General features: G+C 39.7%; 2 protein-coding genes across 9 annotated transcripts; both read left to right on the top strand.

Moving 5' to 3' along the window:
• The first annotated feature begins 6,671 nt into the window (after window positions 1-6,671).
• Window positions 6,672-23,832, top strand: CNBP (CCHC-type zinc finger nucleic acid binding protein). 6 transcript variants are annotated; one of them, XM_033087143.1, is made up of 5 exons: window positions 6,672-6,845; window positions 13,852-13,971; window positions 14,088-14,180; window positions 14,349-14,550; window positions 15,525-23,832. In XM_033087143.1, exons 2-5 carry the CDS (start codon window positions 13,866-13,868, stop codon window positions 15,640-15,642), a joined length of 519 nt encoding a protein of 172 aa, XP_032943034.1. In that variant the 5' UTR covers window positions 6,672-6,845; window positions 13,852-13,865; the 3' UTR covers window positions 15,643-23,832. The 6 variants fall into 6 exon arrangements, with proteins under 6 accessions (XP_032943034.1, XP_032943036.1, XP_032943032.1 ...); XM_033087145.1 differs by having other exon boundaries at window positions 6,675-6,845; window positions 13,852-13,968; XM_033087141.1 differs by having other exon boundaries at window positions 6,676-6,845; window positions 13,852-13,989.
• Window positions 23,833-35,418: 11,586 nt separating this feature from the next.
• On the top strand, window positions 35,419-70,490 carry ISY1 (ISY1 splicing factor homolog). Of its 3 annotated transcripts, XM_033087461.1 has the most exons (11): window positions 35,524-35,618; window positions 37,703-37,725; window positions 38,308-38,359; window positions 39,095-39,160; window positions 39,363-39,405; window positions 48,497-48,609; window positions 51,230-51,347; window positions 57,442-57,564; window positions 58,372-58,493; window positions 68,624-68,710; window positions 69,992-70,490. In XM_033087461.1, the coding sequence occupies exons 1-11, from the start codon at window positions 35,616-35,618 to the stop codon at window positions 70,097-70,099; spliced, it is 858 nt and encodes a 285-aa protein (XP_032943352.1). In that variant the 5' UTR covers window positions 35,524-35,615; the 3' UTR covers window positions 70,100-70,490. The 3 variants fall into 3 exon arrangements, with proteins under 3 accessions (XP_032943351.1, XP_032943350.1, XP_032943352.1); XM_033087460.1 differs by lacking the exon at window positions 57,442-57,564 and having other exon boundaries at window positions 35,419-35,618; XM_033087459.1 differs by lacking the exon at window positions 37,703-37,725 and having other exon boundaries at window positions 35,428-35,618.
• Window positions 70,491-71,928: the final 1,438 nt, after the last annotated feature.

Raw genomic sequence — 71,928 nt, 5'->3', positions numbered from 1 at the left:
TCAGACTGACTGGCTATCAGAACTGTCCATTACCACAGTGGGGGCTGACCCCATGGAGCTTGATTTGCCCCATAAGACTCTGGTGCCTGCTGAGACCAGTCTTTGGGTGTTCTGTTTGTGGTGCTAATCAGATAGTGGTCAGAAGGCCACCACCAGATTTGGTTCTGGGGCCTTTTGAGAGGGGTTCTGGTACAGGCCAAGGTCAGCTACTGCCTGTGCCTGGCCTTGGGCCACCTGGTAGGAACTACAAAGTGACCATGGTTGGTAGGTACTTCTGTTAATCTCAGTGGCACCTGGGAGATGTCACACTATGACCCAAGGCTCACTATTGCCAGCCTGGGCCTAAGCCACAGGGTACACCAAGGCAGCTGTCACTTGCTTGAGGCCTGGAGACCCTGGAGAGATTTTAAGAAAGTTTGCAGCTTGGACTGAGGCCAGTTGCCCCAGAGACACAGCCACTGAAAGGGCCAATGATGGTACATAAGTTGGATTGGGTGGAGACTTAGGGAGTCACCAGGGTGGGGCCATCGCCAGGTTGATGCAGATTCAGATTTGGCACCTGCCTGTGCCTACCAGCTGTGTGTGGGCTGGGCTCAACACAGGCACTTTGGCAGCTGTCCCTCTAGCCCTTGCTCTGAAGCCACTCAGTTCAGTTTCTCTCGCTATGTCTCTGGCACCTTTCAAGCTGCTGTCCCTTTGCTGGAGCTTAGGGCGAGTGTCTGAGAACAAGTGTGTCTGTGTGCAAGTCCTTTAGCAGAACGCCTGAGTTTCCAGCAGCCCTTTGTCTCACCAGGACAAAGTCCCTGCCACTTTCCACAGCCAGCTGCCATGAGATGCCTCTTCCCAGCACTGGATCCCTAGGCTGGTGAGCATGGTGGTGGGCTGGGACACCTCACTCTCCACCGGGACCTCTACAGCTGCGATATCCCTCCGGATTCTCAACAACAACAAATGGGTATAGGACCAGCCTATTTTGAGTCTCCACCCCTCCTATCCATTTCGATGTCACTTCTTTATATCCTTAGTTATAGAACTTCTGTTCAGGTAGTCTTCAGATGGTTCTCCAGATTGATTTTTCTATAATTTAGTTGTAATTTTGATGTGGTTATGGGAAGAGGGGAGCACAGTATTTACCTGTTTTGTCCTATAATATACTTTTGCAAGATGCTACCATTGGGAGAAACTGGGATCTCTTGGTATTATTTCTTTCTACTACATGTGAAATACACCATTATCTTAATAAAAACACACACACAAACAAGAGACACCACATTTCATTCATGAGATTGGCAAAAATTTAAATAATTTCACAATATAAAGTGTTGGCAAAGATTTCATAAACATGGTGCCCTCATCTACTGCTGGTGGGATAATTCAATATGGCCAATTTTGAGTGTAATATTTCAGACAACCAGTGAAATTTAAAATACACACCTTTCATTGCCCTGTTTTCCTTCTGGGTTTGTATACTCTAGACAGACACTCCCACATGTCCTGTAAACAAGAGACCTGTAAACAAGAGTGCTTATTGTCTATAATACATTGTCTATAATAGTATATCATAAATATCCTCCAATATGGGAATGGATAAATAAAATATAATACACAGCAGAAAAATAATAAACTAGATAAGATATGTCTATCTATCTATATATATATAAAATCAGAAACATAATATCAAATTTTAAAAGCAAGATACAGATAGATGTTTATTTATTCAGAAAATATTTGAATGCCTACTCTGTAGAAGGAGCTGTTCTGGAACCCGAAAATACAGTAGAAAATAGACAAATCCACACAGTCCTTGCTTTGTGGATATTATGTTCTTGTCAGAGAACACAATCAAATTAATAAGATATGGCAAAATTTATGTAACATTTGTAATTGTTTATGTATGGTTTGATATATAATTTTATAATGTACATATTATAAAAGATAGACCAGAAGTATATACACCATTTTTTTAATATCAGGAGGAAAGGAAAGACATGGGACTTGGGGTGAAGAGGGCTACAGGGAACATTAACTGTATCTGTAATATTTGAATTGCCTAAAAGCCATTCTATTACCAGGTATAAGTTCAAATGTTCTCTTTTGTAGTTACAATGCATAATTGAAAGACATTTTCCTAGTATAAAAATTTACAGTCTAAAGTTAATGTTTCTTAAGTTGAAGTCTGAGTACATTTCTCAAGATTGAGAAATTAATTATTGGTTCATCCTTGCCAAACACTCAAGTGACTAATTTATAAATTAGAATGGCCATTTGTGTTAATTTCCAAAGAAAAGGGCTAGAAACACATGGAATAAATATATAGTATTAGATTTGGGCTCTCCTTTTTCTTACCACCACTGCAATTAATTGGATTAATCAGATTATAATTATAGCTATAAGTCCCTTATGATATGTGAGTGGCCCCTGGTTTAGTTAAAAACATCAGATTTTGGGGGGACTTGTAGGAACTTTGTGCAACTCTATAGATCTCCTATTCTCATTTAAAATGGAGGATTGTACTAAATACTCTGAGATTAGACTAAATACTCTTCTCTCTCTTAGATTGTAATTTACCCAAGAATTTAACAGTTATTTGACAATTTAATCTTTAAAAATCAATTACATTATTTTGTAGATTAGGAGAGCTGTGTGATCACATTTTATGCTTTATAATGCTCTCTCAAAGAATAGTTTAAAACATCTTGTAAAATACTATTTGGAAACAATTTAAACACAACATTATTTTTCTATTCCTATCTTTTTCAAAGTTTAAATAATGTAGATGCTTGATGAGAAAAAAATTTTTTAAATGAATGCATCTTAAGAAAAAAAAAAGAATGGGTGGTTTTACTCTGACTTTTTAAAAACTATTTGCAAATAATGTTTTTCTTTTACCAGTTAGTTTGCAGAAGTAGAGACAGTTTCAATTTGAGGTCAAAGAGGACAAAGCCAACTGAAGAAATGCTCACTAAGTTATTAGTGTTTCATATTTTCCTTATCTTGGTTAACATTCCCTACACTGTCCCTTTAAGGAGTTGATAGGAAATTGTAGGATTAGGTCTCAATAACTACTTGGAGGCTGGAAGCTTTGTGTTTAAGCACTTGGGCTACCTCTGTTTGAAGCCTGCCCTGTTATTTATTCACTGTATGACCTTTGACAGACTACTTAAATTCCCTGGATCTGTTTCCTCATGGGGATAATAAAAGTACCCATAGGGGTTTTGTGAAAACTTATAAAGAGGTTAGAAGCAATGCCTGGCATATAGTAAACACTCATTAAGTGATAATAACAACCATAATGGATAACACTTTAATAGAAATTACTCTATGCCAGGCACTGTTATAAAAACTTTATATATATTAACTATTGGCTATTTCAGGATTTAACTTAGTAAGCTGTGTTTCTGCTTCAGAAGCAGACAGGAGAGTTGGAAACAATTTATTCTCCTTAACCTTAGCTGCATACTTTCCAAGTAAAGTCACAGAGACTATTTTCCTGCTAGCAGAGGAAAGAAGACATGGAAGGGTTTAGAAGGATATGTACCATACCATCTTCTTTTAACAGCAGAAGCTAAGGCGTCTACTATGCAGTTGGGCTCTTTAGTGGAATTTAAGAGTTGGCAGGTATTGCTACTCAACTACTACTCATTTTAAGGAATACTGAATCATGCTGAATCATAGCATTTTAGCTGGTCCTCTCTCGGGACACTTAATACTTTCTTATGGCCCTTGTCATCCTAAAGATCAAGGGCAAGGTCTGTGTCTCAACTGGTCATCTTTGTAATCCCTGCAATGCTGAGCACAATACCTGGGTAAGATGGAACACTGGAAGGGAAAAGGGGGGTAAAACACGTTTCCAGGGTAAGGAAATAAAATAGGAACCTCTGTCTTCAAATACAGTTGGCAGTTTATCTTTTGAGTAGGTTGGCTTTTTTCTTTCTAATTTTCAAACATCTCTAGTGAATAAGTGTACCCAAGGTCATATCCAGGCAACACAAGTCACTGTAGTTAAATTTCTTTATAGACCTTCTCTGGAGACTGTCAAATGTTTCATGATCAGTCTGCCTCTATTAATAATAGTCATTACAGAAAGCTGGATACCAGGTAGAAAAGAGCCATTAGCTGTTACTATTCCCAAAGCCAAGCAGCAAAAACTACATTGTTTCCATTCCTTCTACTTGTCTTTTAAAATCTATAGGAGAACAGTATGTCCAGTATTTCTATTTCACACCCACTCCCTAATATTTTTTTTAAATGTTAGGAACATTCCTTCCCTGGGTCTATAATGAATAACAAACATTTTATGTACTGTGGTTGGAATGGTAAACAAAAATCAAGTCAGAAAATATTAATTTATGGTTCCTATGACAATTTTAACTTGTCCTCCTGGCACCACGTGCATGCACCCAAGCTATTCCTATGACAATTTTAACTTGTCCTCCTGGCACCACGTGCATGCACCCAAGCTATACTTCCTACCTAGCCTCTTGCATTTGTTAAAATCGAAAGCAGAGACCAGCCTTGAAGTTTCCCTGAGTAGACAAAACCAGTTTTGCTATTAATTTAGCCTAATTACCTATCACTGCAAAGACACTACTTTCTCACTGTATTAGCTGCTTTCTAATGGTATACCCCTGAGCCTCATTCTGTGTTTTGGTTTGAATGCTCCCAGTTTGCAGACTTTTTGGTGTATGCACAATAAAATTTTACCAGTTACTACTTTAGTGATTCATTGGTTTCACTTTGGCTATTTCTGAACTTTTTTTTTTTTTTTCAGGACCCATCAGCTCCAAGTTGTTTCAATCTAGTTGTGGAGGACGCAGCTCACAGTGGCCCACGCAGGGATCAAACCAGCAGCCTTGGTGTTATGAGCACCGCGCTCTAACCAACTGAGCTAATTGGCCGCCCCTATTTCCGAACTTTTGACACATTATATTGACTCACTGTTAGGGCTTCAGAAATCATTACAAAAGTGTCTGAGATTACCACACTTCTCCTTACCTCAAGATATTATAAAGATTAATCAGTCAGGGGAAATCTATAAAGCTGTGTAAGCTTCTTGGTAACAAAACTATATCAAAACAAAATACTGTGATTATTATTGTTAACTCCAATAAATGTAACAATAATGTGCTAAGTAATTCAATTTTATTGGAAATGGTGCCTATTCATACTGAATTTAAAAATATTTTTACTTTAAATTGTCTTAGTTAACAAGTTTTTTAAAAATCACTAGTCCTTAGAATGGTACATTCACTCTTTGATAACTACTACCCTTGTTGAACACAATCTGCTAAATGTTTTGCAATGACTAGGAAGTAAGCACTAGCGATTTGAACCAAGATTTAATGCTTGACTCCATACCTGTGCTGTTAACCACTCTGCTATACTGCCTCCTCACAAGATTTCAAAAGACATACAACCTTGAGACTGGGAGGATTCAAGGAGATGAGACTAAGGTCAAAAGCATAGTTCGAGTCTACACTGCCTCGGACAAAACTAATGTCATAAACAAGGACTGTGATCCCAGTTTTAACATCTTAATAGATCTGTGCGCTTTATTTCAAATAAGATAGTCATTAAAGGAATGAAAAGTACATTGCTGAGACATACCAACCAACAACATGGGTTGCATACTAACTTCAAGCTGCACATTAGGTTTGTATGAAACTATAGTAATTTCAGGGCCTCTTAAAGCTTAAGAAACTGGGGACTCTTCCTTTTTTTTCTTCCCCATGTTTTTAATAAAAGCCATACCAAAATGGGACATGAAATTCTGTAATTTTTTAGTTCACGTTGAACTAAAAGGTGATTTTTAGAAATTGATTTAGCAGTACCTATCACTACATTTAGAATCTCTTTTGGGGAAAATACCAAACCTAAAGACCAATCCTGAATGTGATAGCGCAGGCCAGATGGCTCTCTCTTCTGGCACTTGCTATTACACGTTAGGTTCCAGGGAATGTCACTCATAAATGTGCTAAAGGTGTCCGAAGGTTTGTTGTGAGGCGGTGAAGTGTAAATGCAACCCACCCTGTCACCATCTTCACACCCTCCTCACGGCTGGCCCCTTTCCTTCATCAGGCACTTTAACAGTGACGGGGGTATATGTGACCTGACGTGAAAGCCTTCTGGACACTGCCCTGGCTCACACAAAACCGAAGACAAATCTTGGGACCAAAACAAATGTAGTCTACAGCCCCAGCCACTTCCGTGACTTCACAGTCAAACTGATTTATTAGTAAATGGGGCCTGGCTCTAAAAGCGTTGCCAAGCCAAGGATTTAAGTGCAGATACTCTTTTCAGAGCCCAAGAAGGGGCAGGAATTTTTCCCGGCCCCACGTTTATCACAGTAACTGCACCGAGACCCGTCCCCTGGCAACCCTCGTCGCGTGCTGCCAGGAGAGATCACCGAGGCGGGGACAAACAGATTTCCCCCTGGTCAGGCGAGGCGCGGAATAAGCGAGAAAGGCCCAAGCGGTGCCAGGCCGAGGCCTGGAATACCAGGCACGAAAGGATGCGCGCGGGGCACGGCGGGAAAGGCTTCGGCGCGCTTACGAGAGCCACTCCCCGCCCCGCCCCGCCTTCCGGCCCCGCCCCGCGCCGCGCCGCGCTCGGGTTGGGCGGCCCTCCCTGCTGGCGGCTCTGACTGAACGTCCGCGCCCCGCGCGCTGATTGGCCGCGTGGGCGAGGCGGAGGAGAGCCGTGTGCAGCGGCGTGTGTAGGGCCGTGTGCAGACCCGCGTGTGGCGCAGGCAAGGACCCTGAAAATAAACAGCCACTACCTTCGAGCCGCTTTCTGCCGGCCTCGCTTCGAGTCTCTACAGCTTCGGGCCTGCTCAGACACTGAAGGTGAGGACCGGGAGTGGAAGCTGGGGGGAACTATGCTGCAGGCCCCGGGCCGAGACGGACGAATATGGTAGGGAGCGGTGAGGGACCGATGGCGGCCGCACTTTGGCCTTCTCCGCTGCTGCGTCAGGCGGTGTACTCTGTTGCCTCAGCCGCCTCAAACCCGGGTTTCCGGCCTCCTGCAGTCAGGCGGTCCTCCCGCCCTTCCTTCTGTCCTGGGAAGCTGGTACCTCGAGTCGGAGCCTCTCCTAGGGCCAGGGCCGCTCTCCAGGCCACAGCCTTATAGCAAATAAGGCCCGTGCGCCCTTGGGACCGAGGCCCTGAGACTTAGAGGGTCGCGAAATGCGGGACGGAGAGTCGATTTGGCGGCAACCTATTGGAAGGAGGCCATGTGGGAAAAGGCCCTTGGTGCGGATGGAGGGGGCATGGAGTTGGGTACTTGTGCGGGCCATGTGCTGGGGTAGTGGGACTGGCGGGCCATGTGCCAGGGGTTCTCAGGAGCTTAGAAAAGGGTCCTTCAAGACGCTCTTGTGTTTAGGGTGGTGGGACACCCCACAGGAAGGTCTGAGAGTCTTTGGAATTCATACTCTCCATACTCGATAGCTTCCCGATTCTTGAATTTTTATCGTCATTCAAGTGCTAAATTACTTGTCTTACGTTGCAATTCGGAAAGGGGCAGATACGGCTCTCCATGAATCAACACTAAGTTAGAGAGGCCTTTTAAAAATCCCATTAACAGAAAAAACACGAATTTGTCATATCTCCAAAATCATAGCAGCAGTAGCCTTTCCATCATTTCTTGGATTAATTAAACAGATAGTTTAATCTAAAAATGAGGCATGAAGGTTATTGACTTAGCCAGCTTCCATATAGATTTTCAAACGTGAAAACCTATTTTAGAAAGGCATCATCGCCCACATTTGGGTTTGCCGTGTTGGTTTTATTATTGGTAAGGCTTTTGCTTGTTGCCACATGTTAACCACATGGTCTTAGCCACAGGGCACATCCGAGGAAGTCACATATGGTCTGGGGTGGGGGGGGCGGGTCTTAGGAAAAAACATTGCTCATTGTGACTTCAGATAAGAGTCTGGATTCATTTTTTGTTTCTTTTAATGTAAAGAAGGATTAGTTTACATCCTCATCTTGCCCCCAAATTTCAAGTTTTTAAAAACAGGTTTTCCCCTTTTCCTATTGTTTGACCTAGTTTTAGAGAGAAACATAACCAATTAATTTCTGCATCAGTGAGAACCTTAAATTAACTAAATTAGCAACTTTGTTACTGTTGCTCAAGCACCATAAATTGTGTGTAAGATTTTGAGGTTTTAAAAAAGTGTATGAAATGAAGTTCCTACCTCTTAGGCTTTATTCCACCCTGCAAAGCAGCCATTTTCAAATGCTTCTAAAAAAAATCACTCTGATCATGGCTTAATCAAATACCTACAAAGTGCCACATGCATAGGTGCATGCTCTTTTTAGCTTGTGACCCGGATTCTTGTGTACAAGGAACTCTCTCCACGTACTGGAATATAAAAGGAATAATTTATTAGATTTCCAAGGCTGGATTAAAGGTTTAATTTTCTTTCCAAACTGCAACTTCTGGCAACAGTATTTTTTAAATAGCTAATAGTATATGTTTGTATACTTACCTACATATGTCACATTAGAAAACCTGGGTAAGTTTTTCTTAGCAACCAAAGGTCCACATTCCTTTTCATATTGATGACCATAGAGGTAATGCATTTCAAACAAATATGCAGTCTCTAAAATATTTTGAGGCAAATTGGTGGAAGACCAAGAGTCAATTATTGCACCAGCATTTGAACATCTGGAACAGGCAGAGAGTGATACCTTTTTAAGGTATTATGAATGGGTTTTGTAGTATGGTTTTATAACTGTTTGGATTCTTTTTATCTTTTAAAATCTAGTAAAAATGTTGTACATAACATGGGAAGGTACCAGATCCATGCTTAAAAGCAGTGCCACCACAATTTGACTTCCGGCATACCTCATTTTATTGTGCTTTGCTTTATCATGCTTCATAGATGTTGTGTTTTTTTAACAAATTGAAGGGAAGACCCTCCACCAGCAAAAAGATTATAACTTGCTTTATTGTGGTGGTCTAGAACTGAACCCTCATTATCTCTGAGATATGCCTGTAATTGGAAAGATTGGTCTGTTGGCTGAACACGACCACAAGAGATTTTTGCTTTTTTCCTGCAGGAGTGAGTTTTTTTTCCTCCTGTTTTTTTTTTTTTAAGTTGGCTTCTTTCCTCTTGCCAGCCTCCTGACAGTAAATGGTAAATGGAGAGCCAGAAGAATGATGCCAAGGCATCCTAGCCTGCTATGTGGAGAACACTCTTTTTCTTACTGTCTGATTTAATAGAACTCCTGGCAATGTCAGATGCTACTGCAGTAAGGGCATGCTATTGAGAGATTCCAGTAAACTACCATTTTCATGTTGTAAAACTGATGGAATAATAAAATGAGAGCTTGTGGCCACCAAAATCCAAGTTGTAAGTCAATGGATTCTATTAATTGGGAGTATGAGAAAAGTACAATAATCACCTGGAATGGTTCCATAATTACAAATGAGGGTATTAACTTCTTAAATCAGATTGCCAGACTTTGGGATCTGTGGTGACCCTCTTAAATTATGCCTTGAAGAAGGTTAAAAAAAAATTTGTCGTGGCTTAAAATTCAGGGAAACTGATGGCTTACTGTGAATAAATTCATTTATGGCTATGGATTTTTAAAAAGTTACCAGTCCTAGTTTTATTTTGATTTATCTAAAGAGAAATATAGAACTGAACTTTGTGCATTAAAATTCAAATTTATACAGTCATGTGCTAGTATATAGTAGTAATACCCTGTATAATATTGTTGAAGTAGGGAGTGAATTTGTGTACTCTTCTGATAATAGCATTTTAATGTACTTTATTACCACTTAACCTAACAGAAACCTCTGCAGAGGACTTAGAGCTAGACTGTTGAAATCCTGACTTTAAAACTTCCTACCCTGTTTCCCCTAAAATAAGACCTAGCCGGTCTTATACATCTAGACCGGGTCTTATGTTACAATAAGACTGGGTTTTATATTAATTTTTTCTCCAGAAGACGCATGAGAGCTGACGGTCCGGCTAGGTCTTATTTTTGAGGAAACACGGTATGTAGACATTGAACTGAGTTCTATCTCAACCTTTAAGCAGTCTAACTTAATTGGGGAAGCTAAGCAGAGTACATAAACTTGGCGGTTTTTAAAATTGAGTATCTATTAAGCACCAGGCACCTGGCAATAATTATCATCACAGATCGCCTTCCCTTTCCAAATAAGGACAGGAGAGTGGTCAAGTATCTGAGGTAACACAGCAAATAGTTAAGCTGGGGAAATGGTTAACCCAGAGTTATCTATGGTTCCAAAATCTTTTTACTGTATACGGATGCAATGGTTTATAGCAGCAAAAGGAAGAAAATAGATGCTTTCCTACTGCCTGGCAACATTGAAACTACTGCCTGGCAACATTGAAAATACAGTATTTTGTTTTTTAAGTTAGTATATATGTATGTTTTGTAGCATTCCATAAAATATTACCAACGTCTAGTTGATCATGAATTCTTGGAGCCATAGGAAGTGCCTAGGTGGCAAGTTAGGGATCCTAGCTTGGCTGCTGACTTTTTTGATGACTTGGAGTGGAAATTTTCTTGGTTACATGGGGAGATTTTATTAGATATTCTGAAATTTTCTTGAATTTAGTGATTGTAGTGGGTCCTTAACGAGTATATAATTAAAAATAGATTGTTAATTTAATGCGAAGTAACTCTTGTAATGGTAATAATTTAGGTGTTTTATTGTTAGTACTTGATTAGATTGGCTTGGGTCTGTACAAGAAATAATTTGTTTCATTCAGCAAATGACTATTAGGTACTCCCCCCCAAGCAGTTAAAATACTGAGATATAAAACTACCACTAAAAGAATCATATGGGGTGTTGTGATGATTCAAAGGTGTATTCCTTGGTCTCTGCCCTCAAGGAATATGGTAAAAGGCAAATATGGTAGTGCCATCAGATATGTAAACAAAGTGTTTTGTGTCTTAATAGGATGGACAGTTCCAGGCTGGGAGATGTGGTCAGATTCTTTTATAGAATTGGCATTTGAGTTGGCCCTTGAAGGTTGGAAAAGGTTGTAACAGGTGGAGAGGGCGGAGGCAGGAGAGTACAGCAAAATTCCAGGCAAGATTAGTCATAGGCAGTGAGAATCATGGAGCTTAAGTCTCAGTTCTATCTTACCTTACTGCCTGTAGAGTAGAATGAAATTCTTAAAAGACCTTTTAGCTAAATACTCATACATTAGTATATGACTATTACAATGGGACCTTCTTCCTAGGATAAGTAGAATGCCTCTAAAACATATTTGGAATCAGTTGGTTCATGTTACTAAAACGACAAATCTATCCTAAGGGACTCTGAAAATATAGACCAGCTGAGATTCATTGGTTTGACCAAAGGGGGAGAGAGCAGATTATGCAATCTACACATTACCTGAGCCCACTGGGGATGACCTTTAAAACGTAGGTGCCCCACTGATGATGGGTCTTTGGGATGTTAATGAAATTAATGTTTCCTGTCCCTTTTAGATTTAGTGGGGTTTTTTTTAAACCTTAATTTACTTCAGTAAACAAAATTATGTGGTGAGACTAAAGTTTGTTGATGGCAAAACAAACATCTAAAGCTAGTTTCAATTTATACAGTTCTGCCTTTGCCACTAAACTGCATGTCTGTTTTGCAGAATAGTTTAATTGCGGTTTAAGTGGAGAAATACTGCTTTCCCTGAATTTGTAATTCTTACAGAAGAAATCACATTTTAACCAACTGTCAGTTAGGAATTAGGGTAGGAGGAAGTTGAGCTTAATGTTTAATCTAAAAATGTTATTTTAGCTAATTGACTGCTTTACAGAAATACCACTTTTCCTGTCATTTCTTTTTCCTTTATTCACTTTAGATCTGGGTCCCATTAATAGAGATAAGACAATGGAGAAAGAAATAATTCATGAAAAATCTACACATAGGTTAAATCAGTTCTCGAGTAGCTGAATTTCTTAAACTAGTATTTCTGTGCTGAAAGTAAACCTAAAATTTTAACTGCTGACTTTATTCTGCTGATAAACATCTGATGATTCATTGTAACATATTTCCTTCGTACTTTACTATTATGAAATAAATAAGGTCTTTAATTTAAAGCAGCAATCTAAAGGGAAGATTGGACTGTTGTTTCTTTCCCTTTTGAAATGTATATTGAATATTGGACTGTCATTTTCTAAAAGATACTATCGTGTTTAAATATTAAATTTTAAAATACTCAGGACTTTTAAAATTGCCTGGGTTACCTTGAATAAGGAAGTGATCATTTCTGTGTAAAGAACTCATTGAGAGCAATAGTTAAATGTGCTCAATTGGTCTGACTATAAATTGGAGAAGATGCAGATGAAGAAAATGGGAATGAGGGGAGGATGAGGTGCCATAATCAGTTTTTTTCTGTGATCATTTTATGTGGCATTCATTTTTTCATCCTGACTGTTCTTTCTGGTGGAAACCAGCACTTCATATGGCTTAGAATGCTAACACCAGTGTAAGAAAGCAAACATAATCTCAAATTTTTCAAAAATACATTTTTAATCTTTACTGGCAGGTTCTTCAGTCTAGAAATACGCATTATATATCTGAAACCACTAACTACAAGCATCCAATACAGGTGACCCCCCCCTTTGTATTATATTTATATGGCAAGTGGCGTGGGTTGGTAGAAAGATTCCACTGAAAATGTATCCTGAATCCAATTGCAGAACAGTTAGGATAAGTATTGAATTTTTTGGAATATTTGGCAATGGAAGCTTTTGAAACTAAACTTTAGCTTAATCTTTGGTCACTAGATTTCTTTACAACTTGATGAACCATTTACTGCACCATGGTCTGACTTTTGGTGCTGTGGTTGGTTTGGGTGATTCCACTGTCTTGAAACAGTATGTTTTGCTAGACCATGGTGCTTATGCTTGGCTTTGAGAAGGTATTTAAAAAACTTTGTGTACCATTGCTTGACACTGGAATTGAGGGCAAAAATGTTTGGATATGGAAGTTCAGTAGTATAAAGGTTACAATGTTTTTAGCTAGTGCTTTTATTAAAAAAAAAAAAACATTTTACTAGGAGTTTGTTCTGCAGCATAACATATAACATAACATTCCAGGAATAGTCCTTTTAGTTTTTGGTTGTTACATAAAAGTATAAAATCCATTTGCTTCAGGAGTTTTGCTTTTTTTGGAAACAATACCCAATAAAGGATTCTATTATGAAATTCCAATAGCCTTGTTTTAAATGTAAAATTACAGAAAATTTTGAAAAGAGAATAGAAGAAAAAATATAAATGGTCCCAGTGTTTTAGGTGGTATTAGCACATTGATATACCTGTCATTTTTCTGTATTTTTAACATACGGCATCCTCTAAAGATAAAATTTATATTCTGCATTTCTATTACCATATCTGCTCTGAAGACTCAATCAGCAAGCAAGTGCTACAGTATAAGTAGGCACGGTGTTAGGTGCTAAGGTTACAAAGAGAAATTACTTTTCTTCACCTACCCCTCACAGAATCCATACTATACTACACTGTAACACTGCTTAGGGTTATTCCAATTTTCTGACCAGTAAATGACTTCTGGTTGCCCAAAATAAAGTTTACTGATTTATAAACATGGAAATGTGTCCATGAAGTTGGACCTGGAATGAGGTATTACTAATTGTGTTCATTGACACCCTGTAAACTTTATCACCCCATCAATAACTGAATCAACATTTGTGTGTTTATGTATGCATAATCTTAATTGTAATGATAAAAAATTGTATGAGAAAAACATGTTTTACAATTTTTTCATTTTTAATTGTCTAAGACTACATTAAAGGGGGAATAAAACTAGAAGTAATTGCAAGTGGTTAAATGTTGTCTTTTTAATATTTCAAAGCTCTAACTGCAGCCATGAGCAGCAATGAGTGCTTCAAGTGTGGACGATCTGGCCACTGGGCCCGGGAATGCCCTACTGGTGGAGGTCGTGGTCGTGGAATGAGAAGCCGTGGCAGAGGTGGTTTTACCTCGGATAGAGGTATTTTTATCGAATTAAAAATTTTGAAGTACTTGAGTATTCATTAGTATCAAGACTGGTCTAATTAGCCAAATTATTTTTGTTTCTGCCAAAAATAGGTTTCCAGTTTGTTACCTCATCTCTTCCAGACATCTGTTACCGCTGTGGTGAGTCTGGTCATCTTGCCAAGGATTGTGATCTTCAGGAGGATGGTAAGTATTTAACACTTTTCATGTGGTTCTACAACTTGGAGGAGGTGAGCATGCATGTAGCATTGGTAAAGATTTTCCACCTTTGAGGTTTTGTATTATATGGTGTAAAACATAGCAACATTTTGTAAAGATTTTATAGTCTTGGTCTGCTTCTTTTTCTTATTGTTGAAGCCTGCTATAACTGCGGTAGAGGTGGACACATTGCCAAGGATTGCAAGGAGCCCAAGAGAGAGCGAGAGCAGTGCTGCTACAACTGTGGCAAACCAGGCCATCTGGCTCGTGACTGTGACCATGCGGACGAGCAGAAGTGCTATTCTTGTGGAGAATTTGGGCACATTCAAAAAGACTGCACCAAGGTGAAGTGCTATAGGTAAGTTGTTAGAATGTTGCTGGAGGAATGTTCATTGCAGAGATTCTTTTAGAAATGAATTATTTACTATAAATGGAAGGACCTTGTGGATTAGTACATTCAGTGAAACCTGGCTGTGACCAGATTATACGAATTTTTGGCATACATAACCAGCATCCTATCTGTACATTAGTTAGTATTCTGCCACGATAGCTTGTGGCTTGTAGCAACTGGACAGTTTACACAGCTTTGGAATTTTTAATGTTTTAAAAATAAGAATGTAATAAGTTTTGATATGTGTGTACTTGTGAAATCTTAGGGATTACTTTGCATAAAGATATAGCATCTTGGTCCGTATTTTTTTTTCTTTAATTTTATTGGGGAATATTGGGGAACAGTGTTTCTCCAGGGCCCATCAGCTCCAAATCGTTGTCCTTCAATCTAGTTGTAGACGGTGCAACTCGGCTCCAAGTCCAGTCGCCATTTTCAATCTTTAGTTGCAGGGGGCGCAGCCCACCGTCCCATGTGGGAATTGAATCGGCAACCTTGTTGAAAGCTCGCACTCTAACCATCTAAGCCTCCGGGCCACCCCTCCAGAAGCTCAGCGGCAGCTCGTTATCTTTAATCTAGTTGTGGCGGGTGAAGCTCACTGGTCCATGTGGGAACTGAACTGGCAACCCTGTTGTTCAGAGCTCCGCTCTAACCAACTGAGCCATCCGGCTGTCCCTGTACTTTGGTTTTGATGTTGGTTGATACTGTTGGTTGATACATGTGAAAATTTTAATTTTGTGGCTTTGCCGCACAATTGAGTTACTTTGTTACCTAATTCCTCCTTCTTGCTCTTAGGTTAGGGGTTATAAGACTTACTGTCTTGAAAACAAAAATGTATTAATTTCACTTGTCATTGCTATTTTTTTTTCCGCAATGATACTTAGTACAGTTTTACATTTTCTGAGCACCATTGTGAAAACAATTTTAATTTTTTTTTTTTTTAGGTGTGGTGAAACTGGTCATGTAGCCATCAACTGCAGCAAGACAAGTGAAGTCAACTGTTACCGCTGTGGCGAGTCAGGGCACCTTGCACGGGAATGCACAATTGAGGCCACAGCTTAATTATTTTCCTTTGTCGCCCCTCCTTTTTCTGATTGATGGTTGTATTATTTTCTCTGAATCCTCTTCACTGGCCAAAGGTTGGCAGATAGAGGCTACTCCCAGGCCAGTGAGCTTTACTTGCTGTGTAAAAGGAGGAAAGGGGTGGAAAAATATCGACTTTCTGCATTTAACTACAAAAAAAAGTTTATGTTTAGTTTGGTAGAGGTGTTATGTATAATGCTTTGTTAAAGAACCCCCTTTCCATGCCACTGGTAAATAGGGATTGATGAATGGGAAGAGTTGAGTCAGAACAGTAAGCCCATTCTGGGTTTCTTGAATATGTTCCCATGTAGGAGGTAAGAACCATTTCTGGAAGTATCTGTGAGCTTCCATAAATAACTTTAATTTTAGCATAATGATGGCCTTGGATTGTCTGACCTCAGTAGCTATTAAATAACATCAAGTAACATTTGTATCAGGCCCTACATAGAACATGCAGTTGAGTGGGAGTAAACAAAATAAAAAGACAAACATGCATATATTAATATCTGTGCAAGAAAAATTGGAATAAAAGCCTAAACAGGAACAACTTCACAGCATTGATGTTGGATATGCAAGTGGTGATGGCAAAGGTTTAGAACACATTTTTTTTCAAAGACTAAATCTAAAACCCAGAGTAAACATGTATGCTCAGAGTTAGCATAATTTGGAGCTATTCAGGAACTGCAGAGAAATGCATTTTCACAGAAATCAAGATGTTATTTTTGTATACTATATCACTTAGACAACTGTTTCATTTGCTGTAATCAGTTTTTAAAAGTCAGATGGAAAAAGCAACTGAAGTCCTAGAAAATAGAAATGTAATTTTAAACTATCAAATAAAGCTGGAGGAGGAAGGGGAGTTTGACTAAAGTTCTTTTTGTTTGTTTCAAATTTTCATTGATGTGCTTAATGCAAAATGCCATATTAAAAAGGGGAATGTTCAGTACTGACAGGTTGGGCTTTTTGTATTAACTCAGTCATGTCTTCAGTAATGAAAATTAGGGGTTATCAGGAGGCATAGGCTTTAGCTACTTCAGAATGAGTTGTTTTGCAGGGATGTAGAAATTTAATTCTCTTTCTAATCCATTCTTTAGTTCCATGTTCATTCTGAACAGTTTTAAAACCATTGCTATGTTTTAGTATTTACATTTTTCCTGGGCTTCACAAGGATCTGAAATGTTGGCTTCCTTGGTTTTTTTCTAGTATCTGATCTAGAGTTGAGATCGACTTTAGAAATCTTCTCATTTTATGAATTCACTTGATAGATGAGTTACTAGAAGTTTAATTTGCTTGATGGAGTAAATGAAAACCTAGAGCCTCAAATGTCTTTTCACCCTATGCCTTCTATTCTTTTTTGTTCTAAATACAGTTAGTGGCATATGTTTTCCAGACTTGTTTTTTTCTCTTAACAATTCCATGTGATTCTTCCACCTTGGATGTTTGTGGATTTTTCTTCCTCCATGTAGGGCAATTTGTGATGGTATATATCACTGCAGTGTTAAGATTTTGGTGTCTCAGCTGTGCTGTGTCAGTTCCAACTTTGTCAAATTAATAGTCTAAAGCAGGCAAGAAAGTGAAGCTATGGCAGGTTTATTTATTTATGAATACAGGCTTACATGTTTCTTTTTCATTTTACCTTTTTACTGAGCAAACCGTCTCAGATGTTAATTAAGCATGTTAAATATGTTGACAATTTTAGTTTGTACCACAGTATGAAACAGCATAACAAGACCTGTTTTCAAAAGCATCACTGCTAAATGCAATTAAATTCAGAGTTGGGGGTGGTGGTGCATGAACATGGGGTTTCCCCCAAGGTCTCTGGCATCATAGAAAAACATAAAACATAGCAAAGGAGATGTTTAGAACAACTTTGCTTCATACTATTCTCGTCGGGCTGCGTTTGTAGTTCCTGGTAGCCTTTTGTTGGAGACCCTTTGACACATAATTAAGGACCTGCTCAGCTGACCACAAAGTGTTCTTTCATAAGATAGCCTTTATTTCCACTGACCTTGGTGACTGAGCAAGTGCAATGTGAAAATGTGTTTTGCAGGGAAATCAATACAAGGAGCTAATAGGTTATCTTCCTCCAGGAGATATGGACTAGGAAAAAAACACTCCCTGTGTTTCTCTAATATCTGCTGAGATTCCCATCCCTGTAAGCTAGATAAAAGGTCAAAGATTTCACTTATATGGGTTGAGAGGGTGAAGGAAAGACCAGTGGAGTAATGCAATGTATTTTGTATCCTATTGTCTAAAGGATAAAACTGTATCTTGTTCTTGCATTTCTGTTAAGTTTTGCTGCATTTTTGCTTACTTCTAGAATAGCTATTTCTCCTTAGCCTTTTGAAGCATCTTTATCAATGACTTAAATGAGTGGATCAGAAAGTCTTTCTAAACCAGGTTCTGTTTACAAATTGCATTTGATTAGTTAACTTTCTTTAGTCTCTATTAATCTCCCACCAGTTCCCCACTTTTCCCCCTCATAACCTTGATTTTTTTTGAAGAAAACAGTTTTCTTTTTTTTTTTTTGGTGTATATTTACTTTTTAATAGTTTTTTATATTAAATGCTAAATGACAGAGATGGTGGCTTGGCCTTTATAGTATTCTTGTAGTTCCTTAGTACCACTTAGTATTTCAATGTTGTATTAGCTTCCAATATTCTGATAAATACTTCTTTTCATATGGGATAGCCGCTTTACAAAGAGTTCTTTGCACAGAGGGAACTTCACAATTTCCTTTTTTCTATTGGCCAGTCGTGGTATGCAGAAAGGCACAGGTGTCAACTAGATCTTCCTCAACATCTTGGTCTGCCCACTTATCAGATGTCATATTTAACTTACCAAACCACTTGAAACTCTCATCCTCTGTGTCAAAAAACGTATCTAGTAGGATATCATCTGGACCTTTCCATTGCTTTTTGAAGTATCCAGTATAAAAGAATTTTCTTCTTCATTGTGTATGCTTATCATGTCTGCTCCTTTAAAATATGTAATAATACTTTAATCCAAAGTCAGGATTCAGCAAGATTCTCTGAGTCATATCTCCATTTTTAAAAACTGATGGTTCCAGCTGCTATTACCTCCTGTCATGGTCAGTACTCTGACTTCTCATATCCTCTATGCTTTCTACTTTGATGGTTTCTTGAAGAAAAAGATAACAACTGTCTTGGAGCTGAATACAGGTGGAGGAAGGACAGTCTGCGACAGCGGGGACAAAGCCCAGGAGCAGCAGCAGGAGTGAGGGCAGCGCGTCCTGGAGCATGACTGCTTTTTAGAGGAGCAAAGATTTTTATTAAAGTGAAAGTACAACTCTCTTATGTGAGGAGTACCCGAAACGGATGCCCAGCAGTTTTCTTGAATGTCGTATATTTACTGACATTTTTTTTCTTGTGTCTTTTTTTTTCCTTCATGATACCTAATTTGTTTCTATCCCCTGTATTTATTGGTCTAGAGGCTTGATTGTTGGGTTCAGCTTAAATTCGTTTTGGCAAGAATGTTTTAAAAGTGTAATACTGCATTATATCAGTTCTACTTTGATACAGAACTTGATCATTTAAGGTAATCTCTTTTCATTGTAGTGATACACATTTCCCATGAAAATGTAGTACTTTGTCTCTTGGTGTCCTTTCACTTAATGCTTTTAGCATTTATTATCCATTGTTTTGTGTTCATAAACTTGTTACATGAAAGGAATGTAGAACGTAATTCCACTGGTTCAGCAAAACCACGTTGTACTGAAGAGTGATATAATGCACTTCCATGGTTTTGAAGTTCTTTATAAATCTTGAATATCACTAAAAAAACCATATAAGGAAGAAAAGTTGGGTTTTTTGTTAGAAATAGTCACATTTCTGTTGAAGATACAGGCAGGGGTGGGGGGAGGTCTTCCAAAATGAACATTTATATATAGTTCTTTGAAAGATTTGCCTAGGAAGATTGTAGCTACTGCACTGACACCTTATGCCAAGGAGCAAGATCTCAAATGCTTTGCAGAACCCTGTGAGGTTACTTGCCATAGAATCCTATTTTTCATCCACAGTTCCCCTTTTTGGTCAGAAATCATTCTGAAGGATGCATTGATGCCCAACCTTTTGGTCGTATAGTGTGGTCTCACAGCTCTAGGAAGGTTCATTCCTAGGAAATCTTGGTTTTGATGTTGTCTTGACCACTGGGGATGGGGCAGTACTGTAGCCATGGGATCTGAGACTGAATTTTCCTAAACTAGGAAGACCAAGTGAGTGGAAGGCAGTCGAGTCTTAACGGCCTTCATTGTGAAAAAACAATGTTGATCATTTCTAATCTATGAACTATGATCAGAGTTTTGCCTTCTGTCTCATCTTTTTGTATTTGGCATCTAGTATAACATTTACATAAGCCATGAAAGTATTAACAGTTACAATGTTCAGTAATCATAAACAGTTGCACTATATAGAAAAGCCCAAGGAACAAGTATAACTTAACGATTGATGTCATTAGCAGACAGGTAAAGACAATCATACAAAATGGACTCTGAGTTTAGTATCAATACATCGGTATACAGGCCTTGTTGATTTCTTGGGATAGTTGTCTACCTCTGGTGTTGGCAGCTGCTTATCCTCAAGGAGTCTTTGATGTCTGTCGATGGGAACAGATGTTCATTTGTGGTTGGGCACTTGATAAAATCCCTTCCAATGAGGTTGGAGAGTGTCTTGTTTGATGTCCTTTTCAGTAAAATCTCCAGATGGCAGTTATTGATCTTTAAAGTCTTTGTCCCCCGGGAGCTGGCAGTGAAAGGAAGCAGTTACCAACTTGTCATTTTCTTGAACTGACTATCAAACCTTGGCAATAGTGTAAGATGTCTCCTTTCGATAATGTCAGCTCATAAGTTCCTTTAGCTTAAATGCACTGTGATGCCTGAAGAAATCCAAGAAAATGGGGAGCCAGGGAGCAGGGAAAAACCAGGTAACCATCTTGAGTTTCCCATCGTTCTTTGTTTAATTTACAACCATTGTTTATCCATACAATAAGTTTTTCATCACTTTATTTTACAATGCATCCCGTGCAATTTCAAATCTTTTGAGGTGTTCCAGGGGCTCTTCTGAAACACTGCAAAGTTATTTCTACATATTTTGAGATTTTTTTTTAACCCTTAAAACCTCAATGTCCAGTGAAAACTAAAAAGTAATCAGCATTCTTTAGCTTGGACACTACATCTAGAAATATTTTTCATATACATGAAAAGTTTATTATTAACATGGACTTATTTTTGTAAAACCTAGGCAAAATAGACATGTTCGTTTTATTGAAACCAACAAACTTAAACTAGCTTTTTTTTTTTTTTTTGTACATTTACTGCTTTATTATAAAGGATACTAATGAACAGCCAGATGAAGAGATACAGAGTGAGATCCAGAAGGGTCCAGAGTGCAGAAACTTCTGTTCCCGTGGAGTTAAGGTGAACCATCCTCCCAGCACATAGATGTATGTGTATGCCAGTTCAGAAGCTCAAGCTAGATTTTATTTAAGGATAGATTTTAGGTAATGTGGACTTGAGAAGCATTTGAGTTAGTTTCTAGAGGAGAATTTTAGAATACCCATTTCTTACAAGCTCTTGCCTTTAATTTTTACAATACCATCCACAGGTAGAAAATTATCTCACTTATACAACAAGCAAATACAGGCACACGGATACAGAGATCTTTCAGCCATGAAAAACAACTAGTTTATAAAAGAACAATTGGATCCAAATTTTGCCAGGGAGGTATTTACATCTGTCCTTGACAAGTCAGGTTCCAAATGACCTTACCCCTTTATTAAGCCAGCCATTTTTAATAACTCAAAGAATTGGGTTGACACCTAAATGACATCATGGGTTGATCTATTTATCTAAATCCTTTTTTTGAAGCTTCAAGAAACATGTTTTCCACTGATTCTTTTTTATAGTTGGCTTTTTCTAATTGCACACAAAAGAAGTATCAGAATCCTCATTTCGGCCATCATAGTATTAATAGAAGACTGTCACAGGGCTTGCTGGCCTCGGAGGCACAACTTCCATTGTTAATTTTGAGGTCTGTAGAGTCTGAACAAACTTCTAGGAAAAACCAGCCCTTAAGTGCATGTCTCCAGATGAGCCAGATGCAGTGGATATTCCTATAGGACTGCTGTACACCCTACAGAAAATTTTTCTCAGGCAATTCCACAAAGATTCTTAGTCACGTAAGACTACCCAAAAAAGGGACAGCAAGAGCTCACTGGAAATCGCCAAAACCGATGATTTCCAAGGTATGGGTCCCTCAAGATGCACCCATTTCAGGGTTTCCTGCCCTTGTCCCTAGGGCTTTTGCAGGCTTTGAAATCTGGGTGACTGCACTATCTACTGGATGACTCTTGGTCCATATCTCTGCTACTCCGGATTCGGGGCTCTGAAAGAATATTGTCACTCTATTGGCTATTTGGGTTGGGGAAGCAAGTGTCCTTTATCTTTCAGAGCTAGAGTTCAGTCTTATTTAACCAGCAGATTTTGGTCAGACTCAAAATAAGCCAAACTTAAAAGCAGCAACCCGTTTTTTTCCTCTCCCTGAGTTGAGGATTTTCTAAGAATAGTTCAAAGTCATGGCCTGCTACTTAAAATGTACGGGGATTCCAAGAGAAATTCACCCAAGTTCACTCAATGCAAAGGAGTTGGTCGACCCAATGACCCTTGCTTGTACCTAGCACTGGGTCCGGGTCCTCAGGGTGGTTCTGGGTGGGCTTCAGAATCCTGCTGTACTATGCCAAATAAATATCCATGTAAGAACGTACAACCTGTAGAGAATTTTTATACAAGTTTATTTGAGCCAAACTGACAATATAATACTGGGGAGCAAGATATCAAATGCTCCTGAATTCCATCTAATTTTGATACTCATAGCAAAGCTACACCATTAAATATCTTTTAGATGTGACATGCCACAAAGCCTGCATCTTTTTGCTTATCTAGCAAAGCAATTTTTAAAAATGTTTGACTGGTCTGTGCATTGACACTTGAAAAATAACTGAAAAGAGACACCTCTTTCCCTACAGTACTTAAGAATTCCATTCCTCCCCAAAGAACCAATATGCTCTATTGCAATGAAAGGTTACAATGATGGGATTTATAGGTTACATCTGGGGCACCTGTGCACATTATTTTGAATTTTTGAGTCCATTGCAGCATTACACTGCAATGTGAAAAACGTGCATTTGCCTTGAATCAATGAATAGGGCTTTGGGGTGGTTGACTCTTCCAGAAAACATTTAGATTATGCCATGTGGTACAGGTATATTTGTAACCTTGTCCGCTTAAAGTGACAGAAGTAAAACCTTGATATTTTGGGGGTTGAATAGTTTTTAGAGCACATTGTCTTTTTAGTATATGTGCTGCCGAAGCGAGCACAAGCACATTGTCTTACTATTTGTTTCTTGCTCCATGTTTTTGATGTGTTTGCGTTAATAATATAATATTAGTGTTTGTTGTGACATTCTACAATAAACCTCTGATATTAAAACTGGTGGGAATCATAGGTTCTCTAAAAGATTTTGAGCACATTGTTTTTGCAGTGGACCTAGATAAGCATTAGGCATTCCATTTGCTCTTTGTAACCTAAAGTATTAGGGACTACTGTAGTGACCCGTAAGGGCTTGCTATGTAAAGCATGTAACTGCTTAAGCAGTTTAAAAGCATAAATCCTAACAACAGTCTATGAAGTAAATGTTAGTAACCTCTTTGCTAGAGTTAGAGATGCAGACATTTGGCTTGCATTTGTCAGGGTGGGTCCTGAGCATCAGTATTTTGTGGTTCCAGTTGATTCTAGGGTGCCACTGGATTGAAAACGACTGGTTTTCAAAGGTCATAAGCCTTAGTGGTGCAGTTGGAATTTGACAACTCAGTCCTCAGCTTATACTTGTAGTTACAGTCATTTACATATAATTATCTTTTGCTTCCCTTAGAATTGAAAGAGCATTCATTAAACATAACTGCTTCACATGTATCCATTTTCAGCCCCACTACAAACCTTGACAAAGAATTTAACTGCCATTTGTAATCTTTTAGTAAATGTTTTGATAGCAAGCTATGGTATTAAACCTGTTTTCTAAGATAGCTGATACATACCTGATGGTAAGGATGGTGGTAGTGGTTTCTTAAAAATAAAAAACATGGTCTTTTTTACACTTGTTTTCTCCTCTCACTTGTAAAAAAATATACTTACCTAAACGGGCCTGGGAAAACTAGGGCAATCTACTGAACAATCCTGATCTGAGGTGTGACTATTAAGATCCCAAACTTGTTGCAACAATGTTGCTAACCTTTTTTGGTATCAGAGTGATTATTCATTATGAATTTGCATCAACTGGACAAACAGTTAATCAAGTTTACTATTTGGAAGTGCTGAAAAGGCTGTGTGAAAAAGTTAGATGGCGTGAACTTTTTGCCAACAATTCATGGCTCTTGCATCACAGCAATGCACCAGCTCACAGCACTGTGAGGGAGTATTTAGCCAGCAAATAAATAACTGTATTGGAACACCCTCCCTGCTCACCTGATCTGGCCTCCAATGACTTCTTTCTTTACCCAAAGTAAAAGGAAATAGTGAAAAAGACATTTTGATGACATTCAGGACATCAAGGGGAATACGACAACAGCTGTGATGGCCATTATAGAAAGAGTTCCAAAATTGCTTTGAAGGGTGGACTAGGTAGGCACTGGCATCCGTGCACAGGTTCCCAAGGGGAGGACTTCGAAGGTAACTGTAGTGATATTCAGCAACGAAGTATGTAGCATTTTTTCTAAGATGAGTTCACGAACATAATTGTCCAATCTCATACTTCCCAGTCAGTTTTCTTCCTGCTATTGTTCTCAGTTTTTAGCAGTGCATTTTTCATTAAAATGCATTTTCCAATATAACCCACTAACCAGGGCCTAGAACCTGACTATTCTTGTCTCCCCCACAGAACATTGCTAAGTGATCAAGCTTAGGCAAAAATAATTTGGTGGCAGACAAAGAGTGTGGGGACAGAGTCCCACAGAGCAGTTTCCAGGCTCTCAGCCTCACATGGAAAGGTGCTGGCTTGGGTAATAGATGGCCATCAGCTGTGACTAGTTGGCCATCAGCTGTTACTGGTTAGCCATTAGCCACGATATAAGTGCTGTGGCTATGTTGGTTGGTTGGTGTCATGCGGGGTGTCAGGCGGGGTCTCTGGTCCCACTTTCCACGTAAGAACGCAGGACATGGTGAGGCCAAAAAGGAACACCCACGGAGGCATAGATAGGGGAGTCGTACTACTATAGTCTCGCTGGTGGCTGGGTTGGAGACACAGGAAGCAGGAGCCACATGATCCGCAACCCGTAGTCCACTTGTGTGGGGACAGAGCCCCAAAAAGCAGTTTCCAGGCTCTCGGCCTCACATAGAAAGGTGCTGGCTCAGGTAGTAAATGACCATCGACTGTGATCAAATGGCCATCAGCTGTGGCTAGTTGGCCGTCAGCTGTAACCAGTGAGCCATTGGGCACTAATATAACTGCTGTGGCTACGCTAGCAGGAAAATGGGGGCTAGCAAGAAGATGGTGGCTGAGCTAGCAAGCGGCGCAGTGAGGGTTGAGAATTGTGTTGCTCCTGGTTCCTGGGTCTCCAACCCAGCTGCCAGTGAGAGTATAGTAGTATGACTCCCCTACCTATGGCTCCGTGGGTGTTCTTTTTTGGCCTAGCCATATCCTGCGTTCTTGTGTGGGGGTGGGACCAGAGACCCCACAGGCCGCCCTGCGTGACAACTGGTCCAGCGAGCAGAGTCCCCTGCATGACACTTGGCGTAGTCGGCAGGATCCCCTGCATGACAACTTGTCTCTGCCAACCAACCTCACTTGCTAGCTGCAATCCGCTTCTCTGCAATCCATAATTCACACTCCACCATGCCACACCACTACACCACCTTGCTAGTTTAGGCGCGGCAGTTATATCAGTGGCTAATGGCTAACCGGTAACAGCCGATGGCCAACTAGTCACAGCTGATTACCATCTACTACTTGAGCCAGCACCTTTCTATTTGAGGCCGAGAGCCTGGAAACTGCTCTCTGGGGCTCTGTCCTCCTGGTTGGTTGGCAGAGAAGTGGATGGCGGATTGCGGACCGTGTGGGTTCTGCTTTCTGTGTCTCCAACCCAGCCACCAGCGAGAATATAGTGGTATGACTCCCCTATCTATGGCTCCGTTGGTGTTCCTTTTTGGCCTCACCATATCCTGCTTTCTTGTGCGGGGAGTGGGAGCAGAGACCCTGCATGACAAAGAGGTAATTAATTCAGTGACTTCTCAGTAAGAATTCTTCCACTCCTTTGAGATGGAAGCATGCATGGCTACCTGCCCTTCTAATAGTCCCACATCATGGCTTGACTTCACAGGGTAACTATCCTCTTCCCTTAGTTTTGGTTTAATATTCTTAGTTGCAGTTAACTTGCCCTTTAAGAGGCCTCCACTTAAAGTGGATGCATGTGGGGTAGAACAGGAAGCTGTTACTGAATTGGAGAATGGGGGACTCCAGTCATTCTGCCTATATTTATACTTTGTGGATCAAGCCACAGAGATTCATGCATTAGGCACAATAGCTAAGGATGTTTCTGAGTACTTGATGCTTGGCTGAAAGCCTTAAATGATCACTGGAGCCCTTAGGAAACTTTAGTCAAGCATTGATTAGACCTGGATGAATGGTTTGAGGTCAGGAAAAGATTTCTGGCTGAGTTAGGCATAAACCCTATTAGAGGGATGGGCATTTCATCCAGGTGGTATTTCTAATTTGAAAAAGTCAAACTATATTTGTGTAAATGATAGGGTCTAACAGATGACTTGACACTTATCTCCAACCTGTGACCATTTGTCCACCAATATTTTGAGTGATAGTTTTCACATAGCAAACCTGAACAGATATGGCAGAGGTCAGAGCTTGTTGTCACAGACCCTTTTTTTGAAGACAAAAATTCGGAGGCAAGATTTTTGTTTTTCTCATTTATATTAGGTTGGTGCAAAAGTAATTGCGGTTTAAAAGGTTAATAATTGCAAAAAATGCAATTACTTTTGCACCAACCTGTTAAATAGTACACCTGAGAGCAGAAGCAAGAACTTGGCACTGACTTTGAAACTTTTGCTGATTCTCTGTTGTGGTTGGAAGAGACTATTCACTCTAGTGGTTTTCATGCCAGTTTTCAGAATTATATCACAATTATCCTAGCTGCCAAGTTGATACTGACGTTTTACAAAATTGCTTCATTAACAAGTTTTCTGAATCAGATGGTCAACCAAAAAATGCCTTGGAATTGAAATATTTGCAAAATGATCAGTGATAATGTATGGAGGAAACATGATTTTTCCATTTGATGTCATTTTAACTTTTAAAACATTTTTTTATTACAGAAAATCTTAAAGTGGTTACCAGAGGGTAAGGGGGTTGGGGGGTGGGAGATGAGGGTAAGGGGGATCAAATATATGGTGATGGAAGGGGAACTGACTCTGGGTGGTGAACACACAGTGTAATTTATGGATGATGTGATACAGAATTGCACACCTGAAATCTATGTAATTTTACTAACAATTGTCACCCCAATAAATTTAAAAAATAAAATTAAAAAAAAGAAATACAGGCAATAATGGTACAATGAATTTCATTGTATCTATTACCCAACTTAAATAACCATCAATTTTGTGATCTCCCCTACCATTTTTTTGTGTGTTTTAAAGCAAATCTCAGCCATCATATAATGTTTCCCACGAATGTTTTAAAACAACCACAATATTAACGTTTTACAAGATTAATAATTATTTAGTAGCATGAAAAACTCAGCCTTGTGTTTAATTTTCTTCAGTTGATGCAAGAATATTTTATTTTAATCAGTTTACTTCAATCAGAATCCAAATGCTCTGTATACATTGCATTTGATAATGTCTCTTAAATCTGTAACAGTTCCCTGTCTTTATTGGAAAAAAAAATTGAATTCCCAACTACCTATATTTGGCTGACTGCATCCTTGTAGTATTATTTCACATGATTTTATCCCCCAGTTTCTGTAAAGTGGTAGATCTAAAAGCTTGATTGTATTTTCATACTTTTTTCTTTTTTTAAAAGCAAGATACCTTATATGGGGTGCTGTATACTTTCCTGTTGCATATCAGGATGTACATAATGTCAGACTGCCTTACTTTTGGTGATACTAAGCTTGATCAGTAGGTTTAAGTGATTTCATATTTTTCCATGCATTATAAAGTCCCCCATCAAACTTGCACCAAATGGTTTTAGCGGCCGTGGATGATAAATATCTAGATCTACACAAATATATTTTAGTCACAGAGAACAATTAGTGAAAGGACCCTGAATCCTTAAAAAAGGCAAGCCCAGGGTAGAAGATGCCTAGAATTAAGTTGTGTAACTTCTGAAAGTAATTTTTCATTTTCTCCCCCAAGGTCTATTGGTATTGTTGTACTGGAACCTCAAAAACCCTTCTGGTTTTAGCATCAGGGCCTTGCTCAGTTTTAAGGCTCTGTAGCATCATGCAAACAATATGGGCTGTGGTGTCAGACCTCATTGGAATCTCAGCTCCAAGCCAAGTTATTGGCTTAGAATTGGAACTGAGCAAATAGCTTTAAGCTCCAATGTTCTCACCTGTTAAATGAAAAAAAAAAACAAAAAAACAAAACACTTTATCTTGTAGGATCATTATGGATTACATGAAACGTTGATAAAGGGCCTAGAACTTAGTAGAATATTAAATGGTAGCTATTACTTTTATTCAAACTTCTTACAGTGCCACCGGGTTGTTTGTGTGCCACCTGGAAGGAATATCTCTGTATGTTTGGCAAATCTGAAATAGGCCTGGTTGAACCAGTTCATGAAAATCTTTAATGTGTGGCCTCTAACTCCAGCGCCTTTGGAAGACAGCAGACGGTGCTATGAGCAAAGCTGATCAACTGGAAAATGGAGGAGGTGGTACTGTATGGAACTGAAGAAGAGCCCATGTCCTTCCAGGCACTACAACAACTACTTGGTGCCACTTAATTGAGGAGAGATTCTCTAACACTTTGGTGCATAGGAGGGAGCAGTCCATTTTAAACTTTGTTTAATGCATACTTGAGCAACATTTTGAAAATCAATTTTTCTTGGGCATTTGGATTTGATTCCAAATTTGTTTACAATTTAAACTTTGATATCAGGCCACAGGTGTTGATCAGGCAACTTTGCTCTTTGTATAGTTTATAAATATACTGGATTGTTTGGCTGATTTGGATGTTTTTTTTTGTTTGTTTGTTTTTTTGTTTGTTTCACCTCGGAGGTAAAACAGGCACACATCTATATAATTAGAAGTGTTGGACAGAAGAACTCCTTCATATTCATACCTTTACAACTATTAGTATACAATTTTAATTTAGCAAAATTAGGAACTCATAGTCTTTTACAAATTACTTTTTATTATTTTATGCTCATATTGTCACATCCTTATTTTCTGCTAAGAACAGAATGCTCCAAGATCACCATTCTGATTTTGTTTCTTGCCCCAAGACAACAGTACTAGTTTTCTATTGATGCTGTAATTTGATTGAGTCTACAAAGTCCTTTTGCCATGTAAGGTAACATTCACAGGTTTGAGGGATTAGCACATATACATCTTTGCGAGGGTATCATTTTTTCTACCTTGTCTGGCCTCTGGACCCTAAAGATTCACAGCCATCTCATGAGTAAAATACATTCACCTCACCCAACTTCACCAAAAGTGTCAACCCTTACCACCCATCAAAGTGAAAGCTCATCAGCTCCAAAGCCCCAAATCTCATTGTCTAAATCAGATATGGGTAAGATCTAAGTATGATATTGGGACAAAAATTCCTCCCAGTCTGTAGTTTTATGACTTGTTTTTATGTTATCTGTTCCCAAAATTCAATGGTAGGATGGGCATAGGACATACTGTCCTTCAAAATGGGAGAAAATGGAAGGGAAAAAGGGGTCACTGGTCTCAACCAACTTAAAAATCCAGCTGGGCAAACAGTATTAGGTTTTAAGGCCTGAGAGTATCTTCTGGGCTTGGGCTGCCTCCCTAAGCGTTCTCCATTCTTTTTCATGAAGAGTAGTACTTGTTCATAGCTGAGTAGTTTTATCAACCTATATCCTGCATGTAGAATTTTGGGAGTTCAACAGCCTTTTTTTATTTTGTCCTTTGTTGCTTGCAGTGTTTATGCTGGTGTAAAATTCTCAACCTTGTGGGTCTCCTGTGTATGTCATGGGATTTCATACCATTGGACAAGAGGCTCCTCTATAGATCTTTCCTGGGTAATGCCATCTTTATTCCTGGCTTCTGCTGAGTTGATTGAGGGGATCCATAATCACACACCTCATCTCTTCGAAAAACCATCTGTGTGGATGAATATTCTGATCTTGTGTGGATGAATGTTTTGATCTTTTGATTTTTCTGAGGCACTAGAAAAAGATTGCTCTACCACCCACATGCTTTTTCTCTAGAGCACACTTCCCTTGAGTGAATCTCCTAATTTCAGTATCTTTTGCAATGTGGATAGGTTGAGAATTGCATAAATCACCAAGTCCAGGTTCCTTTTTAACAATTCTTCCCTAGATTTATCTCTTTCTGCATTTTATTAGAAGAATCAAGAAGAAACAAGAAAATACTGTCAGCTAAATATCCCAGTTTGTTATATGTAAGTCTTGCTTTCCACATAACTGTAGAACACAATTCAGCTTAGTTTCTACTATATAAGGATTCCCCATTCTTCAATTTCCAAAAACATTTCTCAATTCCTTCTGAGCCCTCATCAGCAGTGCTTTTAGTGTCCATATTTCTTTTAACAGTCTATTTATAATTACGTATTTTCTGAGAGTATAGATTTTCTCTATCGTGCTCTTTACTTCCTTCTGAACCCCTCAGGTGAGTTGTTAACATCTATATTTCTGCTAATCTGTACAAAGCATTCTAGGTTTTTTCCTACCATCACACTCACAGTTATTCTAGCCTCTGCCCATTGCCCAATTCCAAAACTACTTCTACATTTTTAGGTATTTTCACAGCAGCACTCCACTCCCAGGTACCAAAAATCTGTATTAGTTTCATATTGCTGCTATAACAAATTACCACAAACTTAGTGACTTAATACAAATTTATTAAAGTTCTGGAGGTCAGAAGTTTGAAATGGGTCTTATGTGTCTATGAAACAAAACAAAAACAAATGAAAACAAAAACAGGGCTTCTTTCCTTCTTGAAGCTTTAGGGGAAAATCCTTTTTTTGCCTTTTCCACATTCCTTGGCTCATGGCTGCATCACTCCAACCTCTGCTTCCCTAGTCACATCTCTGCTCTTCACATTCTTCTTATAAGGATCCTTGTGATTATATTGGGGCCATCAGGTAGTCCATGATAACCTTCCCATCACAATATCTTGAATTACACCTGCAAAATCCCATTTGCCATGTACGGTCACATATTCACAGGTTTCAGGATTTGGGATGTGGACATCTTTGGGGGCCCATTTTTTTCTGCCTGCCAAACCTGCCCTCCAATGAATCCTTGTTCATTTAGTGAACAGTATTTGAGGCCCTTAGATGGGTGGTAGGGGACATATATATATTAGTGTTGTTAGGCAAAAGAACTGCCTCTGCTTATTAGGGCAGACAGAACTGGAAAAGATATTTTTTAATATTAGTTTCTTTCCACTCAATTAAGTGTATTACATTATTCTACTCTGCTTATAACATGAACTGATCTAACACTAGGATTTTTCACCTGTGTTGACAGTTACTGTGCAGGTATGTGGGTTCAGTGTTCCCCATATTAGGATGTAAGATTTTTATGTGAGATTTTCTGGGGTTTTTTGTTTGTTTTGTTTTGCTTTTTAAACATGATGTAAGTCAAAGCAGCCCTGTAGGCCAAATTCATACCTCATGACCAGAAGTTTACAACTGCTCTCTTATGGATTAGTGATGTGATCTAATGACAGATCAGAATTGTGGATAGATAAGGTACTGTGTCTAGATAAGATATGTGATTGATATTGGAATATGAGTACAGAGTCTTTTTTTCTTTCCCCTTTTTCTGCCTCCCTCCTCCTGCCCCCCACTCGGGTTCAAGCTGTTGTTTCTCAGGGTAGTTGTGTAGGACACAGCTCCCTGGCCCATGCTGGTATTATGAGCCTTGCGCTCCCCCCAGGCTGAGGCAGTCGGTTGCCAGTCGTCTGTTGGCTGCTCACAGCAGCTCTTGTTGGCTGCCGGCCACTCACGCTGGCCACTGGCAGCTCCTGGCAGCACATAGTAGCCCACGGCAGCCCACACCGACCTCTGGCTGTTCACGGCAGCCCAGGTCCAGGGAGAGCTGTTGTTCACAATCTTAGCTGTAGAGGGTCAGGCAACCTCAGCATTAGGAGCTCCAACCACCTGAGCCACTGGGATGGCCCCAGAGAGTCTAATACTACAAAAATGCTGTTCAAACTTACAGGTGGCTAGGAAACAATGTAAGTTGGGGCTGATGGCACAAAAAGAAGGCAATGCAGGGCTATTGTCTCTGCTCATTTACTCATTCAGCCATCAAATCTTATATGCCAGATCTATGCCAGGGGTGCGTGTGGAGGTGGAGATCAAAACCAAGGCAGTATTTGGGGGTGGGCAGATGGCTCAGCTGGTTGGAGCGCAAGCTCTGAACAGCAAGGTTGCCAGTTCAATTCCCACATGGCCCAGTGAGCTGCTCCCTCCACAACTGGATTGAAGACAATGAGCTGCAACTGAGCTGCCAGTGGGTAGCCTGATGGCTCAGTTGGTTAGAGCACGAACTCTTAACAAGATTGCTGGTTGAATTCCTGCCTGGGATGGTGGGCTGTGCCACCTGCAACTGAGGATAGAAGGTGGCGACTGGACTTGGAGCTGAGCTGCGCCCTCCACAGCTAGATTGAAGGAGCTGATGGGCCCTGGAGAAACACATTGTTCCCCAATAAAATTAAATATATATATATATATATATATATATATATATATATATATATACACATATATGTATTACACATATATGTATATATATAAATAAATAAAATAAAAAAAACACAAAAACGACCAAGGTAGTATTCCAGTAAGAAGGCCTGTAAATCTTAAATCTGGTGATTTAAAGGCTATTATAGCTTTTACAAAACCCTGCAATCCCCTGAGCCTGGCCCAGCTGACTGTACATGGGAGTTAGATAAGGCCACATAATAGATCTGACTGTAGAGCGTGGGGTTTTTGTTTTTAAAACAATTACTAAGAACTGTATATAGATCTGTTTTGAGCACTTTATATGTAGTGTCTCCTTTAAAACAACAGCTCTTTAAGGCAACTGTCGCAATTTCCTGGATAAGGAAAAAAGAACGGAAAGGTAAATACTATTATGTCAATTTCACGGCAGAGTAAAAGTTAAAGAGAGGTTGAGTAAGTCATTCATCTAAGGCCACAGAACTAATAAGTGGTAGAATCTGGTTATGAATCCAGGCTGCCTAAACTGTCTCAAATGATAAGTAGGCATAAACAGGAAGATTAGTTAGGTGGTAGGATGGAGGAAGGGTACTGTAGGCAAAAAGAGCAGTATGCTAAATGAGGCCTTCCCTCAAGCCCACTACTCAATCTTCAGTTACATGAACCAATAAATTCCCTTTATTGTTGAAACTAGTAAGAGTCAGACTTACTGTACTTGAAACCAAGAACATCCTGATTTTACCATTTATCTTGCCAGTCTGCTAAATGTCCTTTCTTTCTCTGTTCACACTGGTCCTGTCATTCAGCAATTCAATGATGTCACCAAATACTAAGGATTGTCTCATCTTCCCTTGGAATCCAAAAGTGGCTGACAGCAGCTTCTAAAATTACATCTGTTCTGACATCCAGCAGGATGTATTATGTCCAGCATTGCAAGCAAGTCCTGAGACTCACTCTGACTGGGTTAGCTTGGGTCTTAAGCCCACCAATCAATATGTGTAGGGAGATGGGACAGATTGATCAGTTTAACATAGCTCTCTTTATCCACTCTTAAAGCTGGGCATGCAGTTCCTTTCCCCAGAATCAGAAGGTTCCCAGATGGAATTCAGGTGAGTGGATAGGGGGACTGGATGCTGGAAGGACAATCAACATAGGTAGTGCCTCTTGAATCCTGTTGTAAGTGATATCAGCATCCTAGAGTTGGATTTAATGGATAAATATAATAGTGTGAGAAATATCATTTGAGTGAGGAATGACTCTGCTTGTTTGGGACCAGGTATTATTTAAGGTAAAGGTTAAACAACTCTAAAAAAAAGACCCCTAGATGCAGCAGCTTAAACAAGACTACACTTATTTTTGCCTTTACAGAGCTAGGTGTTCCAGAGCTCCAAGGAGACTCTGGCATCCTCAGTACTTCCATTTCTGAATTCAAGGTGGCTGTCCCCATAGTAACCTCCCAGTCAGCAGAGAAGGGAAAAAGGCAAGGGTAAGACATGTTCATACTTTTCATGGCGCCAGAGAAGTGGCACACATTCCTTTCATTCAATTCCCATTAGCCATTCATCACAAACCCATACCTAGCTGCCAGAGGGTGAGAAGATGGGAGGCTAGTGGGATGGCCATATGCCCACATAAAAAATTTTAAGGAGAAAACTTGTCCTTGTCATGGCTCAGGCATGAGATCCTGGTGTCTCTTTCTAAGTAATTGTCTGATCCGAACCACATGTCAGCTGCTCACCCTCCCCCACTGGCTTGTGCCTCTTGGCGGCAGACACAGTGCCCACCATCAGTTAGGTCCTCTGGTAGAGGAACTCACCGTGGCTGAAGCACCATGTTTGAGAATGCAGAGCTGCTGTAACTGAATTTGCTATCGGCCCTCACCTGAATTCCACACCACAGCTCACTCTATTGCTGACACCATGTGGGAGTAGCCACCAGAACCATTCCTACTATCTGTGGCCTCACCCGTTTTCCTTTTCCTTGTCTAAGGCTCTTCTGATCCCAGCAGTGTGCCCATCACACAATGACTGGTTGCATCTCTCTGGCCAGTGACTCACATATCACCTCTGTAACCAACCTCCTCCTCAACCTCCAAGTAAGTGGCCTTTTCTTTCCTGGACCTTAAATTTCTTATTTTACAAGAGGGTGACCTCGAGCACTGGTCCAGCTCTGATAGGCTCCGCGATTCCAGGAAAAGAAAATGTCAGAAAAAACACAGGCCCCCAAGTAAATGACAAGGAAACGTGAAGGAATTCACGAAGCCCGGCCAGCTCCAACTCCTGGAGAACAAAGACTCTCGCCGTGATCTGCCCAAAACGGCGTTTCAGCGCTCGCTAGCTGGAGATTGCAGCTTTCACTCCTGAAGCCGCCTCGTCCAAGCAGGCGGGGTGATTGATGATCCTGTCCAGCGGCTCCAGTGTTTGTGAGAATTCAGTCCATTCAGAGGGATGAGGACGAGTAACTTCCGAAAGGGCATGCCTGCGCTCACAGAAAAACCAAAAAGAGCGCCAGTGGTATGCGCACCTAGAGCAGCAACCACGCCCGCAACAGATTTACTGACGACTGCAGTCGGCGTCGCCCGCTCCAGTGGTACCAACAGCTCACGCGAGAAATGTCTCAGTTGTTATCGCGAGAGTAAACCAGCTGCCCAGCGCTGAGCGGGAGACGGGCCTGTCAGTGCGACTACGCAAGTGCAATTTGCCAACACCCCAGCCTTCCGCCGAGCGCTGTGGCGAGACGTCCGACGCCGACGGAAGACCGCCTACAGGAGGGCGCCTGCATTTCCTTCCCCTCTCCTGGCCAATTCTCACTATCATTTCTGGTCCCTCATTTCCGGTCCTTCCTATTTTACCTTCCCCGGAAAAAAAAAAAGTCGGCGGTGCGGTCACTTAGAGCCTTCAGTTCCCTTCGGGGTTTGCCTTCCCTGAGGTCGGGGAGCTCCTGGGCTGTAGCTCCGCGGCCCGAGGGCGGCGCCCTCACTTGACCATGGTGAGTTCGGTGGGTGACTGAAGGAGGAGGCGAGCGGGCGCGCTGCGAGGCCTCCCAGTCCCTCTGGGGCCCTCGTGGTAGGGGCTCAGCGGGCCTCACTGCAGGCTTCAGGCTCCTGCGCTGTAACTTGGGGATTCTCTTTCTGCCTCGCTGTCAGAAGTTGGAGGAGGAAACCGGAATCTGGAGCCGCGCGCATTACCATCTTCTGACTGTATTAAATAAATCTCGATGAAGCGCTTTCGCGCTTAGGGAAACTAAGGAACAGAGAGGCACAAGGACCGGCTCCGAGTCTCGGTGCCTGCCGTGGGTTGGATTGTTTGCCCCCAAGTCTCACAGGGGAGATAAACAACGGCTGTGACTATATGTCTCTGGATTATTTGATTTATATCTGTTCTCGGTCTGCCCCACAAGATATAAATTTCACGAGGGTAGAGTCTTTTCGCCGTTGCTTCCTTAATGTCTAACATTGTACCTGGGACGTTGTAGGTGTTCAGTAACGAATGAATGAATGTCATAGTGTTATTGCATGCGGGTGTGATCTCTGTGGTCTGGCGTGGTTTGTAGGCGTCTTAATTTGTTCAAGAAGCGCTTACAACGGGAATATATGAGAATGCACATAGTGCTGGTACAAAGTAGATGCTCATATGTTGTTTACTGTAATATTTTCATTAAGTGAGGCCCCCACCAGAAGCACTTACGCGGTAGTAAGGTTATAGAATAATTCCAATATAAAGTTATAATGGAAGCTATTGTAGATCGACAAGCACAATTACCTAAGAACAAGAGAAACCGGTGGGCTAGAAGCAGCCTTTTCTGTAGGAGGATATGCCCCAAATTTACTGTTTCATACTGCCCTGCTCAGCCTTGAGGATCTTCATTTCTGAACTCTTTCAAGCATAGGGAATCCCTTCTCTCCATTCTCTAGCACAGAAGGATCTGTGGGCCTGGGTGTATCCAGCTATAGGAGTTGTTGGGTATTTTGTATAACTGTTACCATCACCATCACACTTTCATATTTGTGCGCTTCCATCACTCTGGGTACATGTCTTTATCACTGATCACTTATCATTGATTCATTGTTTTGGGGGAAGTTCCTATGAGTTCCATGGAAAAAACCATGGCTGAATTCCTAGCACCTAGCATGATGTTTTAAGCATGGAGAAACACTGAATTAAATATTTAGTATCTGTAGGTTTTAATGAAATAGCTACGAAACAGCCTCAGCCTTCAAGATGATGGCTTCCCCTGGGAGAGCCTCTTTGTTTTATTCCTTGGTAGATATTGTGTTAATTTATCCACCAAACATTTCCCAAGTTTCTTTCTGTCCATTGAAAAGGAGGGTTAGAAAGGAGATTTAAATTGAGCTCACTTTGGCTGAGCATCTATGAACTGCATACTTGATGTCTTCATGTATTTACCTTATTCTTATTAAATCATCATGACATCGCTATGAGATAAGAGGTGTGATCTCTGTTGTAAATATGGGGAAATTGAGCCTACTTCTCAGGGATGGTGAGTGGAAGAATCAGGAGTAAAATTCAGATTGTGACTCAGCAAGTTCTCTTTCTGCTTATACCCAGAACATGTTACCTGCCTGACACTGTGTTTCAGGGATAGTTGACTTGACACTAGTGTGACAGTACTTACATAAAATTCAGTTAAAGCCCTCCTTTCTTCCTCAAATTCCATTGCCAGGGAACAGACAAATTGTGATTCTGGGTGGAAAGTGCCATGGTGGGTATAAACCCAGACAAAGGGTAGCAACCTAGCTGGAAAGAAGGGAGTCACAGAAGAACTTTCTGGGATGGGATGATACAGGTAAATTTTGAAGGATGAATAGGAATTAACCAGATCCAATGGAGTGGGGACAGTGGAGGAGTAAAGATTTTAGTTCGAGGGAGCAGCATAAGTAAAGTCACAGGACTTGGACATCTTTTAATTTTGTTGTTGTTGTTACTGTGTTCATATGCTAGTTCAAACATTCTGCTTATGACTATGTCCTTGTGAAACTTTTCTCTAAAAAGTAAATGGAAAAAAAGGTATTTTAAACATGGACATTTTTCTTCCCATCTGTCTCCTTTTAGGCCCGAAATGCAGAAAAGGCCATGTAAGTATCAACTCGATTTTGTCTGTAAATTTTATATAACTTAGTACTGCCATGGATCTCTTTTTGTGTTTGGTCTTTTTGGTATATGAGCCTTTTGATGTATGTCTCTTTCTCTACGTGTGTTAAAATAGTATTCCTATATTTTCTTATTTGTTTTCCCCATTAGTGTTTTTTGACAGCTCACAGACTTTTACTGGATGAACACCTGTTCACCTGAGGATGGTGCAGGGAATGTTGGAGTGACAGCTAGGGCTCCCCATGATATTAGTCTTTTAACATCTGGATGTGTTGCTTACCTCAGTGGTCTGATTAGTTGAGTTTCCTACAGTCCTTACACGTAGTGTAAGTAAAAGAGATAATTGGGTCTTCAGGAACACAAATGGCCTTATAAGCCTTATTCTTCGGAACATAGAAAGCTATGAACTACTCTATGAAAACACACACACACACACACACACACACACACACACACATAGAGGAATGACATTAAATATGATCATGAGCTGATTTACCCCATCCAGGAACTTGGGTGATAAGAAATCTGTGAGTAAGATATAATGAAGTCTTCTCTTTTTCTGGTAGGACGGCCTTAGCAAGATTTCGCCAAGCTCAACTGGAAGAGGGAAAAATGAAGGTTGGTGTAAATCTTCCTCATGAATTGTAAAATATCAAGAGCAAATGTGTTAGAACTCCTTTCTGAGCAAACTTCAAACTCCACATCTTCCTATTTCTTGTCTATACTTGCTGATACACTTTTGCATCTACACATTTGAATTCCAGGTGTATCTTTCTATAGCTGGGGCAGTGTGATAATCTGGCTGCTTGTTCTTCCATTTTCTTTGTAATGTGATAATTGGGTTCCCATATTATCCCATCTCTGTCTAATATTGAATCAGAGGAAATTGAAGTGCTGTGGGGATCAGCTCTAAGTTGAAATCAGTAAATGATCTCAACTCAGGACTCAGGGAGACTCAGCCAGATTAGAGATAAAATGTACAATTTTTTGAGTATTTTTGTTTTTTAAATTATAAAAACACACATATATGGATGTTTGTTCCAATCTCTAACAGCCATCATTTCTTAAGGTAGTACTATAAATATGCCATGAAATGGATATAATTAGTTTACTTAGCCATCTCCCTATTATTGGACTTTGATGTTTTTTCCAGTGGTTCACTGTACTAGATACAATATAGTGAATGTTTTTGCCTATATAGTTGTTTCCTAAGGAGATATTGTTGAGTGAGTTTTAAGGCTTTTTTAGACCATTAGACATTTTAGATTTCAGGCCTGAATCAGTTCAATGTTTGCATGAAGCTTGTAATTTCATATAGCATGGTGGCAATGTGTATATTTTGCTTCTCCTTAGGAACGAAGACCCTTCCTTGCCTCGGAATGTACTGAGCTGCCCAAAGCTGAGAAGTGGAGACGACAGGTACATTTTGGGTGAATCTGATCTTAGCAGAAATAACAAGTCTCTGATTGTTTCTTATTATCTAAATGGCTCTTAAACCAGAATTCTATGTTTTTTGTTTTCATTTTCTATGTTTAATAACTAATTTTGAATTATATTTTTCTAGTGCTTTTAGACATATTCTAAAGTCATAAAAATTTATTACTTTTTATTTTTTTCACAGATTATTGGAGAGATCTCTAAAAAAGTGGCTCAAATTCAGAATGGTAAGCTGATCTGTCTTCTTAAAATGCTTGATTTTCAAATCCACAATTAGACTTGGGGACTTCAACACTCCTCTCTCAAAATCAATAGACTTAGAAAATCAGTAAGGACATAGAAGAGCTGAATAACTATAAATGATTTGACCTAATTGACATTTATAGAACACTTCACCTAACATAAAAGTATACGTTTTCTTTTTCTAAGAACACATAGAACATTCACCAAAATAGAATATATTCTGGGCAATAAAACAATTGTTAGCAAATTTTAAAATAATTAAAATCATACAAAGTATTTTCTCTAATTATAATAGAATTAATGTAAAAACCAGGAACAGAAAAATATCTGGAAAATTCCTAAATATTTGGAAATTAAACGACATAGTTGTAACAACCCATCTGTCAAAGAGGAAACCCAAAAGAGATTAGATATTTTGGGGGTGGTGCATGGGTATTTATTTTTATTTTTTAAATAATTAAAAAAGTTTTCAATTAAAATTGATGTACAATATTATATTAGTTTTAGGTATATAACATAATGATGAGACATATAATTACAAAATGATCAACCCAATAAGTCTAGAACTCACCTGACAGCATATGTAGTTATTACAATATTATTGATCTCTAATAACCCATAAGTTTTACCTCTTTTGAACTTGATATATCAGTGGAATCATGCATACTCCTTTCTGTCCAGTGGTCATGGATATTTGTTTAGTGTCCAGTTTGGGACTATACCAAATAGGACTACTCTGATCATTCTTTTTCACATGCAGTCACTTCTGTTGCGTATGTTCTGAGGAGTGCAGTTACCATAGGGTAGACGTGTTTATCTTGAGATACAGCCAAACAGTTTCCCAAAGTGCTTGGACCAATTCTCACACCTACCTGCAGCAGCTGAGAGGTTGCATTAAAGGGTTTCCAGCCAGCTCCACATGACAGCTGGTGTGGGGAGAGGATGGTGTGGGGCATCGGACAAAGAGACTGGCAAACAGTGGACTCACACCACATCTTGGGAGTCTCCTCTTCCCATATTTCCAAAGCCACATGATTTCCTTAGGATATTAGTAATCTCTGTTAACTGACATGCAGCTTCTGAGTGGACCTTTTTCTATATGTGGTATGTGTTTTTAATTTTTCAATTACACTTGACATACAATATTATATTAGTTTCAGGTGTACAACATAGTGATTAGACATTTATGTGACTTCCAAATTTACCACCCCATCTGGCAACATACATAGTTATTACAATATTACTGATTATATTCCCTCTGCTGTACTCTACGTTGCTGTGACTATTTTTGTAACAGCCAAATTCTACTTCTTAATCCCTTTTCTTTTTTCATCTGTCGCCCCAAGCACCCTTCCCATCTGGCTGCCATCAATTTGTTCTCTGTATCTTTGAATTTGTTTCTGGTTTATTTGTTCATTTATTCTGTTTTTTAGACTACTCATATAAGTGAGATCATATAGTATTTGTCTTTCTCAGTCTGACTTGTCATTTAGCATAATACCCTCGAGGTCCAACCATATTATTCCAAATAGCTAGTTTTCTTTTTCTTATATCTGAATAATGTTCCGTTGTGTGTATGTACCACATCTTCTTCATCCATTCTTCTGTCTATGGACACTTAGATTGAGTCCATATCTTGGCTATTGTAAATAATGCTGCAGTGAACACAGAGGAGCATTTATCTTTTTGAATTAGTGTTTTGGATTTCTTCAGATAAATACCCAAAAGTGGAATTGCTGGGTCTTATGTTTAATTCTTTGAGGCACCTCATAATGTTTTCCATGGTGGCTGCACCAATTTTCAGTCCCACCAACAGTGCACGAGAGTTCTCTTTTCTCCCCATCCTTGTCAACACTTGGTTGTTTATTGATTTGTTCATGATAGCTGTGCTGACAGGCGTGAGGTGATATCTCATTGTTGTTTTAATTTGTATTTCCCTGATGATTAGTGACATTAAGTATCTGTTCATTTGTCTGTTGGCCATCTGTATGTCCTCTTTGGAGAAATGTCTATTCAGGTTCTCTGCCCATTTTTTAACAGGATTGTTTGTTTTGGGGGGAGTTAAGTTGTATGAGTATTAACCCCTTATTGGATCTATCATTTGCGAATGTCTTCTCCCATTCAAATGGGTTGTCTTTCCATTTTGTTGATGGTTTCCTTTGCTGTACGGAAACTTTTTAGTTTGATGTAGTCCCATTTGTTTATTTTTTCTTTTGTTTTCCTTGCCCAAGGAGACATATCCAAAAAAATATTGCTAAGAGTGCGATCACAGAGTTTACTGCCTTTTCCCCTGTAAGGTGTTTTATAGTATGGGGGTCTTACATTTAAGTATTTAATCCATTTTGTGTTTATTCTTGCACATGGTGTAAGAAAGTGGTCTAGTTTCATTTTTTTGGCATGTATCTGTCCAGTTTTCCCAACAGCATTTATTGAAGAGACTGTCTTTAGCCCATTTTATATTCCTGCCTCCTTTGAATAGATTAATTGACCATAAAGGTGTGGGTTTCTTTCTGGCTGTGTATCCTGTTCCATTGATCTATGTGTCTGTTTTTATGCCAGTAGCAATGCTGGTTTGATTACTGTAGCCTTGTTTGATACCAGGTAGCGTGACACCTCCAACTTTGTTATTCTTTCTCAAGATTGCTTTGGCTATTCCGGGTCTTTTGTGGTTCCATATAAATTTTAATATTATTTGTTCTAGTTCTGTGAAAAATGCTATTGGTATTTTGATAGACCTTTCACTGAATCTGTAGATTGCTTTGGGTAGTATGGACATTTTAACGATGTTAATTCTTTGTATCCATGAGCACAGTATATCCTTCCATTTATTTGTATCTTCTTCAGTTTCTTTCTTCAATGTCTTATAGTTTTCCAACTATAGGTCTTTTACCTCTTGGTTAAACTTATCCCTAGGTATTTTATTCATTTTGATGTAATTGTAAATGGGGTTGTTTTCCTAATTTCTCTTTCTGATAGTTTGTTATTGGTGTATACAAATGCAACCGATTTCTGAATACTAATTTTGTATCCTGCTACTTTACTGAGTTCATTTATCAGTTCTAATAGTTTTTTGGTGGACTCTTGAGGGTTCTCTATATATAGTATGGTATCATCTGCAGATAATGAGTTTTACTTCTTCCTTTCTGATTTGGATGCCTTTTATTTCTTTTCTCCTTTGATTTTTGTGGCTAGGACTTCCAGTACTATGTCAAATAAAAGTGGTGAGAGTGGACATTCTTGTCTTGTTCCTGATTTTGGCCTTTCACCATTGAGTGATGTTAGTTGTGGGTTGGTCATATATAGCCTTTATTAAGCTGAGGTATATGCCCTCTCTCCGCACTTTACTGAGAGTATTTATCAGAAACGGATGCTGGATTTTGTCCAATGCTATTTTGGCATCTGTTGATAATGATCATATGATTTTTATCCTTCTTTTTGTTTATGTGACGTATTACATTAATTCAGTTGTGGGTATCGAACCAACCTTACATCCCAGGAATAAATTCCACTTGATTGTGGTGTATGATCTTTTCAGTGTGTTGCTGAATTTGGTTTGCTAATATTTTGTTGAATATGTTTTGCATCTATGTTCATCAGGGATATTGGCCTATAATTTTCTTTTTTTTTGTTGTGTTTTTGTCTGGTTTTGGTAGCAGGGTAATGCTGGCTTCATAAAATGAGTTTCTCTTGTCTTCAATTTTTTGGAATAGTTTGAGAAGGATAGGTATTAATCCTTCTTTGAATGTTTGGTGAAGTTCACCTGTGAAACCATCTGGTTCAGGACTTTGTTTTTTTTTTTTTAAGATTTGTATTAAAAATATAGTTAGCATACAATATTATATTATTTTCAGGTGTGCACAATAGTTACTGAACATTTATATACCGAAAGAAGTGATCACCATGATAAATTCAACAACCATGATAAATTTAGTACCATCCTATCAAAATATTATTGACTATATTCCCTGTGCTGTACTTTATATCCCCATGACTTATTTGTTTTATACCTGGAAATTTGTACGACTTGTTGCCCTTCACGTTTGCCCCCCCTTTTAATTTTTCAGTTACAGTTGACATTCAATATTTTAGATTAATTTCAAGTGTATATCATATGGTTAGACATTGGTATAATTTAAGAAGTGATCCCTGACTGGCACTATAGATAGTTAGTACCATATTATTGGCTATATTCCCTGTGCTTTACTTACACGACTCCCTCCCGTGACCATCGTGTAACTACCAATTTGTACTTTTTTTTTTTATTGCGGAACAGTTTGTTTTTCCAGGACTCATCAGCTCCTAATCAAGTTGTTTTCCTTCAGTCTGGTAGTGGAGGGCGCAGCTCACTGACTCATGTGGGAATTGAACCGGCAACCCTGTTGTTAAGAGCTCACGCTCTAATCAACTGAGCCATCCGGCCACCCCCAATTTGTACTTCTAAATCCTTTCACCTTGGTCACCCTGCCCCCCAACTCCCTGCCGTCTATCATCCCGATAAAACCAGTACCCATCTGACACCATATGTAGTTATTACAGTATTATTATGTTATACTTATACTTATGTTATACCTTACATCCCCATAACTACTTTGTAACAATGTATTTGTACTTCTTAACCGCTTCCCCCTTTTCACCCACCACTCCAACCCGCCTCCCATCTGGCAACCATCAAAATTTTCTCTGTATCTATGAGTCTGTTTCTGATTTGTTTGTTTATTTTGTTCTTTCGATTCCACATATAAGCAAAATTTCATTGCATCTGTCTTTCACTGTCTGACATACTCCGCTCAGCATAATACCCTCCAGGTCTATCCATGCTGCTGCAGATAGCAAGAACCCATTCCCTTCCCTAGATGAGCAATATTCCACTGTATATATATGTGTACCTCCTCCTCTTCCTCTATTCTTTTATTGATGTACATCCAGGCAACCTCCACATCTTGGCCATTGTAAACAATGCTGTGGTGAACATATAGAAGCACATGTCCCCTTGAAGTAGGGTTTTGGATTTTTCGGATAAATACCAGGTAGTGGGATTACTGGGTCCCTTTTTGTCTCATCTTATAGCCATTGTTTTAAAGTCTATTTTTTCTGGTATAAGTATTGCTACCCTGGAGATTTTTTTTTTCATTTCCATTTTTATGAAATAACTTTTTCTGTCTTTTTACTTTCAAGTCTGTGTGTGTCTTTTAGTGTGAAATGAGTCTGTTGTAGACAGCATTTGTAAGGGTTTTGTTTTCTTATCCATTTAGCCCTCCTATGTTTTTGATTTAATCCAGTTACATGGAAAGCAATTATTGATAGATACATAGTTATTAGGTTGGTGCAAACGTAATTGCGGTTTTTGTAATTATTTTTTAAACTGCAATTACTTTTAAACTGCAATTACTTTTAAACTGCAATTACTTTTTACCATTTTATTATTCATATTTTTTATCTTTTTTTCATCTTAAAGAAGTCTCTATCATTCTTTGTATTACTGGTTTGGTGGCGATGAACTCCTTTAACTTTTTCTTGTCTGGGAAGCTCTTTATCTGTCCTTTGGTTTTAAATAATAGTCTTGGTGTGTACAGTACCCTTGGTTGTAGGTTCTTGCTTTTGAATACTTTGAATATTTCGTTCCAGTCCTTTCTGGCTTGCAAAGTTTCTGTTGGGAAATCAGCTGACAGTCTTATGGGAGCTCCCTTGTAGATAACTAATTGCTTTTTTTGTTGCTGTTTTTAGGATTCTCTTTTTGTCTTTAACAAGGCTATTTTCATTATTTCTTCAAGTTGTTTTTCAATTCCTTGCACACTCTCTTTTCCTTTTGGTAACCCCTATAATGCAATCATATACTGAACTTACTCAAATCATCCGTGAAATGGATATGAAACATGCTATGTTCAACCTTAATATTCGGGGGCCGGATGACGAGCATTTTATAACCAGCATGAGAGATCTGGTTTTGGATACTGCCCCTGCAAGTGCTTTGGGATCCTTGGTTGCCATTCTTATGCCCTCTGTGCGGTGGCGGATCCATGAAGCTACCATTGCCATGGCCCCCCTAGGGGATGTTGAAAGCCAGCGGCAAAGAAAGTTAAGACAGGAGGTCTGAGAAGTTAAAGTCTGGATGCCCAAATCAAAAGTAAGGGGATGAGGTCGCGGGCCTCAGAGAGTAACACACACGCTGATGTGGCGTGATCTCTTGGCAGCAGGGGTTGATCAGGAAGAAATAGACAGACAACCCAATGCACTCTTGTTGGAACTTTGGAAATAGTTGCATCCAGAACAGCAATTCCAGCGAAGCCTAAAGGAGCAGTCCGGGAAAGCATGACCTGTGTCCCTCCAGGACTTCATGCGGCCGCTTGAGGCCGACTCCTTTCAGCTTGATGAGGGATGGGGCCAAGGTATCCGGTCAGAGGGAATAAGCAGGGACTGGAGGCCCCATGTGGTACTGTCCATACATTGGTCACCTTCTAATATGCAGAGGGTTTGGCCCTAGTTCACACTGGTGCAGACTACAGTCTTGTTTATGAGAAATTCTGGCTGTGCCCAGGAAGTCTGGCTGTGCCCAGAAAGACTGGTGGGGTACCCTGAGAGCCCTGGCTGTGCCCAGAAGGACTGGCGGTGCCCTGGGAGCATCCCATCACATGCCAAAGAGCATCCTACTTTCTTTGGCTTTGCCCAGAAAGTAGGTGGACATCGAGGGACATCCCCCGGGATGATTTTGCGGGGAACCTATGTGCTGTCGCTATGGCCTATTATGGGGTCCCCTTTTCTGTTACATGTTGAAACTATGCAAGGGACCCCAAGCACTGCCATAAAGGTCTGGTACCACAAACTGGGAAAGGTGCCAGTGGCAGCGGCCCTCCTTTCCCAGGACAAGAAGCTAGCATGTATCCTCCCAAATGGAAGGGATTTGCCATTGTTGGTTCCTAAGACTGCTATTTCTTTCCGCCTGTAGGTGCCTATAGGCTAATACGGCACAGGGCCCCTCGGGGAAGACGCTTGTTGCATAGATTGTGAGGCGAGACCCTGGAGGGGTGGAGTGTGGGGACAGAGTCCCAGAGAGCAGTTTCCAGGCTCTTGGCCTCGCGTGGGGGAGTGCTGGCTTGGGTGGTGGTTGGCCGTTGGCTGTAGCTAGTTGGCAATTGGCTGGGGGCCCTGATGGCCTTGGTTGCGTGGCTGGTTGGCAGGCAGAAAAGCGGACAGTGGATTGCGGATCATGTGGATCCTACTGTGTGTGTCTTGCCTGGTTGCCAGCGAAAATATAGTGGTATGACTTCCCCTATTTATGGCTCCGTGGGTGTTCCTTTTTGGCTTCATCATATCCTGCGTTCTTGTGTGGGGAGCGGGAGCTGAGACAATCCCTCATGACAATTACAGACGAGTATTCCCTATGAATATAAACATAAAAATCCTCAACTAAGTATTAGCATATCAAATACAGCAATATATAAAGAGGATATTACATCACAACCAAGTGGGATTTATTCTGGGAATGCATGGCAGATTCAGCATTCAAAAATTAATATAATTCATTACATCACTATTATAAAGAAGAAAAACCATGTGATCATCTTCAGTAGGTACGGAAAAAGTATTTGACCACATTTAACATTCATTCATGATAAAAACTCCTGGCTAACTGGGAATGAAAGGGAACTTTTTACCTCAATAAAGCACTTTTACAAAAAATACCTGTAGCCAGCCACATACTTAATGGTGAAAGACTGAGTGCTTTCTTCTTTCGGTATCATACAGGAATTCCTAGCTAGTGCAGTAAAGCAAGAAAAGGAAATAAAAGGTGCACAGATTGAAAAGGAAAAAATAAAACGCTCTATTTTCAGATGACATAATTTTCTATGTAGAAAATCTCACGGAATCTACAGAAAGGTTTCTGAAATGAATAATTGAGTTTAGCGAGGTCACAGAATTAAAATGTCAACACGCAAAAAATAAATTTTTTATATACTAGCAATGAACATTTGGAACTAGAACATTTTTTAAAGTGCTATTTACAAAAGTATAACATAAGAAATAGTTAGATATAAATCAAACAAATATATGTGTGATCTGTATGCTGAAAATTGTGAGATACTGATGAAGAAAATAAAAAAGACCCAAATAAATGGAGAGATATACAGTATTCATTAATGGGTATACTCAGTATAGGAAAGATATCAATTCTTTTTCTTTTCAAATACTATCACAATCAAAATCCCAGCAGGATTTTTTTTATATGTTGATAAAGTTTTTCTAAAATTTAAATGGAAAAGCAAGAGAAGTAGAATAGCCAAAATAATTTTGAAAAACAACAAAATTGGAATATTCATACCACCTAATTTCAAGGTTTAATATAAAGCTACAGTATTCAAGATAATGTATTGGTGAATGATAGACATATAGACCAATGGAACAGAATAAGAAGTCCAGAAGTATAGCCACATATAATATGTGATTAACTGACTTGACAAGGGTACAAAGCGATTCAGTGGAGAAAGGGAGGGTTACTCCCTTGCAACAGACATATCATTTCAACATATCAGGGTTCATTAACTGTGGTGGGATGCTCCAGCTCTTGGCTGCCATAGACAACACCTCAGCAAACTCCTTTGTGTCCATCTCTTTAAATTAGTCCCTTAGGCTTAATTCTCAGGCTATACAAATGGTGTTCCCATTTAACAACACATTGCTTTCTTGAAAGGACTAAATCAATACAGAATGCTGTCAGCCACGAGTCTTATGCCAACCTCACTGCATCTTTGCTGGAATTGCATGCTAAGTCCCCCCACCTCTAAGATTTTGCAATTTTAATAGTTGTCTAAATGGAACTGCAGGATTGCTTCAGTTCATTTCTTTGGTTGCTAATAAGGATGAACTTTTTTTTCAAGGATTTTTTTTTTTTCCCCTATGCTGGTTGGAACTCTATGTATAGTCCTTGCCCTTTCATTTGTTTGGGTGTTATTGGTTTTTCTTATAAAATTAAATGAGTATTTTTATACTGCATGCCCTTATAGGTGTTGACATTCATTTTTATGGGTATAATATTGAGTGGTATTTTGAAGAAATGATATGAATGCTTTTGTTTTCTAGCTGGTTTAGGTGAATTCCGAATTCGTGACCTGAATGATGAAATTAACAAGCTTCTAAGAGAGAAAGGACACTGGGAGATCCGGATAAAGGAGCTGGGTGGTCCTGATTATGGAGTAAGTAAGCAGTAGCCCCAATGGCTCTTGGGATTGAGCTTGTGAACTTTTTGGCAGGCTGGGTAGATCGTGTCCTAGGAGCCTGCAGCTCCCAGACCATGCCTGCCAGAGAGTAGGCACTCGAGAAATAAAGAAGGCTTAAAAAGTGCCTGTTGCATGTGGACAGGAAACCTATAAAAAGGATGGATCAGATAATGCTTAAAGACTCCACGGCACAGGTCTCAGAGCAAACAGGGCACCTATGTTTACCAACCAGTTGTTCCTGAGTAAGCCACTTAATCTCTCTGGGCCTCTTGTTTAAAATGACCATGGTCCTCTTACATCCTTCTCTGAACTCCTTGGGAATTGGGGCATCCATTATTGGATTTTTACCTGAGGGGCCTTGGAACACTCCAGTCTTGCCTTTCTTTGGACTCTTATAAATGCAATATTCTAAAACAGTGGCTTTCAAGTTTTTAGGACCATGACCCATTGTAAAACATACCCACACACCCACATACACACTTTGTATCACAACCGAGTAAAGACAAAAATGTGTTGAAAAAAATACCTAGTATGTGTTGATGAACTTTGGTATTTCCTATTCTGGTCTATTTTGATTTTTAAAAAACTGATGATTATGGCTTACTTAATTGATTTCACAACCCGTACTGGGTCTCAGCTTTAAAAAATACTGTCCTAGACCCTGCATCGTTCATCCATTTGTGAGGAGACATGCCTCAGGTCATTTGAACCAGTAGTATCTAATCAGTGGGCTGTAATATGTTATATTAGAAATACATGCAGTTTTTCTACATGGTGGTCTTTTCACCTTTGTGAAGGTCTAGCATCACAACCATAATTCCACTTTTAGTACCTGGCATAAAAATGAAGCATTTATTCTTCCCATTGCAGAAGGAAAGGCACTCACATTTCTTGAGCACATGTTCTGTTCTAGGTACTGCACTAGCAACTTACTCATTCAACCTCTTCAGCAGTTCTGTGATGGTGCTTTTGTTTCCTGTTAGACTGCATTAAAGTAATGCAGAAATTTATTAACCCTCCTGGAGAAGTGACCTCAGAAGCATTACAGAATTAATGTTAAATAGTCTTAAGTTCCACAACCTAAAGTCAACAGTAATGAGTTTTTTAATGCTTAAGAATTTTATTTTCATGTTATATGTAATAAAATAAGTAATACATTTAATTTCAGTTTTATAAGACGAGAAGAGTTATGGTGATGGATGGTAGTGATGGTTACATGACATTTTGAATGTACTTAATGCCACTGAACTGTGCACATAAAAATGGTTAAGATGGTAAATTTTATGATATGTGTATTTTTACCACAATAAAAAAAAGAAAGGTAATACAGTATCATCAAGCTCAGAAGAGTATATATAAAGAAGCAGAACAACATTCAGTTATAATCTCATTACCTAAGTGCAACTACTTGAATATTTCCTTCTATTGTTTTTCTATGAACGCCATTAATTGTGATCATATGCCCTATATGTACAATTTTGGTTCTAGGTTTTGTATTTTTCAACACGATAATTTTAATTATAAGAACAATATATACTTTTATGCAAAAAATAAAATGAAAAGAATATAAAAATTGTAAAGTATAAAAAAATTATATATATTATATTCTATATGTGATACAGAATATATTACGTATTTTCCTACCACCCAGAAATAACTGCTATTTAACGTTATCTAGAATTTTGACTATGCATATTCATGTTCATTTTTATAGAAATTGGTTCATATTCTAACTATATGCTTCGTTTATGTAATAGTGTATCAGGTGCAGATTTTCATGTCAATAAATCATTTACACATATGTAATCATTTTTAAAAGCATTTGTGAACTCAGAAAATTGCAAAAATATACAGCGAGTTTCTGTATATTCTTTATACAGACTTATCAGTTTTTAACATTTTGCTGTATTTACTTTATCATTTTCTCTGTGTACCTTGAGATTTATTTTTCTGAACCATTTGAAGCTTAAATACATGATACTCCTTTACCCCTTAATACTTCTGTGTGTATTTCCTAAGAATAAGAATGGTATCTTATATAACTATGGTACAGTTATCAAGTTTTAAGACATTTAACTCTGATACAGTCATTTTATCTAATCTACTTGGCTGATTCATCAATTTTCCCAATAATGTCCTTTACAGTATTTCCCCCTCTAGTATGGGACCTAGTCTAGGGTCCCATACTGCATGTAGTTGATGACTTCGTCATTTTTAATAAATGAAATTCAATCTTCTGGATATTTCATTTGTCTTCTACTTCTTGTCATTTAGGTGGTTTGCAATTTTTTATAAGGTTTTTGTCACATCATATCATAAGATTTTTCAAAGTCAATATAGGATTTTCATAAGAACCATCATTTTTAAGGTATAGAATATATTCCGTCCATGAATATGTTATAATTTATTTAAATCATTCTCCTTTTAGGTATTTAGGTTGATTTTCTTTTTTAAGGGATAAAAAAAGTACCTAAATATTTTTCTGTGTATATAAATATTTCCCATGTTAAGCATTATTATCTTAAAATATATTTGTGAACATGGAAATAGTGGATTTAAGGATCAAATCCATTTTCTCTTTTTCTTTCTCTATAAGAAAGTTGGCCCTAAAATGCTGGATCATGAAGGGAAAGAAGTCCCAGGAAATCGAGGTTATAAATACTTTGGAGCAGCAAAAGATTTGCCTGGTGTTAGAGAGCTTTTTGAAAAAGAACGTAAGTAATTAACATTTGGACATGTTTTAGCCTCAATTTTCTTTTTGTTTAAACATCACAAATAGACTTTTATTTATCACATTAAAGATCTGAATTTTAAGCAGATTCTTAGACTGGGGGCCCATATCCATCAGCTCAGTCAGCTTTAGCACCTCTCTCATTCCCAGTAGCTTTTCCAGAACTGCTACCTTCACAATGAAGCTCCGTGAGTTTTCCCAGTTCAAACCTGGGCTTCTTCAACATTTTTACTTTTCTAACAAAGGCATGTGGAACAGATAAATAGATTGGCAAGCCTTTTCTCTCTCTTTTCTAATGCTATCTGGAATCAATTTATTGACCACTTCTTTTCAAGTCATTTGTCTGTACCTCTTGGGTCATTATTTCCATCATCTTCTTCCAGATTTGGTGGACTTACTGATGCTGAGCATGGGGTCTTTTAAGCTTAATTGTTGCATTGTTTAGTAAAACCAACACAGAATAGATGAAGTGAATAACCATTGGTAGTCTTGGCATCAACATGAGTTTCAATTACGGGCTACCATTTTTTGAAGATGGAGCACATTTTGTCATGGGTTAAGATCCATGCCATGAAAACTAGGCACTTTTTGCCTTGAACATCCTTAGTAATTAGCTTGAATTTTCTACATGCAACTTCATCATTCTGTAGATCAGCTAGGCTCACTTCAAAACAACATCCCTTGAAACCATCAGATGCAATTTGGGTTCTTGTGACTTGTGTTTTTCTAATATTTCTTATATGGGATGTAACTGGTACTTTCACATCATATCAATCTTAGAAAATGGATCAACCACTTTCTTCTTGGCTCCCTTTTGGCTGCCTCTTGCAAAGTGCTTGTTCTTGCTGACTGCTATGCTGCCTCTCAGAGAGCCAAAAAGCTAGCCTCGAATTTTTCGTAATCATTGTAACAGTAGACAATATATGTGCTGGGTGCTTTTCCTATATCATTTCTTAGCTGCACAGAAGCCCTGTAGTGTCAGAATTATTTTTCCCAAAATTTGAAATAAGAAACTAAAAGCACCAGGAGTTGAAGTCACAAGCCAATTACAGACAGTTGGGGATGGAAAGTACCTAGAATTGACTGGTGCCAAATTCCACACTCTTTGCACTTGCCAGTGTCTCACTCTTAATGAGCAGTTTGCCTATTTGAAATTTCCCAAAATTATTGGGGCAGGCTCTTAAATTCATTGAATTAGGTTCATATTTCACTTGCTAGTTGAAAAAATTCTAACTGAAGGACAGTAAAACCTTCGGCCAAACCACAATAGGTAAAAAATAGAGAAAAATGGAGCTGTTCTGTGTCAGTCCAAGCCAGGCACCCACACCCCTCCTGTCCTTTCCTTCCTTGGCCCTGGGGAACTTCAGCTAAACTTTGGTCTTCCAAAATTCAATTGGAAACCACTGGACCAGCGTTTTTATGTAAAGACATACTTCGGAGATACTGCAGGTTTGGTTCCAGACCACTGCAATAAAGCGAATATCTCAACAAAGTGAATCATGAATTTTTTGGTTTCCCAGTGACATAAAAGTTATGTTTACACTATAGTGTAGTCTATTAATTGTACAATAATAGAATTATGCTAAAAAATGTACACACCTTAATTAAAAAAATACTTTATTGCTAAAACATGTTAACCATCATCTGAGCCTTTGGTGAGTTGTAATCTTTTTGCTGTGGAGGGCCTTGCCTCGATGTTGATGGCTGATGACTGATCAGAGTGGTGGGTGCTAAAGAGTGGAGTGGCTGTGACCATTTCTTAAAATAAGCCCACGATGAAGTCCGCTGCATCGATCCACTCTTCTTTACACGAGTGAGTTCTCGGTAGCATGTGGTGCTATTGGATACCGTTTTACCCACAGAACTTCTTTCAATGTTGGAGTCAGTTCTTTTAACCCTGTCTCTGCTTTATCAACTATGTAATATTCTAGACCTTTCATTGTCATTTCAACAGTCTTCACAGCATCTTCACGGGGAGTATATTCCATCTCAAGAAACCACTTTCTTTGCTGGTCATAAGAAACACTTCCTCATATGTTTAAGTTTTATCATGAGATTGTAGCAATTCAGTTACATCTTCAGGCTCCAATTGCAATTCTATTTCTCTTGCTATTTCCACCGCATCTGCAGCTACTTCCTCCATTGAAGTCTTAACCCCCTCAAAGTATCCGTGAGGGTTGGAATCAAGATTTTCCAAACTCCTGTTAATGTTGCAGTTTTGACCTATTCTCATGAATCCCGTATGTTCTTAATGGCATCTAAAATGATGACTCCTTTCCAGAAAGTTTTCAATTTACTTTGCCCATATCCATCAGAAGAATCACTTTCTAGGGCAGCAATAGCCTTATGAAATGTATTTCTTAAATAGTAAGACTTGAAAGTTGAAATTACTCCTTGATCCGTGTATAACAGAATGGATATTGTGTGAGCAGGCATGAAAACAACATTCATCTCACTGTCCATCTCCATCAGATCTCTTGGGTGACCAGGTGCACTGTCAGTGAGCAGTATAATTTTGAAAGGATTCTTGAGTTCTGAGCAATAGGTCTAAACAGTGGGCTTAAAATATTCAGTAAACCATGTTGTGAACAGTGTACTGTCATCCATACTTTGTCGTTCCATTTGTAGAGCACAGGCAGAGTAGATTTAGCATAATTCTTGAGGGCCCTAGGATTTTTAGAATTATAAATGAGCATTGGCTTCAACTTAAAGTCACCAGCTGCATTAGCCCCTAACAGGAGAGTCAGCCTGTCCTTTGAAGCTTTGAAGCCAGGCACTGACTTCTCTCTAGCTATTAAAGTCCTACATGGCATCTTCTAGTTAAAGCTGTTTCTTCTACATTGAAAACCTGTTGTTTAGTGTAGCCACCTTCATTAATTATCTTAGCTAGATCTGGATAACTTGTTGCAGCTTCTACATGAGCACTTGCTGCTTCACCTCCCACTTTTATGTTGTAGAGATGGCTTTTTTCCTTGAACTTCATCAACCAACCTCTGCTAGCTTCAGACTTTTCTTTTGCAGTTTCCTCACCTCTCTCAGCCTCCATAGAATTGAAGAGAGTTAAGGTCTTGCTCTGGATTAGGCTTTGGCTTAAGAGAGTGTTGTAGCTGGGTTGATCTTCTGTCTAGACCACTAAAACTTTCTCCACATCAGCAATAAAGCTGTTTTGCTTTCTTGTCATCCATGTGTTTCACTGGAGTAGCACTTTTAATTTTCTTCAAGCACTTTTCCTTGGCATTCACAACTTGGCTAACTGTTTTAGCACAAGAGGCTCTATCTTGGCTTTCAATGTGCCTTCCTCACTAAACTTAATCATTTCTAGCTTTTGATTTAAAGTTAGAGACATGTGATTCTTCCTTTCACTTGAATACTTAAAGGCCATTGTAGGGTTATTAATTGGCCTAATTTCAACATTGTTGTGTCTTAGGGAAAAGGGAGACCCAAGGAGAGGGAAAGAAATGGAGGAACAGCCAGTTGGTTGAGCAATCAGAACACACAACATTGATTCAATTTGCCATCTTACATGGGTGTGGTTTGTGGCTCCCCAAAACAATTGCAATAGTAACATCAAAGACGACTGATCACAGATCACCATAACAAATAAAATAATCATGAAAACATTTGAAATATTGGGAGAATTACCAAAATGTGACAGAGACACAAAGTGAGCAAATGCTTTGGAAAAATGGAGCCAATAGACTTGCTTGAAGCAGGATTGCCACAAACCTCAATTTGTAAAAAATGCAATATCTGCGAAGCGTAATAAAGCAAAACACAATGAAATGAGATATGGTTGTATTTGAATTTTGCTTTTTAGGAAAGTATTCTAAAAATATTAAAATATTTTCAGAATATAAAAAAGTATTCTAGAAAAAGCGTGAAAAGCAGAGAAGAGTAATACTGGTATTCTCACCACTGTTGGCATTCTACTCTCCTTTCAGTCGCTTTTTGTATTTGTTTAAAAATATAATTCTACCTTTATTAAACCCTGCTTATTTTTAAATTCATTATGCCAAAACTGCTTTTGTATGTGTCATTAACATCACTTAAAAATAATTCAGAGTTTAAATATCATGCTGTTTATTTTGAAAGTGATATAATTTTATTATAGAGAAGTTGTAAAATACAGAAAATCAGGAAACAGTCAGCCGCGTTTTCACAACTTGTAGGTAATGATTGTTAACATGTAAGGGAATATTTCCTTCCATTTCTTTAAGGGTTGCAGTGGTGGTGTTGGGGCTCCTAAATTGAAGTTATGTTGTGTGTTTCTCTTTTTTTCTTGCATTTACATTTTTCTAAACTTATTTATTCCAGGCATAGATTTTTTTGTTTTAATTAAAAAAATGCCTAAGTTAGTCTTAATGAGTATAATTTAAATAGTAGTACAATCCTCTTGACCACCCAATTCCCCTAATCTCAGTGCCCCTGCTAGAGATAACTGGTAACCATTATTACCTGTTTGGTATGTTCCCTTCCATAATTATTCCATCAGCTAAATTTCATCAGTAAAAGTGACAGGTGACACAACCCCAATTCACTTTAAGCAGAAAAGCCTAAATTTAGTGGCTCTCATAACTGAAAATCCCATGGGTAGTTTGCCATGAGGAATGGCTGATTCTGGATCACATTTCTCCATGTTGTAATTTTGACTCCATTGTGTGAGATTTTTTTTCTCTAACTCTCTCAAGGCTTGCAGTGACAAATTGTATATCATCAAATTAACATTTTGTTTTCTCTCAGCACCAGATTTTTTTCCCCTAAGCAGTTCAAGCAAAATTCCTAGAATTAAGTCTGGTTGGTTTTGATTAGATCAGACCATGTTTTCCCCGAAAATAAGACCTAACTGGAAAATAAGCCCATTTTTCAGGATGACATCCCCTGAACATAAGCCCTAATGCGTCTTTTGGAGCAAACCTTAATGTAAGACCTGGTCTTATTTTCGTGGAAACATGGTAGTTCCATCCTTAAACCAGTCTCTGTGTCCGCGTGCCATTGCTCCGAGCCAGCCAGGTTTCAGCCTGTACTCTGTCCTGGTTGCAGCCAACATGGTGACCACCACTCACAACACATGGACTGAGAGTTGTAAGAGGGGAGGACAGAGTTGCCATTATCTACATCAGGGAGACAGATGGAGACCTGCCAAAACAGAGTGACCTCTCATATCTCTTTCATAATATACACTGATATCCTCCCACAGTTTTACTTAGAACTCTATTAGTGGATGAGAAGAATTAGAGAATATCATGGTATGGATTAACCATACTTTATAAAACCATTCCTGCTTTGGTAGATTTGTAGTTATTTCCAGATTTTCATAATTATAATGCTTTTGCTGATCTGATGGATGAAAAATAAATTACTTTTATTTCCCTGATTACTAATGAAATTGATAATTTAGTTCAATTACTAATTGAAATGTTCATATATGTGAATTTTTTTCTTCTTAAATTATCAGCTTTTATTCTTTGACCAATTTTTTGGGTTGTCATTTCCCTTTTTATTCATGAATTACTTAAATATTCTGAATAGTAATCCTTAGTCTGAAAATGTTTTCTTCAGGACTTTCTTGTTTATCTTTTTTGTTTGTTTGTAGTTTCTTTTGTGTTATCTATATACTTATGTTTTCCCATCATATTTTTTTTTCCATTAAACATTATGGCATTTCCTATGTTATTAAATCACCCTGTGAAACAGCATTATCAGTACTACAGGCTACCCCATCCCATATTAATAATATAACATATCCTGCAATTAATAATCCTGGGGTATTCCAAGTTTTCACTGTTATAAATAGTGCTGTGATGCACATTTCTGTCCATAAAGATTTGCCAGCTTTTGTTTTGTTTTTTAAATTAGGATAGATTCATTTTAAATGGACTAATTGGGTCAAAGATTTCAACACTGATTTTTAAAAGGATAGTGCCACTTACGTAATCCTCTTACTAGTGTAGAGAAATTCCTATTTCATGTTATTTTCATGAGCATACATACTGTATGCCTGTATAACATTGTGGAAGGAGAAGTCTTGAGTGTGATTGTGATGGGAAATTCAGCTATGTTGGTGCTCTTTCTTTTAGCTCTTCCTCCTCCAAGAAAGACTCGTGCTGAGCTCATGAAGGCGATCGATTTTGAATACTATGGTTACCTAGATGAAGATGATGGTGTTATTGTGCCTTTGGAACAGGAATATGAAAAGAAACGTAGGTCTATAGGCATTTCATTTCATTGCAGATGGTGTCTAGTTTCTGTTCTCTCCTTTGAAAACATGTTTCTAAATAGTGCTTCATGCCAGAAGGGAGTTTTATTGGTTGCTGATGGTCTTCAGAGGGAATGGTCTGCTACTGACCTAACCCCTAGTAACTAGTACGAGGCAGCTGGCGTGGTGTTGGGCCAGAAGGAGAATGTTGGGGAAACCACAGAGTGGCATCTGACCTGGTCCCTGTCCACCAGGTTTTGCCATCTAGCTTCTTTCCTAGACTTGTCTTTTTTGAAATCATGAAATGGTGCCTACTTAAGGAGATTTAGGTCTGCTTTAAACAGCTAATGGGTTATCAGTGTAGAGCAAGATGGGTCTCCCTTTCTGAGTACTTCATGCTGAACGTTACGCTGAGCCTTTTATGGACATTCTTTTGAAGCCTTGTAACAACACTGTGAAGAGTTAAGTTAGTGCTCCTCCCCATGTAATTCTTTGAGTTAGGGCTTTGGTCAGGAGTTGGAGCTCTTTGCCAGCATGCTGTACAACTGCATCTCTATTTTCACGTGAGCATGTCAGTAAGCCCCCCAGGTTGGTGAACTGGGGAGGATCTGAGGATGTTCCCCAAAAAGCTGTGTTGTACAGACTTAAATCCAGAGCTGTTGTAAGACCAGTCTGCCACTCACATCTGATTCCCACCCACCAGGGAACAATGAAGGGTGTCCTTTTCCTGAGAGAACGTCTTTGCTTTGCCCTGCATAGTTTTTAAAGCTTATTTAGAGACCAAATAATACCTGCTCTTTCTTGTCTTCAGTCAGAGCTGAATTAGTGGAAAAATGGAAAGCAGAGAGAGAGGCCCGGCTTGCAAGAGGAGAAAAGGAAGAGGAGGAGGAAGAAGAGGAAGAGATCAACATCTATGCTGTCACAGAGGAGGAGGTACTGGGTGGGCAGTGAGGGTCCCCCTGGCACTCACTACCTTCTGCTCTGAGTGGTGAAGCTGGGGCCTCGGTAGAATTGGTCATGTGGTAAGAAGGAAGCTCAGCTCATAGATGAGCAGTCGGGGTCAAAGCCCAGCTCTGCCCCTAGCTCTAGGCAAGGCCCCAGCCTCCTCACCTGGAAGATGAATATAGAGATCACCTCCTAGGATCACAGTGAGGATTCCAGAAAGTAATGGCTATGAGAGCACTTTGTAAACTCCGCTTTACTTCAAGGATTACTTACTTATGTCTTAGAGATGGGCCCTCCTGAATATACTGGAATTGGATTTATAAACATATTTGAAGCCATATGAGTTTTAGCCTGTGACCTCATCATTTTTTTAAAAAATGGCAGTGCTAGTAGATCTTCTGTAGTCTTAACACTCCCATTTTAAAGATGGAAACCAGTCCAGAGCAGAGAAGGGACTTACTCAGAGGGTCACGGTTAGGGATGGAACTGTGATCCCTGCCTCTGAAGTCTCCCAGGTGTTCTGTAGGGCCTGGTGTGTTTAGGCCTTGATCCCTGGTTAGGTCCAGAATGGAACCGATTTGCTGAACTGAGAAAGGGGATGGGAATCATCCATGCATAGATTATGAGTCTGGTCCTATGTGAGGAGCTTGCTGTGTTATTACTGGCAAGGAAGCAGGCTCAGAGAGGGTTAGTGACTTAGTCAACATCACCCAGGATATAGCAGACCTGAGGTTCATGCTCAGGTCTAGCTGATAAGCAATGGGGATAGTGAAGCATTTGTTGCAGGATGGCAGTGTGTCCTAGGAAGTTTTTCTCTAGGTGCAAATATGCATTTGCTGTTCCGCCGATGTTTGTTTAATTAGTGGCTACTGTGAGCCAGGCCCATGCCAGAGGCACAGCAGTGAACAACCTCCACCTGTAACTCAAAGTCCAGTGGGGAGAAAGTCCAATAAGTAGAGACAGTGGAAAACGGCAGCTGTGACCGGAGCTCTGAGTTAGTGACATGGTTCAGAGAGAGTCCATGAAGGCTTTCCTGGGAGGTGACCCTTCAGCTGAGATCTGTAAGAAGAGGTGGTGAGGGAAGAGTGTTCCAGGCAGGGGGAACAGTGTGTGTTGAAAGACTCTCTAGGAATGTGAGGGACAGAGACCAGACCTGCGTGGCTATAGCAGAGTGTGGGCTGTAGGGTGTGAGAGGAGCCTGGAGGGAGGGGCGAGATGGGACAATCAAGAACCCTGGCTCCACGGTGAAGAGGATTTTCCTTTATCATAACAAAAATCCTTTGGTGGAAAACCACCAAAGGATTTTTATTTTTCCTTTTTATTTTGATATAACTATAGATTTATAGGAAGTTGCAAAGGGAATACAGATCGGTTCTGTGTATCCTTCACGGAGTTTCTCCCATGGTTGCATCTTACATATCATATAAGTTCGCAAACTTGATGCAATGATGTTGCTAACCTTGTTTGATATCAGAGGGATTATTCATTATGAATTTGTACCAACTGGACAAACAGTTAATTAAGTTTACTATTTGGAAGTGCTAAAAAGGCTGCGTGAAAAACTTAGACGAAAACGACCTGAACTTTTCGCCAGCAATTCATGGCTCCTGCATCACAACAATGCACCAGCTCACACGGTACTGTCTGTGAGGGAGTTTTCAGCCAATAAACAAATAACTGTATTGGAACACCCTCCCTACTCACTTGATCTGGCCCCCAATGACTTCTTTCTTTACCCAAAGATAAAGGCAATATTGAAAGGAAGGCATTTTGATGACATTCAGGACATCAAGGGTAATACGACGACAGCTCTGATGGCCATTCCAGAAAGAGTTCCAAAATTGCTTTGAAGGGTGAACTAGCCACTGGCGTCAGTGAATAGCTTCCCAGGGGGAGTACTTGGAAGGTGACCGTAGTGATGTTCAGCAGTGTATGCAGCACTTTTTCTAGGTTGAGTTCTCAAACTTAACTGTCAGACCTCGAGTTATAGTATAATATCAAAACCAGGATATTGACTTCATATAATGAGTGTGTAGCATTTTATGTCTTTTATCACATGTAGATTCCTATAACCACCACTGTGATCAAAGTACAGAACTATTCTCTCCCTTGAGCTGTCCCTTTACAATCGCATGTCCTACTCACCCTTCCCTCCAGTCCCTCGCCCTTGGCAAACTAATCTATTCTCCATCCGTATAATTTTGTCATTTTGAGAATGTTTCATAAATGGAATTTATAAAACTACAATGTACAGTTCTGTACTGTATGTTGCCTTTTGAGATGATCTTTATACTCAGCACAAGGCACTTGAGATTCATCTGAGTTGCTGAATTCCAGAGTTCAGTTTTTTTACTGTAAATAGTAGTCCATATACTGAAAAGGACACAAGTGGTAAGTGTCCAGGTCAATGAATTTTCATAAGGTGAACACTCCCATATAGCAAATACCAGGTGAAGAAACAACTAGACCAGCACCCCAGAATCCTGCTTCTGCCCCTCTAGATGTCCCTCTCCAGACCTCTAATAACCCGTTAGTTTTACCTCTTTTGAACCTGATACATCAGTGGAATCATGCATACTTTTTTCTGTCCAGTGGTCATGGATATTTGTTTAGTGTCCAGTTTGGGACTATACCAAATAGGGCTACTCTGATCATTCTTTTTCACATGCAGTCACTTCTGTTGCGTATGTTCTGAGGAGTGCAGTTACCATAGGGTAGACGTGTTTATCTTGAGATACAGCCAAACAGTTTCCCAAAGTGCTTGGACCAATTCTCACACCTACCTGCAGCAGCTGAGAGGTTGCATTAAAGGGTTTCCAGCCAGCTCCACATGACAGCTGGTGTGGGGAGAGGATGGTGTGGGGCATCGGACAAAGAGACTGGCAAACAGTGGACTCACACCACATCTTGGGAGTCTCCTCTTCCCATATTTCCAAAGCCACATGATTTCCTTAGGATATTAGTAATCTCTGTTAACTGACATGCAGCTTCTGAGTGGACCTTTTTCTATATGTGGTATGTGTTTTTAATTTTTCAATTACACTTGACATACAATATTATATTAGTTTCAGGTGTACAACATAGTGATTAGACATTTATGTGACTTCCAAATTTACCACCCCATCTGGCAACATACATAGTTATTACGATATTACTGATTATATTCCCTCTGCTGTACTCTACGTTGCTGTGACTATTTTTGTAACAGCCAAATTCTACTTCTTAATCCCTTTTCTTTTTTCATCTGTCGCCCCAAGCACCCTTCCCATCTGGCTGCCATCAATTTGTTCTCTGTATCTTTGAATTTGTTTCTGGTTTATTTGTTCATTTATTCTGTTTTTTAGACTACTCATATAAGTGAGATCATATAGTATTTGTCTTTCTCAGTCTGACTTGTCATTTAGCATAATACCCTCGAGGTCCAACCATATTATTCCAAATAGCTAGTTTTCTTTTTCTTATATCTGAATAATGTTCCGTTGTGTGTATGTACCACATCTTCTTCATCCATTCTTCTGTCTATGGACACTTAGATTGAGTCCATATCTTGGCTATTGTAAATAATGCTGCAGTGAACACAGAGGAGCATTTATCTTTTTGAATTAGTGTTTTGGATTTCTTCAGATAAATACCCAAAAGTGGAATTGCTGGGTCTTATGTTTAATTCTTTGAGGCACCTCATAATGTTTTCCATGGTGGCTGCACCAATTTTCAGTCCCACCAACAGTGCACGAGAGTTCTCTTTTCTCCCCATCCTTGTCAACACTTGGTTGTTTATTGATTTGTTCATGATAGCTGTGCTGACAGGCGTGAGGTGATATCTCATTGTTGTTTTAATTTGTATTTCCCTGATGATTAGTGACATTAAGTATCTGTTCATTTGTCTGTTGGCCATCTGTATGTCCTCTTTGGAGAAATGTCTATTCAGGTTCTCTGCCCATTTTTTAACAGGATTGTTTGTTTTGGGGGGAGTTAAGTTGTATGAGTATTAACCCCTTATTGGATCTATCATTTGCGAATGTCTTCTCCCATTCAAATGGGTTGTCTTTCCATTTTGTTGATGGTTTCCTTTGCTGTACGGAAACTTTTTAGTTTGATGTAGTCCCATTTGTTTATTTTTTCTTTTGTTTTCCTTGCCCAAGGAGACATATCCAAAAAAATATTGCTAAGAGTGCGATCACAGAGTTTACTGCCTTTTCCCCTGTAAGGTGTTTTATAGTATGGGGGTCTTACATTTAAGTATTTAATCCATTTTGTGTTTATTCTTGCACATGGTGTAAGAAAGTGGTCTAGTTTCATTTTTTTTGGCATGTATCTGTCCAGTTTTCCCAACAGCATTTATTGAAGAGACTGTCTTTAGCCCATTTTATATTCCTGCCTCCTTTGAATAGATTAATTGACCATAAAGGTGTGGGTTTCTTTCTGGGCTGTGTATCCTGTTCCATTGATCTATGTATCTGTTTTTATGCCAGTAGCAATGCTGGTTTGATTACTGTAGCCTTGTTTGATACCAGGTAGCGTGACACCTCCAACTTTGTTATTCTTTCTCAAGATTGCTTTGGCTATTCCGGGTCTTTTGTGGTTCCATATAAATTTTAATATTATTTGTTCTAGTTCTGTGAAAAATGCTATTGGTATTTTGATAGACCTTTCACTGAATCTGTAGATTGCTTTGGGTAGTATGGACATTTTAACGATGTTAATTCTTCGTATCCATGAGCACAGTATATCCTTCCATTTATTTGTATCTTCTTCAGTTTCTTTCTTCAATGTCTTATAGTTTTCCAACTATAGGTCTTTTACCTCTTGGTTAAACTTATCCCTAGGTATTTTATTCATTTTGATGTAATTGTAAATGGGGTTGTTTTCCTAATTTCTCTTTCTGATAGTTTGTTATTGGTGTATACAAATGCAACCGATTTCTGAATACTAATTTTGTATCCTGCTACTTTACTGAGTTCATTTATCAGTTCTAATAGTTTTTTGGTGGACTCTTGAGGGTTCTCTATATATAGTATGGTATCATCTGCAGATAATGAGTTTTACTTCTTCCTTTCTGATTTGGATGCCTTTTATTTCTTTTCTCCTTTGATTTTTGTGGCTAGGACTTCCAGTACTATGTCAAATAAAAGTGGTGAGAGTGGACATTCTTGTCTTGTTCCTGATTTTGGCCTTTCACCATTGAGTGATGTTAGTTGTGGGTTGGTCATATATAGCCTTTATTAAGCTGAGGTATATGCCCTCTCTCCGCACTTTACTGAGAGTATTTATCAGAAACGGATGCTGGATTTTGTCCAATGCTATTTTGGCATCTGTTGATAATGATCATATGATTTTTATCCTTCTTTTTGTTTATGTGACGTATTACATTAATTCAGTTGTGGGTATCGAACCAACCTTACATCCCAGGAATAAATTCCACTTGATTGTGGTGTATGATCTTTTCAGTGTGTTGCTGAATTTGGTTTGCTAATATTTTGTTGAATATGTTTTGCATCTATGTTCATCAGGGATATTGGCCTATAATTTTCTTTTTTTTTGTTGTGTTTTTGTCTGGTTTTGGTAGCAGGGTAATGCTGGCTTCATAAAATGAGTTTCTCTTGTCTTCAATTTTTTGGAATAGTTTGAGAAGGATAGGTATTAATCCTTCTTTGAATGTTTGGTGAAGTTCACCTGTGAAACCATCTGGTTCAGGACTTTGTTTTTTTTTTTTAAGATTTGTATTAAAAATATAGTTAGCATACAATATTATATTATTTTCAGGTGTGCACAATAGTTACTGAACATTTATATACCGAAAGAAGTGATCACCATGATAAATTCAACAACCATGATAAATTTAGTACCATCCTATCAAAATATTATTGACTATATTCCCTGTGCTGTACTTTATATCCCCATGACTTATTTGTTTTATACCTGGAAATTTGTACGACTTGTTGCCCTTCACATTTCCCCCCCCTTTTAATTTTTCAGTTACAGTTGACATTCAATATTTTAGATTAATTTCAAGTGTATATCATATGGTTAGACATTGGTATAATTTAAGAAGTGATCCCTGACTGGCACTATAGATAGTTAGTACCATATTATTGGCTATATTCCCTGTGCTTTACTTACGCGACTCCCTCCCGTGACCATCGTGTAACTACCAATTTGTACTTTTTTTTTATTGCGGAACAGTTTGTTTTTCCAGGACTCATCAGCTCCTAATCAAGTTGTTTTCCTTCAGTCTGGTAGTGGAGGGCGCAACTCACTGACTCATGTGGGAATTGAACCGGCAACCCTGTTGTTAAGAGCTCACGCTCTAATCAACTGAGCCATCCGGCCGCCCCCAATTTGTACTTCTAAATCCTTTCACCTTGGTCACCCTGCCCCCCAACTCCCTGCCATCTATCATCCCGATAAAACCAGTACCCATCTACCACCATATGTAGTTATTACAATATTATTGACTTATGTTATACCCTACATCCCCATGACTACTTTGTAACAACGTATTTGTACTTCTTAACCGCTTCCCCTTTTTCACCCATCACTCCAACCCGCCTCCCATCTGGCAAGCATCAATATGTCCTCTGTATCTATTCTGTTTCTGATTTGTTTGTTTATTTTGTTCTTTCGATTCCACATATAAGTAAAATTACATGGCATCTGTCTTTCACTACCTGACATACTCCGCTCAGCGCAATACCCTCCAGGTCTATCCATGCTGCTGCAGATAGCAAGAACCCATTCCCTTCCCTAGATGAGCAATATTCCACTGTATATATATGTGTACCTCCTCCTCTTCCTCTATTCTTTTATTGATGTACATCCAGGCAGCCTCCACATCTTGGCCATTGTAAACAATGCTGCGATGAACATGTAGATGCACATGTCCCCTTGAAGGAGGGTTTTGAATTTTTTCGGATAAATACCAGGAAGTTGGATTACTAGGTCCCTTTTTGTCTCTTCTTATAGCCGTTGTTCTAAAGTCTATTTTTTCTGGTATAAGTATTGCTACCCTGGAGATTTTTTTCTTTCCATTTCCATTTTTATGAAATAACTGTTTCTGTCTTTTTCCTTTCAAGTCTGTGTGTGTCTTTTAATGTGAAATGAGTCTATTGTAGGCAGCATTTGTAAGGGTTTTATTTTCTTATCCAGTCAGCCCGCCTATGTTTTTGATTGGAGCATTTAATCCACTTACATTGAAAGCAATTGTTGATAGATACATAGTTATTAGGTTGGTGCAAACCTAATTGCGGTTTTTGTAATTATTTTTAACCTTTTAAACTGCAATTACTTTTTACCATTTTATTATTCATATATATATATATATATATATATATATATATATTCCATCTTAAAGAAGTCTCTTTATCGTTCTTTGTAATACGGGTTTGGTGGCGATGAACTTCTTTAACTTTTTCTTGTCTGGGAAGCTCTTTATCTGTCCTTTGGTTTTAAATGATAGTCTTGCTGGGTTGTAGGTTCTTGCTTTTCATTACTACCCTTGGTTGTAGGTTCTTGTTTTTCATTACTTTGAATATTTCGTTCCAATCCCTTCTGGCTTGCAAAGTTTCTGTTGAGAAATCAGCTGACAGTTTTATGGGAGCTCCCTTGTAGATAACTAACTGCTTTTTTGTTGCTGTTTTTAGGATTCTCTTTTTGTCTTTATCAAGGCAATTTCGTTATTTCTTCAAGTTGTTTTTCAATTCCTTGCACACTCTCTGTCCTTTTGGTACCCCTGTAACGTGAATGTTGGTACGCTTGATGTTGTCCCAGAAGCCCCTTAAACTATCTTCATTTTTTTCTTTTTTTCCCCCACTGTTCCACGGGGTGTTTTCTGCTATTTCATCTCCAGAACACAGATACGATTCTCTGTTTCATATGCTGTTGATTTCATCTAATGTATTCTTCATTTCAGTTATTGTATTCCTCTTTTCTGTTTTTCATGTTTTTTATCCCTTTTTTTTTTATATTTCCTATCTCTTTGTTGAAGTTCTCCATGAATTCGTCTATTTTCCCCTATGATCGTTGAGCATCCTTATAACCATTGTTTTGAACTCTATATCTGGTAGGTTACTTGTCTCCCTTTTGTTTAGGTCTTTTTCTGGAGTTTTGTCCTGTTCTTTCATTTGGGACATGTTTTTTTGTCTCTTCATTTTGGCTGCCTCTCTGTTTTTTTCTATGTATTAGGTAAATCTGCTACATCTCCTAGTCTTGGCTGAGTGACCTGAAGTAGTAGGTATCTAGTGTCCCTGTTTACCTGAGCTGGGTTGTCCAAGCTTGTCCCTTGTGTGTGCCCTCTTCCTGTTGTAGTTGAGTCTTGGTTCCTGTTGGCATGTCAGTGGGTTGGACTGGCCATCGGGTTTACTAGCTGTGAGGATGCCCGTGACTACAGCGGATGAGATGTTATGTGGGGGCTGACCCCACAGAGCAGAGCTGTTTTAGCAGAGCTCTGGTGCCAGCTGAATGCACCTTTTGGGTGTGTTGTTTGTGGAGCTGGTTGGGTGGTATTCTGGTGTGGTCTCAAGTTGGCTGTCGGGTGTGTTTACTTGTAGCCTCTTGGGAGGGATTCCAGTGCAAGTCCAGTTCAGCCACTGCTTTTTCCCTGGTTTGGGGCCTCGTGGTAAGAGCTACATAGTCATTCTTGGTTGGTTGCTGCTTGTGCTGTGTTTGAAAGTGCTTCGGAAAGGCTATGCTGTGGACAAAAGCGAGCTGCCTCTAGTGTTGGGTCAGGGAACCTTCTGTGGGCCTCATGATGGAACTGAGGCCATTTGCCACTTGTGTCAGGCTTTAGGCCACTTATTTGAAGCTTAGTTTCGACTAGCTGCTGCTTATATCTGTCTTGGGGCCACCTGACGGAAGTTACAATGCAAGTTGAGACTGGTTGGTCCATAAGTTTGGCTTGGGGCATCTTACCAACATGTTGAAGGTACAGTGAGGCCACCTGTTGCTTGATTGGGGTTTGTGCTGCTTTGAGAGATTTTGATAAGTATGCAGTGCGATTTAAGGTAGGCTGCTTGTCTGGAGCAAATGTTGGAAGAAGCTCAGTCCCCGTGAGCAAGTTGGGTGGGGAAGGTCTCAGGGAATTTCCAGGGCAGGGAGAACTATGTCAGCCAGATTAGTGGAGATCTCAAATTTGGTGCCCGTCTGTGCCTGTCACCTGGATGTGAGGAAGGCTCAATAAGGGAATAATGGCTTCTGCCAGCACTCCCGTCCTGGAGAGAGATGCCGCAACCCCTGCCCTTCTATCCCTTGTCCTGAAGCTTGTCAGTTTAATTGCCATATATCCCTGGCACTTTTTGAGCTGCTGCCCCATTACTGGAGCCCAGAGCAAGTGAGTTTGTGAGCGAGTGAGTCTGTGTGTGGGCCCTTCAAGAGGAGTGCCTCATTCTCCAGCAGCCCTTTGTCTCACTCAAATGCAATGTCTTCTGGTTTCCCCAGCCAGATGTAATGGGGACTCCTCTTCCCGATATTGGTACCTCAGGCTTGGGGGCCCTGGTTGGGGCTGGGACCCCTCATTCCTCAGGGGGGAGCTCTGTGGCTAAGATACCCTTCCCAATTCTTAATCAGCACACCATTAGTGTGGGACCTGCCCGTTCTGCATCTGCACACCTCATACCCATCTCCACTGGCATCTTCTTTACATCTGTAGTTACGGGAATTCTGTTCAGGTAGTCTTCAGGTGCTTCTCAATGATGGTTCTGTAATTTAGTTGTAATTTTGATGTGATCATTGGAGGAGACGAGGACAGCATGTACCTACTGTCCCATCTTGACTGGACTATAATTTTAATTTTTTAAAAATAGATAATTAATTCACAAAGTTCAAGGACCAAATAGTATATAAAGATAGTGAACAAAGATTTCTCTCTCACAGCTCTGCCCTCCATCTACCTAGGTCTCACTGCTGTCACCAGCTTTTATTTTCTAACACAAAAGGTAGCATAATATACACAATGTTCTGTTGCTTTTTGTACTTAACAATGTCTTGGCTGTGTTTTTGTATGAGTACAGAACTTATTCATTCCTTTTAAACAGCTGCGGAGTAGTGGTAGTGCATTTTTAACAATACCAATATTTATTTCATGGTCTCCTCCTCATGGAATTTTGGTTGTCTTCTGTTTGTAGTCTGATGAGGAAGGCAGCCAGGAAAAAGGAGGGGAAGACGGGCAGCAGAAGTTCATTGCTCATGTTCCTGTGCCGTCACAGCAAGAGGTAGGTAGAGGCTGAGAGTTGCCCTTGCTGGTGGATCTTCCCAAATGCCAGGAGCCTCACCTTCAGAGGAGACTCCACAGAGTGATTTAGTGGGTTTTTTTCATCCTGTGTGTCCATTTGGGCAGCTCTGACTCCTGACGACATGGCACTGGTCACCATGCTCATACAAGGTACGATCAAACAATTTGGTGAATGTTTAAATAAAAAAAAAAAATTATTACGGTAAAAGACACATTGCCATTAATCCCCCTCAAAATATACTCCCTTGCTTCAAACACACTTATCCCATCATTCTTGCCACTTTCGTGAGTGTCATTAGTTGTGCTGTTGTGGCTGCCTCGATGTCCTGAATCAGATTACCTTACATGGTCATTCTGACTTTGGGGAGCAGCCAAAAGTCGCATGGTACCAGATCCATTGAATAAGGTAGATGAGGACACACCGAAATGTTTTGATTTGACAGAAATTGATGTACCAGAAGTGATGTGTGACATGGAGCCTTTCCATTGCGATAAAAACATACAATTAATGCTGATGCTGAGTGCCATCCAACAGAAAAGCAGGGATCTTTAATAATGGGAAGTGGCGCGTTGAACCTTAGTAACAGTGTGTGACAAGTTTCAACTTGTTTGGTGCACTCAGTCAGGCGTGAGCAGTCAGTCAGAATGTGTGTTTTAATTAAAGTGTGCTGTAAATCATCCTCCATCAAGACAACGCTCTATGTCACACATCGCTTCCGGTATATGGCACTTACTGTCAAATAAAAACGTTATGGTGTGTCCTCATCCACCTTATTCACCGGATCTGGCACTGTGTGACTTCTGGCTCTTCCCCAAAGTCAGAATGATTCAGGACATCGAGGCAGCCACAACAGCGCAACTAAAGACACAAAAGAAGACTTCTTCCAGAACTGCTTCAGAAAGTGGCCAGAATGATGACAACTTCAGTATGTTTAAAGCAAGGGGGAGTATTTTAAGGGGATTAATGGCAATGTGTCTTTTACTGTAATAATTTTTTTAAATTTAAACATTCACCATATTTTTTCACCTCTTAATAGCGTGTGGAATCCAGAGAAAACAGGATTTCATCTGCTTTAGAAGAAACTCACACTCTATTGTTCACATGCTTCCTGGGAGAGAGAGCAGGACCTTGGTGACCTTGCTGGGTATTGGGCTCCTCATTGGCCTCCATCACAAGGACTCCCTTCTGACTGGTTTCCGGTAGGCGTGGAGGGCCTTACTGAGGAGTGAAGCCTGAGTCCTTTATTTTTGCTGTCCACAGATTGAGGAGGCACTTGTGCGAAGGAAGAAGATGGAACTCCTCCAGAAGTATGCAAGTGAGACCCTGCAGGCCCAGAGTGAAGAGGCCAGAAGACTCCTGGGATATTAGGGCCAAGTGAGAGCTATCCTTAGGGTCTGGAAATCGCCTGGGAGTCCTTCACCCCCAGCTCACACTTGTCTTAACCCAGAGAGCTCTGTTGTCTTGGGACTTCAGACTGGCAGGCTAGTGCTGTGAGGCTTCCTGCTATTTCTTACTGTTTATTCTCCTCTTACCTTTCCTTACCTCATCTGCTGATCTCAGAAGAGGAGTCTGCCCCATCCCTCCCTGACAGACTATCTACATGCTAAACACTTCAGCCATCACCTTTGTACAAATGTTTTGCTACTGTATCAACCCACTTATTTTTATCTTCAGTGTGCAACACAGGCTGCTAACTGGCTGTCTGTAAGTGTTTTATTTAGCCTTCTACTGTCATTTGGTAGGAGGAGGATCAATTAGTTACTACCATTAAAAAAAATGCATTTTTTCCCTAAAAAGATATATTTGTAATTCCTCTAGAGAAACAAGATGTGTCAACTCTGAGCCCACATCCCACATGTCAACAGCCAGCCAGAGTTGTCCTTTTTGAGCTGGGCACAGTTCTCCATGGCCCAGTCAGCCTGCCTCATTCCCTCCTGCTCAGTTGACAGGAAATTAAGTTTGTTACTTCTGTTTTAGATGGTTCTGCAGAGAGCTATTTTTATTAGATTTTTGTATGAAGGAGAAACTTCATGTGTGCAGCTTGTTCCCTGGACTCCCTGTACTGAGGCGATGGTTGCATTAGAACATGAGGTTCAGAATCACTGCAGGGGAGAGAATCCCAAAACATGCAGCCCAACTCTGGACTCACCTCGGACCAGTCCCAGCTCTGTCTGGGAGCTGCGATGGGTGGGCAGAGCCATCTTCACTGTGCCCCCGAGGTGGCCTGTATAAAGGCACACTGTGGATGCCCACGAGTTGGATCCAAACCTGCCATTCGAGCTGGGTCTTTTCTTCCTGGTGAGGAGAACCGACAGCAACGGCCACAGCAACTGGGGCAGTTTAGGGGGCCTCCGCATGCTCGGAGGGGTCTGGGAGTGTCTGGGAGTCAGTGTCAGGAGCAGATAGTTTTCCTTTGGGTGAGGGCCCCAGCTCCAGCCGTTTGCGAACAGGAAGTCTTGCTTGGAGAAGCTCATTACACAACAGGGGGTTGGTTCTCCAGGTGGCTGGGAGATGTTCTGCCTGCCTAGAAGGAACACATTCTGGAAATGGCAGAGCCATGTGTGGCTGTGGGGGTCGAGTGCTGGGGAGAGTGCGGCCAGGTCGTGCATAGTCCTGGGGGCCCTCTTGAAGGAGACTGAGGGCAGCAGGGAGCCGTGCAGAGGTCTGAGCGAAGGGGTGACCTGGTCAGTGTGTGACCTAATCTGCAGCCAGGTGTGGAGACCAGAGGCAGGGGCCAGGTCAAGCAGAGACTGGGCAGAGGCTGGGTGGAGTGGGGAGTGGCCGTGTGGGGAAGGTGACAGAGGAGGGACTTCACAGCTGTAAGGATGAGGAGATGGGACATAACTAGGCACAGGTACCCTGTGTCCTGGCTTCTCTGAAAGAAGTGCTGGTGTTCCCCTTGCCCCCAGCAGAGCCCCTGGGCGAATGTGTGCAGGGTGCAGGGAGGGGTTTTGGTTGGAACTCTGGAAGCAGAGCCCCTGAGGATCAGGCAGGGTCAGACTCAGCTCTGGGACCCGGCACCCAGCCCAGGACTGGCCTGGGTAGGGGGGCTTCAGGAGAGAACTCAGTGGGGGATTTGAACAAGTCCCTCTGGGTCCCTGGCCTCAGTTTCCCTGCTTTAAAGTCCAGGACTGGACCCATGAGTTTGCCCTGGGGTCTGGGCAGTCCCTAGTGTGGACGGAGGGTCCTTGGTACAG

Source organism: Rhinolophus ferrumequinum, chromosome 19 (assembly GCF_004115265.2).
Source record: "Rhinolophus ferrumequinum isolate MPI-CBG mRhiFer1 chromosome 19, mRhiFer1_v1.p, whole genome shotgun sequence".
Classification (NCBI taxonomy): domain Eukaryota; kingdom Metazoa; phylum Chordata; class Mammalia; order Chiroptera; family Rhinolophidae; genus Rhinolophus; species Rhinolophus ferrumequinum.
Note: the sequence above shows the minus strand (reverse complement) of the source record. Positions and strands in the feature narration are given on the sequence as shown.

Bases quoted from the DNA above. Each gene is read 5' to 3' on its own strand.
- ISY1 (XM_033087461.1), top strand. The intron at 37,726-38,307 runs GTAAGTATCAAC...TTTTTCTGGTAG, and splicing joins CGAAATGCAGAAAAGGCCAT to GACGGCCTTAGCAAGATTTC. The intron at 57,565-58,371 runs GTAGGTCTATAG...TCTTGTCTTCAG, and splicing joins ACAGGAATATGAAAAGAAAC to TCAGAGCTGAATTAGTGGAA.
- CNBP (XM_033087141.1), top strand. From the start codon at position 13,866: ATGAGCAGCAATGAGTGCTTCAAGTGTGGACGATCTGGCCACTGGGCC. The intron at 13,990-14,087 runs GTATTTTTATCG...TGCCAAAAATAG, and splicing joins TGGTTTTACCTCGGATAGAG to GTTTCCAGTTTGTTACCTCA. The intron at 14,181-14,348 runs GTAAGTATTTAA...TTCTTATTGTTG, and splicing joins TTGTGATCTTCAGGAGGATG to AAGCCTGCTATAACTGCGGT.